Here is a 52,991-nt window from a genome sequence, read left to right on the forward strand (position 1 = left end):
TATCTCCAGAGCCCACTCAGGATAATCTGACAGTGGTGTGCTGTAATCCCAACCCTGGGGAGCCTTGGGGCTTGCCGACCAATCAGCCTTACCTTTTTGGCAACCTGGAGACCTTGTTTCAAAATCACAAGGTGGATGAATCCTCAGTAACAACACTCAAGAGCATCCTCTGGCTTTCAGTTACATGCACGCACACGTAAACACATGCACACGAGGTGATTTTCCCTAGGGATAACTAGCATGTGGCTGTGGTTTAGTGACTTGGCCTCCCTCTGCCTCATTTAGTCCTCAGGACAATGAGACGTTTTCAGCATCCACTGACCAGGAAGACATGGCTCAGGAGAAGACAGTGGAAACTTTGTCTAGCTTGCAATAAGGTTGGAGGAAGGTCTGGGCATAACAGGAGCAGGGCTCTTGCTCACAGGGCCTCCGGTGGGGGCTGTGGAGGCACACAGACATCCTATGCAGAACTTTGATTCAGAGCAAGGACAGGGCTGGCTTCGGTTGCCTTTGAAGCAGCCGGAAGATCAATCCTCCTTCTTATCTCAGCCTCTACACAGTGTGGTGTGTCATGCACTGCTGCAGGCCAAGAAGCCCGGAGCAGAGCGTGAAGTACCTGACCAGCCCTGCCCTGCCTCCCTGACACCCCTGGGGCCAGGGGCATGTGTGGTATCTGCCATTTTCTGACCTCCGCTTGGATCAGCGCCAAATACGAGGAGGAGAAGGTAATGAATGCTAAGTGCCAAGAAACTAGGTCCTCTGAGACTCCCGTCAGCCCCCTCCCGCCTCCGCCTCGCCCAGGCACTCCCTCTCTTCTCTTCAAAGTCGGCTTTCAAATATCACCTTTTGCTGAGATCTAACGAGACTAGGCCAGGAGGCAGGAGACTGGATTCTAGTTACAGGTTTGCCTTTGATAGCTGTGCGACCTTGAGCAAGTTACTGCCCTTCTCTGGGGCTTCTTTTCTCCATTAAGTACAGTTGCTGTGACCGCTTTCAGGGCTCAGTTTAAAACTCTGAGGCGAGACCAGCCTGCCGACAGGGCCGGGGCTCGGGGTAGCTGTGGGCTGTAGAACTGTCTTTCTCGATGCTGCTGCAGAGTAGTTGGTCCTGTAATCCTGACCTCGGTGGCTCCTTTTTGTCTCCACCAAATGCTTTCCTGCATAGTCTCACTAGCGCAGAGGGCTGTTCCTCAGGCCAGGCTGCACCCCAAGTCTGTCCTCTGTCACAAAATGATAGAACACCCGAGGCCAGTGTGTTTGGATTCCTGAGCCCCTGGACAAATCAGCTAGCCTTTGCTTGCACGTTTCCTGCAGGCTCCAGCCTTTGGCCTCATGTGTACTGGCATGAGAGCTGAGCCCTTGATCTCATAGTCTATTGAAGCACGACTAAATGAAAACTCAGGGTCAGAAACTGGGGTTCAACCTGAAGATCTGAAAAGCAAAACAGACAGCCACTGGCTCTTAAAACGACCTCAGTCTGAAATGGCGATCCTACCTCCCAGAATCTCTGAATGAGACTGTCTGACAGTTGACACACCCCATCTTATATTCCTCTCTAGGGCTGGGATTAAATGCGTGCACCACTGGGATTAAAGGCATGCACCACTCGATTTCTATGGCAATGGGATTAAAGGTGTGTGTCATTGTGTCTACTGAGATTAAAGATGTGTGTTACTGCTACCTGATCTAAGACTCTGAGCGCAGGGCTTGTGTCTCCATGTTCTCCTGATCTACAGATTGTTTTAGAGCAGGGAACGGAGCCCATTTTCTCCCAGCCCCACTTACTAAAAAAAAACAAAATTTCTTGGGTAATAGTTTCTATCTTGACAAAGGGTTCACCTTTGTACTCCAGATTTAAGATCCAGCACTCCCTGGCAGAGAAGAAAACGGACTGGTGCTTTCCTGGAGGTTGCCTCTGCAGCAGATGAGCAGACACACGCTGAACTTGCGTGGCACGAGGGAGTCATGCCTGGCTTGCATGTGAGTCTCCCTTGGCCCATTCCTCTGGCTTCCAAGGACCCCCTGGCTTGCTTGCCTGCTAGGGATGAGGACACTCGGGCAATGAGGAGATCACTGTTGCTCCCAGATACACTTCGCTGTTCTTGCCTGCGCTGACGTCACTGCTCTTGCCTGCTCTAAGAGAGTCAGCTCATTCCTTTCTCTACCAGATTTAAGTTGCAAGGAAAATGCATTATTTTTTCATTAAAAATTTATTTTGGAATGGATAGCCTTCAGAGATGTAATTAGCCACGTTATTTCCCTCCATTAGCTGTCCCTAGTGTTCTCAGGAATGCCTTGTCCTTTTTCCTCTCCATTTCACTCTTTCCATTCTCCATACAGTGTGGGTTGCAGCATTCACCACCTCACCCCCACCCCATCATTACCACGTGCAGCTTCCAGAGGAATGTGCCAACTTCCCTCCCATGGGACTGGGGGAGCAAAGGCCTCTAGGACAGTGGGGGATTCAAAGAATCATCGCCCAGCTTGCTTTTATCTGGAATGGTTCCTGCGGACCATGTTTACTATTGTAGGCAATAGGCTGACTGCTGGACTCCCCAAAAACTCCCCAAAATACAACACGTAACTCCTAAGCACCCCAAGTAGTACAGTAGATACACAGTGCGGATGGGTTGTTCTGGTTCTGGGGTGACTCCAATCCTCTCAATGCTCAGAAGAGCGCTGCTGCTACCCGCTCCACCCTCGCCCCTGTTCCAATCACGCAGGTGACACATGACACGCAGGCATCTCCAGCACTGTCAGAAATACCCTGCTCTGTGGGGGTGAGGGCAGAAAGCCTGACACCCTAAGTCTAAACTTATCCTGGCTCCCCACAAAGAGGGGCAAAGAGAAAAGTACAGCATAGCATCTTCAGTGTGCTTGGTTTGTAAGAACGCGATTGTCCCAGATGCTCAGGGTCCTAGGGACGTATACGTTGAAGGGTTGGTACTATTAACAGAGAATCAGCTGGATGGCATTTCAGAGTTGCGTCATGAGGCGTTGACATGAAGGGACTCAGTTCCTTACATTGGCCTTATTGCTTTTTCAGTAATTCCAGACTCTCTGGTTCCTGGGTCCATGTAGAGGATTTGTGGGATCTCTGAACGTGAGCAGAGACGTTACTACAAGCCTCATGGAATCAGGTGGGATCTTAACCGAGTCTTGACCACGGTCATTTTTATGAACAAGGCCTGGGCATAGGGAATAGCAATGATAAAACTGGGGTGCAGTGAGAACTCGTGGCTGGTGCCGCAGTGCTTGCTAGCCACATTGGGCTCTTTACAGATCCTGCTCCATCTATCCTTCAGACCCAACAGGCATTACCATCCCCCCTTCCTCCCAGCAGCGCCTGGGAAGATACCGAGACTCACACAGGGTAAGAGGAGATGGTGTCAAAGGAATGACTTCTGTCCCGCCTCCCGGGAGGAGTCCCATTGTGTGGAAGATGGCAAATGGCACAACAATGCCTGCTGCTAGGAGCAGCAGGCTCAGGGTGTCAACCCACTCCACGGCTGGCAGGTGTCGCCAAGAAACACACAAGTCACCCAGCACCAGATGTAATCACACTTTAGTCACAGGGAGAAGAGACAGAGCAAGAGTGACTTTAATAGTGTCTGTCCCCCTGTGACCAGGGGTTTCAGTCTGCCACCAACACAGGTGATGAGCTTCACATAGCCTTCTGTGCTACAGGTAAAAACCTCATTCCCCCTCCACCTGGAAGAGAGCTGGTGCGGGGTGGGGGTGGAGGGCTGGCTAGGAGCCGCATGACGCACAAGCTTAAGCAGAACAAAGGAGCACACTTTGAGGCGGGAACAAGGAAAAGATCGTTGCAGGAAAGTGATGCCCTCCGCACAACCTTAATCCACCTTACCTCTAGGGAAGAGAGGGTTTTAGGCCCAGGCCACTTTCCAGAAGCTGAGCAGAGTCAAAGACAACTTGCAGCTGGTCACTATTCCCCATTGCTGGGACCAAGGTCAAGTTATTGGCGACACTGCCTCTGGATTTGGATACAAGTCTCCCTGGCACCACAACCCAAGAGCTTTCTTCCTGAGCTCAGTCACTCCTCCCCAAACCCAGGGAGCAAGATCTGTGTGTGGAGACACATACTTATACTCCCTGTGCTGGGGAGGCAGAGACAGGCAGACCTCTGGGCTTACTGGCCAGTCAGCCAAACCTGCTTGGAGAATTCCAGGTCAATGACACACTATTTCAAAACAAAAAACAAAACAAACAAACAAAAAGCAAAAAGCAAGAAGGCAAATACTGAAATGTCTGAAGGTGACAGCCCCCTAATCCCTGGAAGGCCCCCTTTCTCCTCCCCAACGTAGTTCATCAGCTAACAGCCAGATTCCTGGGGAAAGGATGGCTTAGGTGAACTTCTGTAATGCTGACCCCAAGAATGGCTTTTCAGAACCTGTGACTCTTGTACACTGAAGCATTACCATGCAGAGATTTAAAAGAGAAAGCTGGATTCCAGAGAGAGAGAGAGAGAGAGAGAAATGCAGAAAAACAAAAATAATAACCTGGCACCCAGAATCTTTGGCAATCATTTGCAAAACTGGATGCAAGGACTGTTTAGCCCCTGGCCATGGGAAGGGCTGGCTGGGAAGACTGCAAGCGAGGCCGGGGAGATGGCTCACAGTTGTATGTTTGCTGCACAATCGTGAGGGCAGGAATTTGGATCCCAGCACCCACGTAACAAGCTGGACTTCCGGCACACACCTGTAACCCCAGCTCTGAAGTGGTGGGGAGGACAGGAGAAGAGCTGGGGCTTGCTGGCTTTTAGGCTAAGGGAGAAAGTGGGAGCCCCAGGTTTAAGGAGCGTGCCTTCTTTAAAGAATAGATGGGTAGTGATAGAGGACTTCCCAAGTCTTATTCTGTCTCTGTGCATACATACACAATTGTGCACACACGCGCATGAACATACACTCACATCTACAAATAAATGCATTGTTTGGAAAGAATCTGCAAAGAAGGTATGGGTCAGAGTCGGGGCCTTTGTGCCCTGTGCAGGTTCATGGATTCTGTTTGAATACTAAGCCCCTGCACTGTTTCTCCGAGGTTTCAATAATACGAGTCGACTGGGCTGGCTAATTTGAAGAGTTATGACCCAGCATCTGTACCCAGGAAACCGAAGGTTAAAGGAAGTTCAGCAGATGATCTATGTCCACCACATTCGTTTTAGAAACCAAGTTGCATTTAGCATTCAGATCGTTCCAACTCTTCTCTGCCCAGTCCTCTTCTCAAGGAAGCTTGCAGTTAATTCTACGCAGTGTGCATTGCTAATGTGGAGGAACAGAGGCATCCGTCATCCTCGCGCTCAGACGCCCACGCTGTGTCTCCTGCTCCCCGCATTTGACTTGGAAACCTCGCAGACCTTCAAATGAAGCTGTTCTGAGGTGCAAGGAGTTGATTCCTGCTCCACTCAGTTCCTGCCGGTGCTACCCACCTCTCCAGCTCTGTGAAGACTTGGGACAGCAGGCTAAGGCAAAGATGCCCTCCGTATCTTCTTATTATGGTTGGGGAGCAGAGGGATGAGAGGGTAGGTGCTGGGCTTTCAGAGACATCCTGTGGTGCTGCCAGTCAGAACAGTAGCAGGCAAGGAGACAACGAATTGGGCCCACCCAAGACCTCCATGTGGACAATTCAGTTAATAAGGATATGAAAGGCAGAGGTTGATTGTGTTTTGTTCTCATGGCTGGGAATCTAGGGTATCGGGAGCATCCAAATTTAAGGTCAGACTCCAAGTTCCACCTTGGCTCTCCTGACTGCAATTTGGTTTGTGTAATGACTGAGAATGCTTTCCAGTCAGAATGGATGGAAATAGTAAGGCAAGCGATGCTGGAGGCAGAGAACATGGCTCTGGAGCCAGAGGCCCCGCCTTCTCAGATCCTTTTAACAGCAGCGTTTATCAGGCACCAGGAAGTTTGCAAAGCGGGGTGGGGGTGGGCATTGGAGGATGAGCACAAACTAGTTCCACATTGACCATGGTCTAAAGGAAATCAGGGTAAGAGGGGGAGGGACACGTCCAAGTCACGAAAGGGGTGTGAAATCCTGGAGGGTGTCAGTTACTCTGTTTGTTTTCTTTGAGACAGAGTCTCACTACATAGCTCTGACTGTCCTAGAACTCATTATATAGACCAGGTTGACCTGGAACTCGCAGAGATCCACCTGCCTCTGCTTCCCGGGTGCTGGGATCAAAGGTGTGGTGCTATTCCACCTGGCAGTGTCAGCTATTCTTAGCCCATTATTAAATCATTCATTCAGTAGGTGTTCAAACCAACGGTCTTAGCACAGTCAAGACCATGCTCGGGGTACACAGGCAAATGAAACAGAGGGCTGGAGAGGTGACCGGATGCACAAAGAGCTGTGGTACAAGCATGATGCCCTGAGTCTGGATCTCCACCCAAGTCAAAAGCCAGGCACAGCTGTGTGCATCTGTAACCTCAGTGCTGGGGACAGAAACAGGTGGATCCCTTGGAGCTCACTGGCCAGCCAGTCTAGCCAGGTTGAGTGAGAAACCTATTTCAAAAAATATGGTACATACAGAGACTGAAGAAAATACCCCATGCCTGGGCTGGAGAGATGGCTCAGAGGTTAAGAGCACTGGCTGCTCTTCCAGAGGTCCTGAGTTCAATTCCCAGTAACAACATGGTGGCTCACAACCATCTGTACTGAGATCTGGCGCCCTCCTCTGGCGTGTGGGCATACATCGAGGCAGAATGTTGTATACATAATAAATAAATAAATCTTTAAAAAAAAAAAACAAAAATACCCCATGCCAACCTCTGGTGTCCAGAAGTGTACACACACCACACACGCGTGTGCTTGCACACACACCACCACCACCAAACACTACAAACACATGTCATATATACACACCACATACACACATAACACACACCACACATGCCAGGAACCACTACTTAAATACTAAACCTTAGTCCCCTAAATAGACTTTTAAAAAAAATCCACTCCTGGTCTCCAGAATAGCCATACTGATTTATCATTTTGGAGAGTCCTCCCTAAACCTGAGGCTCTGGCTCTAGTTGTCACTTAGTTCTGCTGCTGGTCTGGTAAAATAACAGGTGAAGAGCCAGTGATATGAAGAAGGAATTTGTGGCCCACCTCTTCCAGGAGGGCTGTCCTGGCTAACTCAACCCACCAGATCCTGGTATTCTCTTAACCCAACCTCCGGAGTGGAGCCTGTGTACACTGTAATTTTGGGGGGTGACCAGTAGGTTTACTCCTTTGGCTTCTGTGTGTATTCCAAAGTCATTGTGATGAAGGTTCCAGGGCCTTGTGACACACCTAGCTGGATCTGTTCAAGCATGGGATGTCAAGAGAGGCCCTGTTCCTTTAGGGAATGCAATTCATCTCCTAAAAGGAAGGTCCCCTTACCTGGCTCCCTAAGCATCACGAGGGTTCCCCAGGAGATCTGGACACAGGCAACTCCAAAGACAGCTAGAGGCGAACATGACCACCCTTTCTCCAGAAAACAGCCTCTCTGCAAAGCAGTCGGCCACCTTCATCCTGGTATGTTCTTGGATTTGCTTTGAGATAGGGGTTCACTGTGCCCCCCAAGCCTGGCCTTGGCTTGTGATCCTCAGCCTTCTGAGTGCTGGGCTTACAAGTTTTTACCACCATACCTGACTGACACATGTTCGTCAGTCCCAAGTGCCTCCCTCCCCAACCTCTGGTTTGCACTGGGACTCTTTGTGTCTGCTGAGTGGGAAGGCTGGACGTGAAAGGTGGAGCTGGACCAGCTGGACTCTGGTCCCATCATCAACACCAAGTACAGAACAGGCACCTACATTCCTTTTTACCTTATTGGGAGGACTCAGAACCCAGCCTGCCTTCCTCCCCAGAGGTGTCTTTCTAAAACCAGTGAGTTTCTCAGCGTAGTGCAGATGCTGGTGAGTTTGCTTTGGTGCACTTGCCAACAATTTTGGTATATTGCCACTAGGTGGCAGTAGTGCTTCCGTTACTAGGTCCCAAGCACAGTTAATAAACAATTCCTTAGTCCCCTTGAGTCATGGAAATTTTCCATGCACTATTTTTCAAAATCATAACTAATTATAATGACCTTAACCAATCTCAAGATCCATTTATCATGTGATTAATAGAATGATACATAAAAATGCAAAATGAGCACCTGAAGTTTAAATGTTACGATGTTATTGCCTGTGACCACCAAGTCTTGAAAATTCTATATTTCTTCAGTTCTTCAAACTTAGAGAAGGATAATAATAATGATAGTAATAATACTAATGATAATAATAATGAATAAGCTACGATACAGCAGTTGGTGTGTACAAGTGATGCTGTAAATGCTTTGTTTATAGTTGTTCCTTCTCCTCCCAGCCCTCTGAGATGGGATGTGATGGGGCTATTATCATTTGATGAGTGAGACTTAGCATCCTGGCAATCAGGTATCCAGTTAGTGGCAGAGCGCCTCTCCAACCCAGGCTGTGAGCTGACAAGTTCTTCCTATCAACTCGTGGACTCCCGAGTGTGGAGCTGATGGCCAGCATCAGGCAGAACCAGTGCCAAAGTTCCCTGCACCACCTGGTGCCTTAGGTCTCGGTGTTGCCCCGGTAGATGAAGCATGTGTGAGCTATTCAGGAAAGGTTTCCTCTTAATACCTGACTATGTAAACACAGGACTGTAAATTAAATTTGTATACAAACCCCTTGAGGGTCTTCTGGTCCAGAAGGTTTGAGGAACAGCCTGAAAGATGCATTCCTAACAGTTTCCTGGGACTGTTGGGACACCCCTGGCCAGTGTTGGGTTCTGTCCATCAACACATCTCTCCTTCTCTTCAGCAGGAGAGGATGTTCATCCCACAGCCTCACTCTTAGCTGCCTTCTTATTAATGTTTTGCAGGCCTTGCACTTACTCCTCATACACAGGCATATGGCCCACAAGTGTGCATGCCACACACGGACACACAACATCTCCTTATTTTACTATTCCTGGGATAGGCTGCTTTACATTTTCAGGGAAGATAAAACAGAGCACACGAGTGGTTTCATCTGTGCTTATCTTATAGCTCCCCATTACCAAGCAGCACAATCATAGAAAAGCATAAAACACATGAAAAAGGAAATAATATTTATACTCCCCAACTTACTCAAAGAGAATCACCGTAGCTTTCTGTTTTACTTTGGTACAGGGCCCTGGGCATCCCAGCTCAGCCTCAAATTCACTGTATAGCTGAGAATAATCTTGAGCTTCTGGCCTCCTGCCTCCACAGGTGTGTCATTGTGCCCAGGATGTGGTGCTGGGGATCAAACCCAGAATTCCTGTGTGCTAGGCAAGCGTTCTATTAGATGAGCTACATCCCCATTTCCAATCACTATTGGTTTTGGGTTTTGTTTTTCTTTAAATTTCATGTGTATGAGTGTTTTGCCCACGTGTATGTCTGTGCCTCACACATATGCCTCGTGTCCAAAGAGGCCAGAAAAGGGCTCAGGAGCAGGAGTTACAGCCAGTTGTGAACTGCCACCTGGGTGCCAGAAGTTGAACCTGGGTCCTCTGGGGCGACAGCCAGTGTTTTCAACTGCTGAGCCATCTCCTCATTCCCACTGTTTGTTTTGCTGTTGTTGTTGTTTTCTGTGTAGCCCTGGCTATCCTGGAACTCACTCTGTAGTCCAGGCTTGACTCGGACTCATAGAGATCTGCCTGCCTCTGCCTCCTGAGTACTGGGATTGAATTAAAGGCATGTGCTACCAACACCTGGTTCCCACTACTGTTTTTTAATGGAGGATGTTTTCTTTGTATTGTCTTCAGTATCTTTCCTATTATTTATTTGTTTTTGTTGTTGTTGTTGCTGAGACAGGGTTTCACAGTGTAGCTTCGTATACCTTGGAACTCACTTGTAGCTCAGGCTGCCCTCAAACTTGGAGATTCACCTGCCTCTACCTCCCAAGTGCTGGATGGAATTACAGGCAAGCGCCACTATGCCCAGCCTTCCGTCTTTCTTCTAAGAATCTACTGTACGTTCGAGCCTATGTGGTACAGTTTTTGTAAAACGTAGCAGAAACAGAATATGAGCAGCAGCCTTGAGAACACTGAGGGCCCAGCGTGGGGATGGGTAGTGCTCCTGGAAGACCGCAGACCACATGGAGAGGCAGTACTGGTGCACACGCAGAATGTCAAGTATCAAATTGTGCCTTTTCCTGTAACATTTGTATCTTTCCAGATCATTATTCATGCCTTGCAAACATCTATTTATATGCCTCCCAGTATTCCACGGGGTATATAAAGCATAGTTGACTTAACTATTCCCGCATTGCAGCGCCTTCAAAGTGCTTACGGTTTTCACTTGGGTAAATTGTGTGCCGGGGACATTATTGTCCATCCTGTTTTCTACATATTTTCAGCAGTTAGGATAGAGTATTCTAGGTGTGAGCCAGAGGCTGTGAGTTTTGATCCTGCACAGAGTCCAGAGCCTAGCATTTGAAAATCACCTCAGGTTAGAAGGAAGGCCCAAAGCCTCTAGTGGAGGGCTAATCTGGTTGTCCTTGCCAGGAGAAAAGAAACCCCCCTATTGACAAGACGGAATGGGACAGCTTCTTCGATGAGAACGGTCACTTGGCCAAGTCTCGGGACTTCATTTGTGTTAACATCCTGGAAAGGGTATGACTCCCAAGCTACCCTCTGCCTTGCCCTGGCATTAGGGGGTGGCGCAGATGGCAGGGGTTGGCATTGCATTGGGCATCTTGAGAGCTCGTGCCTTCCCGTGCCCAGGGTCTACACCCCTCCGTGAGGACAGAAGCCTGGAAGTTCCTCACAGGTTACTACTCATGGCAGAGTTCCTGGGATGAGCGGCTCATGGTGGACAGCAAGAGGAGGTAGAACTTTCCAGAGGCTCTTTCAGTGGAGAGTTGTTGGGGCTTCGGGGGGGGGGCACTCTCTCAGCCTAGAGATTCAGGTTTCTTCTTCACATGGACTCCTTATTCTGAGAAGACGCCCGATGCTTCCCACACAGGACCCACGTACATACCCACATAAGTGTAACCAGATTTAAGCTGGCACCTCCTCTCTGGTTTCATTGACCAAATAAGCAGTTACAGGCAGGGTCTTGGCCTGAAACTCCCCTCATCGCCTTGCTCCTGCACAGCCTACCTGTGAAGGACCCTAGGAGTTTTCCTACCTGGGTCCAGTCCCTTTCCTGTCAACGGCTACACCAAAACCCATTGGCCGAACTGTCTCCCGAGTCTAGGTTCCACCTCTCTGTCTTGCCCACATCTCCTCCTGGTGCCTGGTATGGCTGCTCATGTCCTCAGGTTAGACAGTTCCAGAGGTGTGTCTGCTGACATTTCAGATAGCCTAATTTCTCTTACTCCCAGCTCTCCCATCCCAGCGCCCTCCATCTGACCATTCCTGAGGGACTATCTTAGAGTTAGGTTTCTATTGCTGTGACGAAACACCATGCCCAAAAGCAGCTTGGGGAGGAGAGGGTTTGTTTTGTAGCTGACAGTTCCACATTGCAGTCCATCACGGAGGGAAGTCAGGGAAGGAACCCGGAGGCAGGAGCTGATACAAAGGCCATGGAGGAGTGCTGTTTACTGATTTGGACCTCATGTCTTGCTCAATCTGATTTCTTTGTAGTATCCAGGACCAGCCCAGAGGTGGCACCTCCCACAATGAGCTGGGCCCTCCCACATCAATCATTAATCAAGAAAACGCACAACAGGCCTACCCACAGGCTAATCTGGTGGGAACCTTTTCCCTCCCTTCCTTCCTTCCTTCCTTCCTTCCTTCCTTCCTTCCTTCCTTGTTTTTCTAGACAGAGTTTGTCTTTATAACAGCTCTGACTTTCCTGGAACTAGCTTTGTAGACCAGGCTGACCTTGAACTCACAGAGATCTGCCTGCCTCTGCCTCCCCAGTACTAGGATTAAAGGTGTGCATCACCAATGCCAGCTAAGGGAGCATTTTTTTTTTAACAGAGGCTCCTTCTGAAATGATTCTAACTTGTGTCAAATTGATGTAAAACTGACCAGCACAGGGCTTCTCCATTGGCTCAGCTGCCCCACTCTAGCCAAGCTGGGAACCAAGAGCTCCCTCTGCTCTTAGTTCACTTTCTTCCTCCACCCACATTGGTCTCCCTATTAGCTGTCTCCAAAACCCCACCTTCGGGCCAGTGGGACTGCTCAGGGGATAAAGGCACTTGCCACCAAGCCTGATAATCTAAGTTCACCCCTATGGTGGATGGAGAGAAGGGATTCACTCTCACAAATTGTCCTCTGACCTCCACAAGTGTGTGGTATGTGCAGACGTGCGCGCGCGCACACACACACACACACACACACACACATTGAAGAAATAAATAAATGCAGAAACGCCTTCAAGGTCAGAACCAAACAGGGCACTCCTCCCGATTGGCAGATCTTTGTAGGTAAGTATACATGGATTTTGAACTTGGAAAGGTCTTGGGTTTGGCAGTGAATTCAATTCTAGCATTAACATCACACTCTGAGTAAACTTGCTCAGGAACTTCCCTGCTGGAGGTGCAGTCTCCTCCTTTGTCAAATGCGGGTCACATTACAGTTCACAGAGCGGTTACAAAGATCTCACTATGAAAACAGGAATGTCACCATGCACATGGAAAGAACAGCTACAGTTCATGTTGGTAGGGATGCTCCCCAAACCAGAGGCTGCTAACTTTCGCGTCTGTGACCCCGGGATGTGGGTTTGCTGAGCCTGGTGCTGGCCTCTTCTCTCTCCGGTGTAGCACACTGGGGCAGAGTCTGATTCCTCCCCAAGTCCCCTTTCTTTGGCTCTTGCAGGCCTCTCCAATCCACGTGTGTGCTCGAGGTATACCGGGTCCGAATGACCTATGGTGAACTGCTTACTTCTTAGAGGTGTTTATGTTGGACTGCCAGGGACCAGGCCTTGTGTGTGTCACACCATGATTGCCGAGGCAAAAAGTCACAAATGAGTGAAGTGCCATGAACAGGGTGGCTGACAACATCAGACATTTTTCCCTCTGGCATTCTGGAGGCGGAAGACAAGGTTGTGTGCTGGCCTCCTGGAAAGGCTCTAAGAGACAGAAAGTCCTTCTCCACACCTCCCACAGAAGCTTCCTTGGCTTGAGGCTACATCCATTCACGTTCTGTCTCAGTGGACATGGGCCCTCCCACCTCTGTGTGTGTCTCTGATATAGACAGTGGTCACTTGATTTAGGGTCCCCCTGGAAAACCCAGAATGACCGCATCTTGAGATCCTTCATCACACTGGAAAAGACCCCTTCTATAAATAAGCCCGCATTACAGGTTCTAGGTGTTACATCCAGGACACCATGACTTTTAGAGGCCACCAGTCAGTTACTGCATCAGTTAATCAAATTGCAGGGGTCAGCATAAGATTGTCCCCACTCTGCAGATGAAGAAACTGAGGCTTAGAGAGAGAGGATGACATCCCTCTGCAGACACTCAGTTGTTAAGTGGTGGCCCCAGGGTTTGGGTACTATAGTTGGACCACAGAGATCACCCCACATTAAGCTGTCTCCACACTGTGCCAGCTGCATGCTGGAGAACACAGGGCTGGCTGCTCAGGCTGAGGGGGGAGAAAGCACCGCAGGTGGGGACCAGGTGGGCAAGGTTACCCTACTCCTCTTAAGCTCAGCATCTGCTGCTGCTCTGAATCGTCCCTTCTTGGGAGGGCAAGGCCACCTTTCTCAGCCCTGCTGTGTTCTCTCAGGAGGAACTACAAAGCCCTGTGCCAGATGTATGAGAAAATCCAGCCCCTGCTGGAAAACTTGCATGGGAACTTCACAGAGACTAAGAACAACATCGGTGAGCAGAGGGAGTGGGGAGGGCAGGGCAGAGAAGGGGGTGGACACCATTCTGGTCTTTTCCTAGTCATTTTCAGGCATAGATGACTCCTAGGACTTGGCTGCTGTCTTTGACCTGGGAATTTCCTAGCCAATACGGGGTCAATCCACCCACCCATGCGCACCGGTATTCCTGGATGAGTTTCCCTACCACATGCTGTCCCTGTTGCCTTTTCTTCCTCCCTGCACCCTATGACTTTGAACTAGGTTAGACCTGAATTGGGTAGTGAGGGGCATTCTTGACAAAGGGTATGGTCTGGTCAAAGATGTGGAGGCAAGGAGGAGCCCATACCAGCAGGGTACAGTGATGAGTTGAGCTTGGTGGGGTTGATACGCCTTTTGTAGCCCGCTCACACTAGGATTTTTTTTGGGGGGGGAACCTGTCCTCTAAGGATAGGAGATGAATTCATCCACGCTTTCTGTGCCGGAGATGATCCAGGGTCACCTCCTGTTCCATGCTCTAATCTAGCATATGACATCCAGAAACTCTATACCAAAGACCCCTTGGGCAATGTGCTTGTGGACAAGAAGAAACTAGAGAAGACCCTGCTGCTGAGTTATGTCTGCAACACAAAGGCTGGTGAGCTGAGGGTGGAGCCCCAGCCCATACTTGCCAGCTCCTTCCTGGACCCTGGGCCAGCGCCTGTTGGCTTTTCCTCACTGGTGCCCTCCCCCACAGAGTACCAGCGAGGCTTCCATGAGATGGTGATGCTTTTCCAGCTAATGGTGGAGCATGACCACGAGACCTTCTGGCTCTTCCAGTTCTTCCTGCAGAAAACAGTGAGGACTAAGCCACGCTCAAATCTTCTACTCCCCACGGCCCATCAGGCCAAGGCACCAACAGCCGCAGCCACTGCTTCCAGCCCCCAAACGGGTGGAGGTCAGAGGGGCTGGGTGGTAGAGTCCTTTAAGTTCAGAAGGGCTCTTCAGAGTGCCGCTCTCACCAGGTGCAGTGGTGGCACACTCTGCTGGCCTTTCACTTGTCAGGCCCCCAAGGCTGTCTTCCCCTCCCCCATTTCCTTCACATGACCTATAGTCCAGACACCCTGGAGGACCCAGCAGTACCCAGGGTGTACCCTACTCTGCACCAGGAGGAGGGGTTTACCATCTGGGAAGATTTTCTTTGTCACCTTCTAGAAGCTTCCCACACCCCTTACCTCTCTTTGCACCTCTGCAAAAATATGCTTGCTAAGCTTTCTTTCTTGGCTCCAACCTAGTAACTGGGGTGATGGTCACATGTGGGACATCTTTGCTGCTCCACCCCACCCCCATATGTTAAGATGCACATGAATACATGGCTGCCCAAAGATATGCAAACAGGCACAGCTGCATGTATGAACCAGAGACAATAACACCACAAACACACACACACACGCACGCACACTCGTGGATGTTGAACCAGACACATCACCTCTCAGAACTGGCACTGAGAGGTGGACTCAGTTCCGTGATGTCCTCGAGTTGAACTGAGGAGGACTGTTCTCTGCTCCCATCTTGTCCAGGAGCACAGCTGTGTCATTAACATCGGGGTAGGCAAGAATCTGGACATGCTCAACAGCCTGATCACTTTACTGGACCCTGAATTTGCCGAACACCTCAGTGAGTGGTCTACAGTTACTACTACTTCCTACACCAGCAGGTAGGCTATGGGAGGACCAAGGCCCAAAGCAGACACGCTCAGACCCAGGGATGGGAGGACCTATGTGGAGGAGCCTAGGTCCATGACGCCGAACATCTGCTCCAAGCAGACTCCATGGCTTGTTGGGAAAGCAGCATGTTTCCTGTGTTCTGCGTGCTCTGTTGTCTAACCTTGCCTGTGTGGCAGCTTATGTGCCTGTGTGGCAGCTTACATGCTGTTTCTCTCCTCACAGAAGGGAAGGGCTCTGGAGCCGTGCAGTCCCTTTTCCCCTGGTTCTGCCTCTGCTTCCAGCGTGCCTTCAAATCTTTCGATGATGTCTGGAGGCTTTGGGAGGTGAGGTGCATGCAGCTGGGGACACTGAATGTGGACTGTACCCCTCCTTTATCGGGAGAAGCTACACGTTTTCCTGCCTCCTTTTCTTTCTGGCTTTGAATGGCACTCAGTGGTTTGGGGTTAATTAGGTCAGCAGCCATCCTCGCTCCTTGCCGGAGAACGCATCAATCCTGACGCCAGACTCCACGGACTGTCTACAGGGCAGTTTAGTGCAGGGGCACCTGCTGACGCTCCTGGGCCAGCCTGCAGCTCAGCCACCCTGCCCCCGCTCTCTGCTCTCTCTCACTGTGCCTCCTTAGTCTTCCTTTCCTCCAGAATGCTGCCTTCTTTTAGCATCTGATTTCCTCCAAGGCCCCCAAGGACACCTGTCACCTTCCAACCACAGTCCCTAGGGCCAGCAGCCGATGATCCTATCCTCCTTAGGAAGGAACCCACCACCTGGTGCTGTCCTGTTCCTAAACAGAGGACCCAGCTTGACTGCCAGCCTGGCATGGACTCTCCCACAATCCAGCCTCCACCTGCCTTACCCTTTCATCTTGGCCAGCCATTCTCCATGCCCAAATCTAACACAGCACCTCTCCCCCTGGCTTTTGAGGAAACTATGGATTACTGACCGAGCTCTCACTCAAATTCTAGTGTATATATATCTTGTTCTGAGCGTGTGGTTTGTGGTAGCTTGCTGTCCTCGGGGCGTCCTGGTCTCAGGCCACAGGGCTGAGGCCTGCTGGCTGCCCACAGGTTCTGCTGACGGGGAAGCCCTGCAGGAATTTCCAGGTGCTGGTGGCCTACAGCATGCTACAGATGGTGCGTGAGCAGGCACTGCTGGAGAGCATGAGCGGCGACGCCATCCTCCTGGTGAGCACCCTCGGCCAGATTCCTCTCCAGCCTCTAGAGCTGGACCCCTGTACCCATTCTGTAGCAGGATTCAAGTCCACGGTGTACTAGTTTATGACCGCTTTGGCCTCCAGAGGGGAGCAAGGGATGGGAGCTGGAGTATGGAGCTCCGTGCTGATCGTTCTTAGTAGACTCCTCCAAAGGCCCTGGGACAGTGATAGAGGCCATGTTAGCTTATCATCCAAGTAAGCATGTGAAGAAGCTGAAGCCTTGAGTGGTCATTGGAATCATTAGACTCTGTTGCTTTGAAGTTAACCCTCGCTGCGTAGCATAAGGGCCTAAGGTTCTGAGATGTGCTCAAAAGCCAGTTGAAATACCAGAAAAAAAAAATCTTGATTGGTACCCCAGTTATAAACCAGGTCTTCCTTGGGAGCTTGAGACATGTAGTAGAATGCCAGGGCTTCCTAGACCCTCATGTGAAGGCTATGCTTATCACACCCCCAAAGCACACAATTTCCAGGCCCTGCGGCAGGCTGTGGCGACATCAGGTGCTCCTCAGTGACAGCTATAAGTAGTAACTTTCTTAACTTTGTGCTGCCTGTACCCAAAGGCACAGGAGAGGAGAGGTGTCTGCTTACACACATGCACACACACACACGCGCGCGCGCACACACACACACACACACACACACACACACACACACACACACACCACGCACATGTGTCTCCCTCCCAGGCCTGCAACAACCTCATTGACCTTGATGCTGATGAGCTGATCTCTGCTGCCTGCATGGTTTATGCTGAGCTCATGCAAAAGGAGGTAAGCTGCCCGGATTTGCCCTCCTCCTCTTTGCCATCTTCTTCCTCTTCCTTCTCCTCCTCTGCACCTTTTCCTTTATTCTTCCTGCAAATCTGGTTTCCCATGCCCGCCTGTAGCAGTCACACTTGGCTTCCTCCCACCAGCCCACAGTAGCTGCTCTGTATGGCCTTCTCGTTGTTGACATCCTCACGGGCAGTCTGTTCCTGGGCTCACAGTCTCCTCTCACATTCCCGGTGTCCTTCCCAAGGGGTTCAAGTACAAATCTGGACCCCGCCAGGGACTCAGGAAAATGTCATCGACTGGATAGACTGAAGAGTGAGAACCAGATCAGATAGTGTCTGTCAACATCACACTTTCATGAATCCTCTCATCCCCAGATTCCCCAGCCATTAAAGGATTTCTTACTCTGAGAACGCTGACACTCACAATGGACACACGCCCTCAGTGCAGCGGATGAAGGCAATTCTTCAGCCTTGGGGTCAGGATCAAGTTCAATGGGTACTCGGGTGAGGGCGTAGACAATACAGAATCATGGAAACAGCTTTTAGAGTATTGGTTTGTATTGTCATATCTTTGACTTTGGAATACATGATGGTTGAGACCATATAGTAAGTGAGCAAACCCCTGCAAGCCTGCGGAGAAAGCACTCTGGGACAGGACAGTATGGGACAATCCATCTTCCCGACTGGTGGATCTTTAGAGGTCCACACCTGAAGGCAAACAAGTAGGGTAGAAGCAGCTTCAAAGGCCCCAGACACCTGCCACACGAGTGAGCATACAGAGATGACTACATCTGGACTTAGATTCTAAGGGGAGATGAACTCTGAACTTTGCATCTGTCTCTGTTATCCCCTTACTCTCAACACAGTCCTCACATTCTCTCCCACACCCCAGGCTTCCCACCGACTCTAGAAGGACCAACCCAAATCTCTGGCCATCAGGTTGTTCCCCTCCTGGTCTCAAAGTCCTCCTCATAACTAGACCTTATTTCCTCCACCTCCAAGCATCTCCTTGATCAAAGCTGGGCTTCCCGTCTTCCTCATGCCTCCTGAGACTTCATTCTGCCTTTGCCCAGGAAACTACTCTCCTAGGCTAAGAGGCGAAAGTCTCCTAGGTCATATCCTAGCCCTCAAGCTCCATGTCCAGCCTACCAAGGCTCTGGAGAAGGGAATGGACCTACAAAGGGGTTGGGGTTGGGTTGGTCCCAGAGTTGCACATCAGCGCATGCATGCACACAACTACATGCACTCACACAATTCCAGGTGCTACATTTTCCAGGAAGTCTGCTGGGTCCATTGGTTTTGCTGCAGACCCTGGCCCCTGTGGGTAGGCACAACCATCATTCCCACTCTCCAGCCAACAACCGCTCTTTCCTGCTTTCAAAAATGTCAGTCCCCTTGACCAGCTCTCTGAAGGTATTCTGCCTCTCTGCATTTTCTGGTCTTCTCTCAAGTGACAATCTCCAATCCGTGCCTGACTCGTCTCTTAGCCGTTGTTCTTGGTGGAAGTGGAGGTGCTGAATAACAGAGTCCTGTCCCCCCAACAGGGTTTTCTCTGCATACTTAAGGAGAGAGCATTTTCTAAGCAGCAAAGCACGTGGGTAAAATCCTGTGCAGGGCTCCTCCGCTCTGTGTTCTGAAGACAAGACAGATGCGGAATCCCCTCTGTGTGCTGTGATTACCATTGATTAATAAAAAAACTGCTTTGGGCCTATAGCAGGGCAGAACAGAAGTAGGCAGTGAAAACTAAACTGAATGCTGGAGGAAGAAGGCAGAGTCAGGTAGCTGCCAGAGGGGAAAGATACGAACTGCCAGCAGGAACCTTGCTGGCAGGCCACAAGCTTCGTGGTAAAATATAAAATAATAGAAATGGGTTAATTTAAGAAATAAGAGTGAGCTAGAAATAGCTAATGGGCCAAGCAATGTTATAATTAATACAGTTTCTGCGTGGTTATTTCGGGAGTCTGTATGACCTGGAAATGAACAAGTAGCCTGCTACAAAACAAGACCATGCAGATTAGCATTCTTGCCTGGAAAACAGTTCTCCAAGAAGGAAACTATGGTTTTTATTTTCCCAAATAACCATACAGAGTAAAACATTTTCCTGACTTAACCTTGGCATTGGAACAGCAGACGTGTACTCTTTCATGGTCCTTTGGCTATACACACAATATTACCCAGTTCAAGAATTAAAAAAAAAAATCAGCATTTCTAAAATGTGATTCCCAACCATGTATATTTCCTTTTATTTTCAATTATATGCATATATATATGAGTGTCTGTGTGTGGGTATATGTATGTGAGTAGTAAGTACAAGTGCCCAAGGAGGCCAAAAGAGGACATCAGATCCACCCAAGTTGGAACTACAGGCAGTGTGAGCTATCCAACTCCCAGTTTGTGTTGGGAACCAGATATAGATTCTCTGGAAGAGCGTAAAGTGCTCTTAACCACTGAGCTGCCTCTTCAGTCAAGTCACTAGAGGTTGGCAAGATGGCTCAGAGAGTAAAGCACTTGCCTTCAAGCCTGACAGCTTGAGCTTGAACCCAGGGACTCACATGGTGGAAGAGCATAGCTGAATCTCAGGAGTTGTTCTTGCCACATTGATGCTGTGATTTGGATACATTCACCACATATATGCGCACGAGCACACACAGACACACACACTTACACATGCACACACACACGTTTTTTTATAAATTTATTTATTTATTAAAGATTTCTGTCTCTTCCCCGCCACCGCCTCCCATTTCCCTCCCCCTCCCCCAATCAAGTCTCCCTCCCTCGTCAGCCCAAAGAGCAATCAGGGTTCCCTGCCCTGTGGGAAGTCCAAGGAACCCCCATCTCTATCCAGGTCTAGTAAGGTGAGCATCCAAACTCAGGCTTTGTGGGGAGCCAAGGCAGTTTGGATGCACACACACATTTTTAAATATATAAATAAGATATTTTTAAAAATCACTGAAGCCCCATGGTTACAGTCTTCCCCCTTTGGCTGAAGTAGGAGTGGTGATTTCAGAGCACGCTTTGCTATGATCCCCCTTGAATTTCACATCCTTCCTGACAGTACTTCAAGGATCCTCTGGCCTCCTGGAGAACACGTTTGAAATCTCTGTGAGATCTTAAAGATGAGGGTGTTTGAACCTAGACACTGAACAATCCAGATGCAGATCAAGCCTAAGACTTGGGGGTGGGACATAGAGATCTTTGGAGGCCCCACTCATCTGCCATACCTCCAGCAGGTCATGGCTAAGACCTTCCTCTTTTGCTTGTTCTATATATTTCTGCTCACTGGATTGATTATATCACCCAGTGATAGAATCACTGATAATTTTCCTGGCAAAGTCTAGTCTAGGCACGGTGTATGCAGAGGCTGCTTGTTCATTTCCTGAACACCAAGACCTGAAATAATCACACATAAAGTATTAACTATAATACTGTTTGGCCAATAGCTTAAGCATATTTCTAGCTAGCTCTTACGTCTAAATTAACCCATTTCTATTATTTTACATTTTATCATGAAGCTCGTGGCTTACTGGTAAGGTTTTGAGGTTTCTTTGGCTGCTGCATGGCTTCTTCTTGACTCTGCCTACTCTCTCTCCACATCTCTGTTCGTATTTTCCACCTGGCTTTACTCTAAGTCATTGGCAGAAAGCAGCTTCTTTATTAACCAATGGCAATAAAACATATTCACAGCATACAGAGGGGAATCCCACATCAGCACAGAACTACAGAAAATCCCTAGAGTCAGCATCATTAAAGGGCCTGTATTTAGTATAAATTTTTTTTCAATGCGTATTGAGTACTATCTTGGTGTGTTTGTACATCAGTAACAAAATACCTCAGCCTTAGCTGGATTGTTCCTAATAAACCAGGCTGCCTCCATCTTAGGCTTGAAAGCTGTCTTATCGTAAAGACAAACTGGGCTCATTCCTGCTCATGATTAAATCTGTTTCTCAAGGATTGGGCTATGCCCCACCTGTGACCTTAACTACACATGGTTCTCTACTGCCTGTTCTGGGAAATGGCAACCATGTCCTTGTTTCAAAATGTTCTTATGACTATCATGTAACTCTGCTTTTGTTTCAAAAGGTTTTTATTACCACCTGTTGTTATGACTACCTTGTTGTATTCTGTTTCTATAACCCAGCCTATTTGCCTGACAACCCCCCATTTGGAAACACTTTACCCTGAGCTATAAAAGTCCTTATCTTCCCAATGTCCAAGGCTGATCTTTTGAACCTTCTTGGACAGAGGGAGGCAGCCTGTGTACATGAATAAAAAAGCTTTCTTTAATTAATTGCTTGCTTTAATTTATTTGGCCATGATGATGTAGGTTAGTGGTCTTTCTCCTCACATCTGTGGGATTAACAGTTCCAACACAGGGTGCTGGCTGAATCGGTGTGAGGTGTGTTCTCTCCCCCTGAGGAAGCTTTAGCATTCACACAGTGATGGCAAAGGGGATAAAGGCAGCTCCCTTCAAACTCGGTTTAGCTGTTTATTTTTCCTGTTTAAGATAGTGACTCTTCTAGCCCAGGTTACCCTGAAACTCCTTATGTAGCTTAGGATGACCTCGACCTGTTATTCCTCCAGTTCCTATCTCCTCAGTGCTAGGTAGGATGACAGGTGTGTGCCACCAAGCCTGGTGTGTGCATTGCTGAGAATCAAACCCAGGGCCTCATGCATGCTATGCAAGCACTCTACCAATGAGCTACATTCCCAGCCCCTGTTTTCATTAGGGTACTAATCCCACTCATAAGGGTGGAGTCCTCATGACAATAATTCCCCTGGAGACCTACCTCCTCATGCTTCATAAGTTCCATTATATGAACCTGAGGGGATGTCAACAGCGATGACAGTATTAATTAGAAACTGCCTGCTGTCCAAGTTTCAACTGTTTGGATGAAAGAGACACAAGTATTGTTCCCATGGCACTTAGAGTTGAGTGGGGACCAGGTATCTCTACAATGACAGTCTTGGGGCTCCTTCTGGTTTACCTCAGGGTCTGCTACCCTCCTTTAACAGGTCTGGTCCTTTTCAGGGCTGTCCCTCATCTCAAAGGCTGCCCTACATTCAGTAATTAAGGACCCACAAGGGGACTTAGATGCTTAAAACCTAGTCTATTAGGTAAGGGGTGTGCAGGAGGCTTCATTTTCCTTTTGCTTTCTCTAAGCCAGTTATTTCCTCAGTAAATTTGGGGGAAGGCCCCTAGTAGTCACTCCCATTATATCAAGCTCAGACTCTCTGGACATTCATTATTCAGGATGGGAGAGGAGGAGGTGGGTGGATGTTGCAAGCATGTATGGAGCTCTGGGGTTCCTAAGAAGTCAGTCTGGAGGAGTGACCAGAAGTCATGTGGAGGCTGGGAGTGAACACATAGAATCTGAAGCAGCAAAGCCTGGGGCCCAGGAAGAGGTGGGTATGCATGGCTAGGTGGAGAGGTGGGGGAAGTAGGGTTCAGAGCTTGTTAGGAGAGGATAGCAGGAACTTCAGTGTGACACACTGGCAGGCCCCTGGTACTTCCCTACACTCACTCCCCAGGATCATTCTAGAAATAAACATTTCAAGTTTTTTTCTGAACTACCACATAAAAGAATCTCTTGGAGGCGGAGAATAAATAAGTACCCAAGTCTTAAAGACCTGACCCTCACCTGCAGTGATATGCAAATGGTACCCGAACACCCACAGTGCAGTATTCAAAGGCTGGAAGCAAATAGATGCAAATGTATGCAACAATTATGCAAACAAGGGCAGCCCCAGATTAACAGCCCCATCCTTCAACCAAGCCGCAGCTGTCTCTTTAGGGATAAGCCTGGCTGATAGGGCAACATGAACTCCTGTTAGAAGCATCCTGAAGAAGGGTCAGCTCTCAGATCAAGAGGGGAGATTGTTTAGACACCTGGCTTGCCGATCCTCTGCTTAGAAAAATCTTGGTGTGTTTATCATCCTGGCAGAATGTTTTCTGTTGGTTTCTGGTCTGAGTCTCAGTTTAAATGCTAAACATTGCTGTGGGACACTATTCCTAGAGAGACATGAACAAACCCACTCTCCCAAGAATAAGGAACTGATGACCACGAAAGTCCAATTGGGGTTTCTAGGAAGGCATGAACAAATGTCTACTCATCCCAGATAAGGAACTGATGACAGACCAAAGTAAGGATACCACCAAAATTCATTTGGTGGACCAATACGTTTATTGAAGGTTACTTACAAAAGTGTGGATGGGGGTTACTCACAGGAGCAGAAATGACTCAAAGACAACTGCATTACCAAAGTCTACCCCAGCCTGGGTGAAGAGCTCATGAAAACTAGAAGCCTATAGCATACTGCACAATTGACAGGCAGCTCAGCAGATTGGAGAGTGTTTTCTCCAGAGAGATTAGTTGGTCTGAGCCTCTTCTAGGTAGCCTAGTGGTCTCTGCCTCTTCTAGGTAGCCCAGATTGTTGGAGAGTGTCTTTCAGCAGTCTTTACTGTTTATATAAGCTGGGGAAGTGAAGAGGGAGTCTAGTACTTTCAGTCAGTTTCAGGGACTTCCTGAAGCTTCTGAGTTGTTTGCGTCAAGCTTCCCTACTGAATAGAATATTTCATGGGTATTAGTACAATGAGCTTCCCTCCAAGAAGGAAGGTTTTGTCTGGGAGGGAAATACTACTCAATGGACACTGAACTTTGGAGAAATGGTGGTGATGAAAAGGATGGTGAAGGTAATGGAGGTGATGGAGAGACAATGGAGGAAATAACAGTTGGAAATGAAGATGGTTGCTGACCATAGTCATGCCATTTTGTAAAACTCTTCCATTTTGGTTAAACAATGACAGTTCTTGAAACAAAGTAATTTGTTTTCTAGAACTAAAGAAACTTGCTAATATAAATTCTTTCTGTCTCCATCCTTCTGACTGCCACCACTACCACACACCCTAACAGCCAGCCACAAGAGATGTTTATTGATTACCTCCTGACCATCTCTTCCATCTCTTCTTCTTCTTCTTCTTCTTCTTCTTCTTCTTCTTCTTCTTCTTCTTCTTCTTCTTCTTCTTCCTCCTCCTCCTCCTCCTCCTCCTCCTCCTCCTCCTCCTTTCCCACATTCTTTAATCCACCTTATTTGCCTAGGTAGTTCTAGCATCAGCCAATGTGGGCCCCAAGTGAAGATTTTTAGTTCCCTTCTCCTCCCTCCTTCTGCTCTCCAACTAGCCCAATCTAAGCAGACAACAGTTCTTGTTTTCTTACAGTAGAGACCCCCTCTGCAGGCCTTTTCTCTGATAAAGCCTGTGCTGTTTTTGAGTTGCTCACTCCCTTGTCTGTCTTTCCTTCTCCCCAATCTTACAAGGTCCTTGACTTAAGATGGGTCAATATAGAGCTCTCAGGTTACAGTGCTCAAGTGTGATACACATGCTGTTGGAACCATAGTTCTGAATTTTGCTTTTTTACTTGTCTTCTGTTTTCAAAGCACTAAAGACTGACCTAGGGTTTCATTCATGCTAGGCAAGTGCTTTATCACTAGTTATATGTTCAGCTTCTCTCTCTCTCTCTTGCTCTGAGTCAGGGTCTAGCTAAGTCACACAGGCTATCTTTAAACTTAAAATCTTCTTGCCTCAGTTGCCCAAGGAGGAGAGATTACAGGTCTTCACCAATAAACTGGCTGAATTTTACATTTTTGTTTCTTCTCATGCTAACTGTAGGCAGCACCACATTATCTTCCACTGTGCCCCTAAACTATGATGGTCCATATGTTAAATATAGATTCATTTTCATCTTAGGTTATTTTTGATTTGTAATGGTTTCTTCAGGGATAGTTCCATCAGGAGCTCAAGTATGTGTAGCTGAGAAGATGGTAAGGGTAGAGGTGGAGGTGAAGTTTCTGGGGATGTAGTAGTGTGAGCAATAGCGATGATGGTGACAACAGAGATGAGAGTGGGTTGGGGAATGGTAGTAACTGGTAAGTACTGATGCTTAGTAATGGTAACAGTCTGGGAGACAGAGTCGCAAGATGCTGTGGATAAATGTGGCAGGGCAAGACAATGGAGAGGTTCCTTCATCTTGTATTCTTGCTGAGGCCCATTTTTGATTTAACTTGAATTTGCTCTCCTTGATGGAGAAGTCTATGGAATACTGCCCAACTCTGTTCTAGGAACCTAAGGTCAAGATGACCCAGCTAACTTAGCTTCTTTTAAACTGCTTGCTTGCATAAAAACTTATGTAGCTGCCAAGCATGATATCAGGATGTGGTTTTCTTCCTTTAAAACCCCTTACCCTAAAAACATGGTACTAGACTTGGGTCCCAAATACCTGAATGTAGTCCCAGCCGACTGGAATAAAGACTTTTAATTGAATGTAAACTATGTCCGAGTGGTCATCTCTGGTGGGCTCCCTGAAACATAAGGAGAGATGACAGAGGTCATGTTAGTTGCTGTCATCACAGAAAGGATGCCAATGAAGATGTAAGTGTGGAGAAAGCCATAGCGAAGAATAGTGCCAGGGGTCTCAAGAGAAGTAGAACTAATAGGGAGACTTGTACAATTACAGCAGCTGAGAAGTTTCATGATGGGGCCATCTGCAGGCTAAAGACCCTTGGATGCTGATGTGTGACTTAGTCCAAGCTCAAAGACCTGAACCATGGAAACCAATGGTGCAGTTTATTCTGAGACTCTAAGCCTGACAACCAGAGCTAATGGTGTGAGACCTAGGGTCTAAAGGCCAGTAAGCCTACAGTTCTGATGTCCGAGCCAGTAGGAAGAGTCTAGTTCCAGCGGTCTAGTTGCTACCTAAAGTGAATCATCACAGCCAGATGACACTACAGGGGTCAGATGCATCTCAACCGCCATAGCAGAGGACCCTTCCTGGACTGATAGCTTCCCATGGTAAGGAGTTACTTACTGCCTCTCAATGATCCAACACCTTTCTGAGGAACCTGCATTTCCACGTGACCTCCTCCTCCATAAGTGCTAGACTCCACTAGAAAAGAGGACCCGTCTCCCTTCACCTCCTGCCAGGAGTTTCTGAGAGTCACTGGCTCATCCTTGCCCTCTACCCAGTGTAGAAGAGAAGAGGAGGAGAAACCAATTGGCTGGGTGAGAGCTGCACTGGGGCGGGGAACATGAAGGAATCTATGGGTCTCTGGCTCTCCGGAGTACTAAACCTACTTTGACTACGGAGTTGCTGGGTAGGACGCTTAGGGCAGGTGTGGCATCAAGGATCCCATGGAATCGTTCGCAGCCCCAGCACCCATGAGCTGGTGAGGTAAGGATCCTGTCTGCTCCCATACCTTCTTTATTGACACGTATCCCTCCCCTAACACTCTCCCTCCCCCACCATCCGCTCACTTCTTTCTCTACTGTGATTCACTGTGACAGGAATCTTAAAGGCCCAGATGGTGGCCCATTTTACTGGGGGTGGAGATCCCAGAGAAGGGCTGTTCTCCCAGGAAAGGGAGCCACTGCCAACAGACTGGCACCTGACCACTGCGGCAGCTACAGGGAGACGCTAGCCACTAACCATAGTCAGAGATCAGGGTGGGTCTGAAGATACCCAACACACAACCTGTTTCCCACGATGAGAAAGAAGGCCTCTCTAATGTCTTTCAAACCTAAGACCAGCAATGTTCCTCAGAAACAAATATGGATACATGTGTTTCTAAATATTTTAGTTGCCATATTTGAAAAGCAAAAAGAGCCAGGCATTGTGGAGCAGGCCTATAATCTAAGCTCTTGGAGGACTGAGGTAGACAGACTAGGCCAGCCTGGATCACATTGAAAGACCCTGTCAAAACAAGAAGTAGAAAAAAGCAAGTGGACAATTTTATCTAATCTAGCACATGCAAAATATTATTTCAGATCAATATAAAGTCACCATGAAACTGTGATAGATGTTCAGGTGTTGTGTCTTCATACCCCACACCGGTTATCTTCTGTTTTCTGGTGCTCACCCTGACCATACTGCCTGCTCTATAGGCTGGTGGCTCTCCCCAGGCGTCCCAGAGCAGTTGTGGCCAAAGGATCTGAGGAGCTTGGGGTTTGTGACCTGAGAGCTGAGCCCTTAGTTCATCCAGTAAGGTTGTTCCAGGACCTCCTTGATGGAGGAAGGTCATTGGCTAATAAAGAAACTGCCTTGGCCCATTTGATAGGCCAGCCTTTAGGTGGGTGGAGTAAACAGAAGAGAATGCTGGAAGGAAAAGGAAGTGAGCTCAGACGCCATGCAGCTCCTCTCGGGGCAGACGCAATGAAGCTCCGACCCAGGATGGATGTAGGCTAGAATCTTCCTGGTAAGCGCACCTCGTTATTTAATAAAAATGGGCCAAGCAGTGTTTAAAAGAATACAGTTTGTGTGTTGTTATTTTGGGGCATAAGCTAGCCAGGCAGTCGGGAGCTGGGTGGCAGGAACGCAGCCCACAGCTCCTTACTTCACCTCCTGAGGAACCCCATGCTCTCACAGTGGGGTGCAGTCCTACAGAGGCTTGGTCTTACATTCTGTTTCAGCACAGTCCCAAGTGTCATCTACAATGCTAATCTACACCTTCAGAGCTCCTTGTCCTGGACCCTACCCCTCCTGATTGGCAGGGACGGCCCCAAGTTCTATAACAGGCTACCAAGGGAAGCTGGGTGGTGGCCAGAAGAGGATAAGAAAGAGAATTGAGAGTGGCACCATACAGCAAAGGTGTAGATGTGGGATTTAGGGGACAGGAAATGACAGGGCCAGAGGGGAGTCTGGGGAGGGAAAAAAGGACACACACACACACACACACACACACACACACACACACGGGGGAGGGGGGATGAGAGGACAGAGAAGGGACAGCTGGGAAGAACATGAGCTGGGAAGTGCCTGCTCTGGGGTGGTTAGAGATATGGGCAACAGCCTTCTGACGTTGGCCTGAGGGAGCTCAGCCTAAGGTGAGGCCTTTGTGCCAGAGGTCTATAAAAGAGAGAACTGAAGATGGGTTAGGAGCCATAGAGCTACCTCTATGTGCCTCAGAGAGGGCCCAGGCAGCTTCCCTGGGAGGGTTTGCTCAATCAGTGGCTTCTGGATGGAAGCAAGTCAGATGTGGACCTGCTTGGTGTGTCCACATGCTCTTTCCTGTTCTGTGCTTGGCATGCCAGGATCTGATGGCTGAGCTGTAAGCTCTGAACTCCTGCAAAAACCAACTTAAAATCCATAGACCCTGAGAACCAAAACAAGGCTCATGTGAGAACAAGGTTGCCCTGCTCTGGGCACAAGCAGCCCTTGGCAGATAGTGCCCGTGTGCCAAGCAAAAAGGAGCCCGTGTGGCCTAGATGTCGGTCCTCACCTGTTCTCAGTGGCAGCCACACACACAGGCATCATCCTTCATTCAGTTTTACAGGGTTGAGGGAGCCTGCACACTAAGTCCAAGTCAAACTCCAAAGCCACAAGCCGTCAGCATTGCTCCCTCTTTCTCCCTCTTCTCCTGGACCAGAGCTATGGACCTCAGTGAGATGAGGTACAGGTGGGACAGCTCATATGCCGGGCAAAGGGGTCCAGAGCATTAGGGGTCCAGACCCAGTTACAAATCTGCCCCACTATTAGCTTTCTCCGTGGATGTTGGGGGGGTCTTAACACAGGTCCTCATGCTGGCACAGCCACGCCTCCGCAGTGCCTGTCCTTGCCTTTTCCAGCTTCTAGATGCAACCAGCTGTCCGTGGTCCTTCTATCGTCCCAATCTTCTACTGCCATCCTCATTACCCTCTTCTTTCTCCCTCCACCTTCTGCTGAGAATTCTTCTGACTACATTCAGGGCTCACTTAGTTGACCCAAGACAACCCGCCACCCTGTTCTAAAATCCTTAACCAATCGCACCTGAGAAGTCTTTTTTGCCATACGAGAGAACAAGTTCCAGGGATAAGGAAAAATAAAGCCTTTCTCATCTCCTGCCCACCTTCCTGCTAATACTGCCCCATCCTGGCAATCTCATCCTATGCAAAGACAGATGGAGAGGTTTAGTCATGAAGGCCTGCCTCTGTACCTGATAAACTCACTACCAGGAAGGCTTAAGCATCCTGTCTCCTCTCCCCCATCCCCGCTCCAAATATACTGGCCTTTCAAGACCTTGCTGCTCCATGAAGTCTTTACCAGCACAGACAGAACAGCTGCCTCCCCTCAGGGATTGCTCACTGGTACCTCTGTTGCGCACACCCCTCAGCCTGCTGAATTCAGGAATCTCTCAACCCTTGCATGCCACCATTTCTTCTCTTCTTGATTAGGTCTTTATCATCTCCCCCACCTCCTCCCCACCTCTGCAGCTGTGATTCTGAGCACAGGGTCTGCTCCCCTGGAGAGCAGGGGCCTTGCCTGTGTCCAATCAATCAAATAAATGTTTACAGAACTGGGTCATGCTGAGCCATTCCAGGATTCCCAAGGAAAAGGACAAAAGTGTAAGGTGGCAGCTGAGTACTCCGGCTGCTTGGTCTGAATCAGCGTAGCTGGGGTGCTCTGAGGGCCACCAAGCCAGGCTGGCAGTGGGCGGAGTGGGGCGAGGCTACTCCTGCAGGGCCACCAAGTGACTTGATCCCCCTGATCAAGAGCAGCATCATGCCTAGCTCCCCTCTCCCAACTCTTCTTTTCCAATACTGGGCCGAGAAGTTTTCCCGTTCTCTGTTCTCTACGGAATGGCACAGTCTGTATGGCCTCCCTCTTATTCTCTTAGGATCACAGCGTTTTCTGCTTTTGTCCCTTTCCTCCTTCCCAGAGCCACCCACAACAACCCCATGCTGCTCAGTTCACTGGGCCCTAACAGGAACAGGCTCTCTGCCAGTCCCGCTTGGCACCCTTACCCTCCAGCCTCTCAGGTCTCTCTTCCTGAGGGCATTCTCTGGTGTTGCCCTGAACCTGGCCCACATGTAAGTCTGACTGGAAAGTCAGGGGGAGATCAACACCTAGGAGCAGCCGTGGATGGGAGAGAGAGGAGCTGGTGGATAAATACCCCCCACTACTCGTCCCTGTATGAGACAGTTCTGGGGCCTGTTCTACAGCAGAAACCCATTGGGGCTGAGTCCCAGCTGCCCTCAGTGGTGGCCTGTGTCTTAACACACTCCCATCCACCACCTTTTCCGTCCCACTTCCATGCTCCCTCATGATTCCTGGGACCATCTCCCAAGCCTATATGGCCACCCAAATCCTCATAGTTCTGGGATTACAGGCATGAGCTATGACACCTATCTCCTTTTATAAGCCAAGCCTAGAAGAGAACACAGGAATTCATGGGTCCTGTTTGGTAGTTCTGCCTCCTAACTTCAGCAAATACTTGAGGCTGGGGTTCTGCAGTTCAGGCCCTTCTCCATTGTGTAGGGTGTGTGGACATCATTTTATCTTGGCTTAAGAAAAACCAAACGTGCACATCTTTCCCCAAGTACACACTCAATTGTGTCATGGTGAAAGCCCGAAGTTCACTGTGACGGGACTGTCCCGCTGTAGGAATTGGCAGTGGCTTCAGCTCCTCTTCCACTGAGACCCCTACTTACCTCCTACATGCCTCCGATTTGTGATCTCTGAGCCTCCTTGTGGCTTTCTAACATCTGTTCCAGTTCCCATCTGTGAGGATACTTCAAGGGCAAAGAAGAATCACTTGCCTGGGAGAGATGGATGTTCTAGTGGATTTCCAAGGAATCCTGCCACCCGGGTAGTATGACTGGAAAGCAGTGCACCTGATCAAATGCCAGGAAGAAGCCAGACATCCTAGACTCAAGGAGGGGAGTGACTTCATCCTGGGCTCTAGCACCATGGATTGGTGACGTAGGCAACCTCCTGGCCTCCTGCACAGTGGATTGATGGCCTAGGCAGCCCCCTGGCCTCTGGCACTGTAAATCAGTGGTCTGCACAGCCTCCTAGGCTCTGGCCCTATGGATGAGTGGTCTGTGCAGCCTCCTAGGCTCTGGCCCTGTGGATTAGTAGTCTGTGCAGCCTCCTAGGCTCTGGCCCTGTGGATGAGTAGCCATGCTTTGCTCCCAGGTTCCAGCTGAGCTCTCCGAGCTTCTAAGTCACTCAGATGTGTGCAGAGAGCCAGGGAGCTTGTGAGACAGCTTCTACAGATAAGAATATTTTATTGTAAATTTGTAATTCTTCACCACTTTCTCCGGGAAGCTGAGTCCCAGCGGCCCTCGGCTCTGTCATTTTGAAGGATGACAAAGCAATGAGAGGGTGCAGCTGGAGAATAGGGAATTAGGTGGAGGAGATTTCATACACTAACATTTAACAGGTGGCACCATCAACATCAAAAGACTGGAGACTCCTAGGCCACCTGGGCTTCATCCGACCAAGGGAGCATGCTCAAAAACACCCAGGTACTTTATATAAACTTGGAAGAAGCAGGTCCCATGTCAATGACCCATAAAGGGTTATGCCGCACCACCCCTACCTCTTCTCTCTCCCTCTCTTGGAGCAGGGCCACAGGCTGGGTCTGGCGCACACCCAGCTTTATCGCTATTTCTCCTTTAATAAGCCATCTCCTTTCCTGTAAGTATCCATGTGGCTCTGGGCAGTTTGTTGTTATGGGGCGGCGTGAGAACCTGACGTCTGGGAGGGTGAAGGAGAAAGAAAGGAACGCACAAGTGAGTGCTAGCAGCCCAGGAAATCCTAGGGCATGGTGATCCCATGGGACTCAGAGACATTGGGGAAGTGAAGCTGTGTGAGAATGGACTCAAATCCACACCTGGGATATCTTAGAAACCCGCTCATGACAGAATGGCAAGACCTGCCTGGACTTTCCATCAACAAGGTCAATGGCCCATTTCCCCTTTCACTGAGCACTTGAAAATGAGAGAGCATTCTGTGGGCGAATTAATCACGGCCTGTGGAAATAGGATTCAGTTTCTCTCTGTCTCTTTTCCTCTCCCCAGCTGATGATGCTCCATGGACCGGGCCCAAGAGCATCCCTAGGCCCTCTGAGAAATGTATGACAGCAACTGCTGGGCCCAGACTTAGAAGGTGGCAGCTGCCAGGCGACTGCCCATGTTTAATCTGTGAGATGCTTGGCTTCGACAGGCACTCCTGCCTTGATGGTTCACAGCTCATGTTATCACAGGGCTGACCTCACCACAGGCTTCAGGAAGGAGCCATGGGCATTTGTCTTGATCTTGGCTAGAGACAAGTGAGAGCCAACGTTACGTTTTAAGTTTTAATTACTGTGCCTAAAAAAAACCAAAAAACAAAAAACCCATAAAGCAAAAATGCCTCTAACCTGTAAGCCCCTTATCCAAGGATTGATACGTCCTGAAATGCTGGAGGCTCTTGTTTATGGGAGATAACAAGCCGCTTGCTTTGCTCCTGCAAACAAGTTTGTTTGACTCGGCTGCTCTACACAGAATGTGTTTGATTACATGCGGGCAGAATGTACATGGGCAGGAAGTATGTCAGGATATATACTTGCCCCTGGTTGGATGTAGGTGGGAGGTATACGAGCCGGAAGTATGTCAGGATAGATGTTTGATCCTGATTGGACCTGATAGAAATACAGTGACCTTATTTGTGAGTGTGCCTTTTTAGGCCTCTGCAAAAATCTAACTCATTGCCATTTTCTAGGAACCTAGGAATGGACCTGGCCAGTGTCTATCATCCCGGCCAGTATTTATTTTTTTTTTTATTTTTTTTTTGTTTTGTTTTTGTTTTTGTTTTTTTTCGAGACAAGGTTTCTCTGTGGTTTTGGAGCCTGTCCTGGAACTCCCTCTGTAGACCAGGCTGGTCTCGAACTCACAGAGATCCGCCTGCCTCTGCCTCCCGAGTGCTGGGATTACAGGCGTCCACCACCACCGCCCGGCCCCTTTATTTTATTTTTTTTACTGAAAAAAAAAAAAGAAATTCCCACCTCTTCCCAGCCTCCCATTTCCCTCCCCCTCCTCCCACTCTTCTCCTCCTCCCCCCACTCCTCTCCCCCTGCCAGTATTTATTTAATTAAAACTCACTTCAAATTTGGCTCCAAATGGTGGTCTTGTTCTCTCCTGGTGGGATTAACAATGTCACCAGGATGGCAATGATCAGGTAAGCGGAGATTGAAAGCATCACATGACTAGACAAAATGGCAGTGCTCACACAACTGCTTACATTCCCCAATGGCACTGAGTCCCGTGGGATCACCACTCCCTAGAATTTCCTGTGCTGCTAGCATTCCTCTCTTTCTCTCTCTCTCTCTCTCTCTCTCTCTCTCTCTCTCTCTCCCCCTTAAGGATCAGAGAAGCGGTGACCTAGAGAGGACTCCAGCACAGGCACAACAGCTCTTCCCTGCTTCCTCCCCACACTGAACAACCTCCCCAGAGACCTGCCCCTACTGAAGGTTCCAGGGATGGAGGAGAAAGGATGTTTGTAAAGGCAATATTGACCCCATTTTGTGCAAGATCTTACTGCCCACAGCTTTGAATGCTAACACCCCCTGATGCCCCAGGCTTCCATTTCTTTCTTCATAGGCATAATTCCTACTGGGACAAGGATTTGACATCTAAAGCCCATCCCAATGGGCATAAATGTTAAAGGGTGAAGTGTTATAGCAGGACAGCCAACAATCCAGACTGAGTACTGTCCTGTGGTGTGGGAGGTCCTTCTGTCTATGTGCTGCTTTTATTGGTTAATGAATAAAGACACTGTCTTGGCCTGTAATAGGGCAAAAGAACAGAACAAGGTGGGGAAAACTAAAGTGAATGCTGGGAGAAAGGAGGCAGAATCAGAGAGAAGCCATGGAGCCCCACTGGAGCTGGATGGAACTTTACCAGGTACGTCACAGTCACGTGACGATGTGCAGATTACTAGACATGGGTTAAATTCAGACATAAGAGTTAGCCAATAAGAAGCTAGAGCTAATGGGCCAAACAATGATTTAATTAATACAGTTTCTGTGTGGTTATTTCGGGGCTAAGCAGCCAGGAACCAACAAGCGGCCTGCTGCTACAGTCCTCTGCCTGAAGTCTTAAGTCCCCTCCCTTAGGAAAAGGACCTAAGTCCAGCTAAAACAATAGGTCCTGTGCGTTCTCAAAACCCCGATTACAGTCCTTGCTTATTACGTATGCTCTGTTACATCCTAACAGCTCTCAATCCCTGGCTGCTCATTGACTGTACACAATCCTGTCCCGACAACTGGGACAGGCATAATTCTCCAGGGAATAAACATTAGAGTCAAAGGAGGAAAGCCCCGCCCATTTGCATGTTTTTTAAATTTTAAATTTAATTTAATTTTATGTGTATGAGGAGTTTGCCTGCATGTATGTATGTGTACAGTGTGTGTGTGTGTGTGTGTGTGTGTGTGTGTGTGTGTGTGGTGTCCTTGGTGGTCAGAAGAGGGCACCTGGAAGTCAGGTGACAGATGGTCGTGAACGGTCATGTGGGTGCTGGGAATCAAACTTGAATGCCCTGGAAGAGCAGCCAGTGGTCTTCTGAATAAGATCCGAACTTACACTATTAATTTGAGTGCTAGTTTTAATCAAAAGGGCCAAAGCTATTCATACAAGTAAGTTGTCTCCTGTTCAAAACTAATAGCCTCATAACTCAGGCATACTTGTTTATTCTATTACTCTTTTGAGGCAGAGTTGTTTATTTGTGGGATTTTTTTGTTGTTGTTTTTTGCAAGAACTTCTTATATAGAGATGGTATTCTACTAAGATGAAGGAAATACCTTAGAGATGCTGACAGAAGGAACTTTGACCCAGTGTTTCAGGACCCAGATTGGGGGGGACTGAATCTTGGGTTGGGGGAGAATAAACCCAAGACTATATGGAACACAAACTAGTAAGGAGAATCCACTTGCTCAGGGGGCACCCCAAGGATGTTTATCAGTGGAATCTGAAGACAGAAAGAGTTCTCTAGCTGTGTGGTCTTGGGGTATCTGTTTCCACTCTAGAAGCTCTAGACCTTGTCTCTTTCTCCTTGGGAAAATAATGGGGAATCCCCCACCAGTTTTCATGAATTCCCTACCATGTTGTGTCCTTGACAGTTGGAGCCGGGAGGTGGTGGCACAAGCCTTTAACCTCAGCACTTGGGAGGCAGAGGCAAGCAGATCTCTGTGAGTTCAAGGCCAGCTGGTCTTCAAGGGCTAGTTCCAGGACAGGCTCCAAAACTACAGAGAAAACCTGTCTCAAATAAACAAACAAAAGAGTTGGGACAAGTTTAAACCTGAGAACCCAAAGAAAAAGTCAATATTTTACAGTAATACTGCCTGGCCTCAATTCAACTGGGATAACAGGGGAAGTGTGGCCAAACGATGGGAGCCTTTTAAATTATAAAAGCATCACCCCACAACTGAATCTTATTTTTTAAGATCAAGGGAAATAGCCCAAAGTGTCTTGTGTTCAGACTTTTGTGGCTCTCTACCAGAAAAGGTAGCTATGCAAAGAAAACCAAAGGGAAAACCAAACTTGTGTTATTGTAGACGATCCCTGCCCATGTACAAACTCTACTTACCAAAAAAGAAACAACCAGCAACAGGGCCAGGCTGTTGCATCTCCTCCCAGATGCTCCATTCTGCATCCGAATTCCCCTGAATTCCCCATTCCCAAGTCACCAGACATAAGGGAATCTAGCCCTTTAAGCCTTCCTGGGAGTGTAGCCTTCTATCCACCATCCTTTCCTGAGCCTATGGCACTCCTTTGAGGGAAGTGCCTGTTCCCATTGAGCCAATCAAAGCCCGGATCCCCTATTTACAGACCTCCAGAATGTAACAAGGACTGAAGCGCCTTTGAAGACTCATCCAGACTTACCAGTAACTTACAGACCTTAGCTTTAGCTGCTGGAGATAAACAGAAAGACCTGTATTCAATCCTGACTCCTTGCTGTACTCCTGAAGGGAGACAGAAGATCTGAAGGAAGCTAAAAGCATACAGATGAGTTAGTTCCTCAAGGTCCCAATGTCCATCAGCCCTGTGCACAGATCATTCTAGATCAAGAACCCACTGATCAGAATTATAGCATCCCAGAAGGAACTCACAAGTATAAAAAGCCTTACTGCAAGAATGTAATATTGCATTAAGTCTGTTAATTATGACAAGATCAGAGAAGTCACTCAAGGAAGTGAACAAAATCCTGCTTTATTTCTCAACAGGCTATCTGAGGCTCTTAGGAAATTTACCGACCAAGATTCCTCATCCCCCAAAGGACAAACCCTTTTAGGTAGGTGTTTTATTAGCCAGGCAACCTCTGACATCCATGGATCGTTTCAGAGCTTAGCTGTTGGGCATTGCCTTCTCAATTTCAACAACCAAGGTCTTCAGGGAGACTACTGGGAAATGAGGAGAGAAGAGAAGAGGACCTAAATGACTGTACTTGCCCTTGGAGGAGCTCTTGGCCAGATCCATCTCCCAAGGGATCCCCATATTGACTCTCAGAGACCAGAAGGTCACACTCAGTCTTGCTTCAAGTACAAAAACCCAGCATGTGACTTCCTGTTCTCTCTACAGCATGTCCAGTGAGTAAAAAGTAAGGGCCTGGTACTGGAAGGCTAATCATCCCCATTCTAAAAGTAAATACGGGCCAGTCACAAATACCACAGACACCTCACAGGACTGAGGGTCCAGAGAGCAAGCTGGTTTCAGTTCCAAAATTGTTGACCTTTGTTGAAGAACTTCAAGTTACCCCAGACATGGCAGATAAGAAAATTAATCTGCTTATAGACACTGGGAACTCTTACTGAGTGAGTCTTTGTCTTTTCTTTTTTCTTTTTTAATATTTATTTATTATTTATACAGTATTCTGTCTGCTTATATGCCTGCAGGCCAGAAGAGGGCACCAGACCTCATTACAGATGGTTGTGAGCCACCATGTGGTTGCTGGGAATTGAACTCAGGATCTTTGGAAGAGCAGGCAGTGCTCTTAACCGCTGAGCCATCTCTCCAGCCCCAAGTCTTTGCCTTTTCACCTGGAACTCTTTCCTTCTGATTTATAGGTACGGTAAGGGTAGTGGGAGTCCTCCAAAGGCATGCCTTAGGACCTAGTTTTGCCAGAAGGAACCATTCTGAATATGTGGATGACATTTTGATATATATTGATAAGTAGCCCTACCAAAGGCAGATTCAGACCGAAGTACCATCAGAACCCTAGACTTCCTATCCAATCTAGACTACAAAGTCTCCCAGAAAAGGGTTAAGATAATTCACCTGCAAGTGCAATATTTGAGATATGTTTGACTCTGGGGGCTTGACACTTATTCCCACCTTGAGTCATAATTGAACTAGATCCATAAAAGAGAAACTGAGTAGCTCAGACTTTTCATCCTTTAACTGAAAAAGTGCTCTAGCAGATAAAGCGGGCTCTCACGGAAGCCCAATCACTGGGCAAGCCCCATCTCCTAAGGCCTTTTTTGTAATTTGTAGCAGAAAATTAGGCCTTGCCTTGGTGTGTTGACTCAAGAACTAGGAAAAGAACCGAGGTCGGTAGAACATTTTTCGAAGAAATAGGATGTTGTTGCGTCAGAGCGAGCCCCCTCTCTAAGAGCCGTGGCAGCCACAGCTCTAGTAGTTAAAACACTGCTGAGCTATCTTTGGAGGCAGCCATTAGAAGCCTTCATACTCCATTAAGTAAAGGCCTTACGAAAATTACAGGGACAAGTACGGTTAATGGAGATAGACTAGCAAATTGCCAGGCCATTCTTCTCGACAGCACAAAGGTAACTAACAAAATCTGTGCTAATCTAAAGCCTGCCTCACCTTGGCCCATGGAAACTTCAGATCTGGCGTACTTTTGTACTGAGACCATCTTCACCCACGCCAGGCCCTGACTAAAGTGACTAGCCCCTGACTTACTGGTGGAAGCAGCTACGTTCGTTCTAAAGAGACAACACATGTCAGAATAGTCAGTGGTCAGGAAGAGAACAATAGTTGAGGCTTCCCCAGCCCCTTTCTACCCTAGCACAAAAGGCCAAACTAATGTCTCTAATGAGGAGGCTCATTCTGGGGGAAAGGAAAAGATTCACGTGGATTTGAAGTGTGCCTTCATGGTCTTGTATTCTGCATATCATCCACAAAGAATGACGAGTAATTTTTAAATCTATCTGTTTTGTGTATGTGCACACACCATGGCCTATGTCCCGAGCCCTCAGGACAACTGACGGAAGCCAGTTCTCACCATCTTCCACGCTGGCCCCTAAAGTGGAGCTCAGGTTATAAGGCTTGGCAGCAAATGCCTTTACCTGCTGCGTCTTCTTTCCAGCTCTAGGAGTGAGAGAACTGTTAACAGCCAACAGCTCACCCATAAAACCTGAAGTAGAGATTCTAGATCTATTAGAAGCTATTCAGCTCACCAAACAAGGGGCAGTATTCATTGCAAGGGCTACCAGAGGAACACGGTCCAAGAAAATAGGCTGGCAGACAAAGAGACAAAAAGACAGGCTGACAGATCCTCCCAGAGTTATCACTGTCCCTCTCAAGAAGGATTATATAAGTCCAAAGAGACATTGGGCTCTAAAACAAGGGTGGGGGCAACCAAAGGGGATCATGGGTCTGTGTAGAGAATGAAACATGGTAGTACCCTGTCCTGACTCTCCAGTGGGAAACAATGAAAGGAATACATGAGTTAGTGCACTTGGGGAGAAATGACATCCTAGAAATGGAAACTCAGCTGTTGCTAGGGCAGGGACTAACCTCGCTAGTAAGGAGTGTGTCAGGCCGGCACTCTGCCTATGCTACAACTCTGGCTCCTCCTCCTCTACAAAGAAACCCAGAGAAGCACTTAACCAGGTGAGGGGGCACACAGGCTTTACTTATCTGCCTCCTCCTGCCAGCTTCGAGTGTCTGTTGTGTTTATAGACACTGTCACTTCAAAGGCTTTCTCTGCTAGGACTGAAAAGTCCACTCAAGTGCCAAAGCCCCTCCCCCGATCCCAGAGGAAATAATGCCAAGTTTTCGTCTCTTCTCATTACAGAGCAATAATGGACCATCCTTTAAATTACAGGTGACCTCGCTATACCTAGGACTTCGGGGGTAAAAAATTCATTGACATTTTGCTTAGAGGGAATAGCTATTAGGCAAAGTTGAAAGTACTAACTGAACTATAAAACAAATTCTAGCAAAACTGCCAGGAAACCTCTGGGGGAAAAAAATGCCTAAAACTATTAGCTATCACCCTCATGAGCTTTAGAACATCTCCTAAATCAGACACCAAGCTCAGTTCCTGTCAGTTATTACATGGAAGACCTTCCCTCACACTAGATTTGGTCCTAAACTCCGAGGTCAGCCAGATGAATCAATACATAATGAACCTAGGGCAAGTCTAACAAGCTTTTCAGGAACAGAGGAACAAGGTTATGCCCAGTCCAATGAATGGAACCACAAAGATTGTAGATCTGGAGACTTGTCCTCGTTAAAGCTGGGAAAGAAAGACCCACAGAACAGCAGGGTCCTCAGTGGGAGGGACCTTACCAGGTAGTCTGAGCACATGATGGCTGTAGGGCTGTGGGGAGTCAACAGCTAGGTTCGTATCTCTAAGTCAAAACCAGTGACCTCAAAATAGATGATCCCACTGAAACACATCTGCTCCTGTGAGCTGGGGGAGAGCTCAAAGCTAAGTAACACCTTGACCTGGATGTTTTAAAACCCTCATTCTCAGGCTCCTCCTGCTTCTCCCTAGACCACTGCATAAGGGTTTGCTGGCCCTGAACAAAGTAAACTGATTGATCCTGATTTTAACTTTTCTTCCTCATTCTACAAGAACAAGACATCCACTGGTTCCTGTTTTAAACAAGATGGTTGACTTCATTGATTCCTCTGATTGCTGGCTTTGCCCTAAGATGAAACTGTTCTAAGAATAACGTTGTCTCAGAGACCTCCCACTCAGTATGGAGGAAATAGCCCACGTCAGGCCTTATACTCAGGTTTTAAATACACCCTATAGAATGAAACCATATACCATGGAGTAGGAGACAGCCCAAGTCCCAAGCATCACATGGGAAGGCTGCCTCCTTGAGATATATCTTTGAGCCAGAGGGCTACATAAATAATCTCAAAAGGGGGCCAAATTCTATTTTTCTCATTCTGATGGAGCAATCCTGTTCCTAGGGATGCTAAATGTCTCCCTGTTGAATTTCAGTGTGTGAAAAAGCAAAGGAGGACTACGCAGGAAACTAGAGAGCGATGAGTACCTGAGCTGTGAGCTCATCTGCTCTGTGCCCTGGGGCAACAGGATGTTTAACTAGTCTCTTAGTAACCATGCTGAATCTGCCATAGTCATGGTGGTACTGGGAACATTGTGCACGCCTCTGTCAGAACAATGGCTTTTTTGTTACAATACAGTCATAGCAAGGGCTTCCCAAGCTATTCTTTGCAATTCCATCTTCTGACCTTTGTCACCTGGCTGTGGCTGAAATCCCCCATGGTAGCACCTCTTCTCCTCCAGTGTGCACAGGTGGTAATTTCTTTGGAAACGATCCCTTTCTATTGGTCTTGAGAAGCTTGAGACTTCTCTAATCTCTTACCTCATCTAAAACCCTTTCTATATCCAACCACATAAATTATTTGGATCCAGGGTCCAACTACTACGGTAAGTTTACAGGACACTGAATACGTATTATGTGTGTTGGGAACTGTGGACCCCCAGACTCTGAATTCCCTGTGCCAGAGTAAACAGCTTGTTTTTCCTATGCTTGCAGCTGCTCTGAGCATGAACCTGCTGGCAGGGGAGTGATTTCTGGTGGGCCTGCAGCTGAAAGATCCTGAGAGCTGGGTTGTGGCCAGAGCACTATATAAGCTGCCCCTGAACACACTTTAGTGGGGAATTCTTGTTTCAATGATGACCCATGTCTTTGTGTGTTTAAATCTCCAGGCCTCTTTCCCGGCTCATGTACCATCCTGCCCCGTAGTACAGGGGCTACAGCACCATAGTACGTGTAGTAGTACAGACCATACAATGTGGAACAAGAATATTTTCTGTCCTGCCTCAGAGATGGCAAAGTTGATGTGATTATATTCACCTTACCAGAACTAATAAAGTACACTAGAGAGAATTTCCCAACTTCCATACTACTAACTTGGGCTATAGCTCTACGGGCATGGAACATTTCTGAGCTTAGTCTCTAATTCCAGTGTTGGGAAGGTCAGGACTGGTTGGAGCATACTGAGGAGATTATTCTCACCTAGGGGAGCTTTACATTTCAAGAGGTCAGTCCAAAACCTGCCCTTTGCACTATTAAAGACATAGGAGGCCAATGTAGTTGCTACTGAGGTACAGAAAGCCTTGGCTCTCTCACAAAAGGTCTTGGGCAGATGTTTTGGCAGAAGGAGTTTGTGAAACACTTAACGAAGCATGTGGTTCTGGGTTCATAAACAGTTGGAAGAAAAGCCTTATGAAGTTAAAGGAGGTGATTCAGGTATACTCAAACCTAAACTCTAATATCTATCAAGAGTCAAGTCTAGGCTCTCGTTAGACCCATGAGGACCCCAGCAGCTTTGTACTTGTTTTTCTTTGTCTTTAGAGACAGGATTTCTCTGCATAGCCCTGGCTGTCCTAGAACTCACAGAGATTCTACTGCTTCTGCCTCCCGAGTGCTGGGGTCAAAGGTGTGCACCACCACCATCTGGCTTGTACTTTTCATTTTTAGCTTGTGTTTTTAGGCTTTAGTTGTATCCTAAACCCAATAAAATAACCTGACTTGTGTTTTCTGGAATCCCACAATGATTACAAGCAAAACTGCTGACATTTTGAAGATACAACCAGTCACTAACTTAAAAAGACTAGAACTTGAAATGGAGCCTCCCTTCCAAGCTGTGGACAGAAAGGAGAGAGAATTCTGTGATCCCTTTTAGGCAGGGTCTATACCCATGAAATCATGTGAGGGTCATCGCTCTTCTACACCTAACAAGTTTCTGGAGTAAATATAGCGAGGGAATAGAATGGAGGAGTATGTCAATGCAATACTATGAAACTATCTCTTACGTTCTAACAGACTGAGACAGCCATCCTACTGTGCGCTCGGCCTGTTTGCTTAACCTGCCTTTAAGAAAAGAGTGTAACAACCATCCTTACTTGCCTTGAATTTCCCATGTAATCAGTTGTTACAACCTGAGTCAGTGTATAGCCTTAATCTTAAGTTACATATTCTTCCATGCCCTGACCCGAGAGTTAAGCGTGTGTGTTTGCATGTGTGTTATGATAATCATTTGATGGAAACAACAGGTAGGCTGAAAAATGGAAATCATTTTCATTTCATTGTGATGGTTTCGAAAGAAAACGGCCCCCAAGGGGAGTGGCACTATGAGGAGGTGTGGCCTTGTTGGAGGAAGTGTGTCACTGTGGGGCGGGCTTTGAGGTCTCTTTTGCTCCAGCTTCACTCAGTGTGACAATCCGTCCACTTCCTGTTGCCTTCTAATCAAGATGTAGCCAGTACCATGCCTGTCTTCATGCTGCCCTACTCCCCACCATGATGATAATGGACAGAACTTCTGAAACTGTAGGTGAGCCACCCCTATTAAATGTTCTCCTTACAAGAGTTGCTGTGATCATGGTGTCTCTTCACAGCAATAGAAACCTAACTAAGACAACCATACATGTTAGAAGAAGCATTTTGATATTGCTTTACAGTGCTTGTTTGTTTGTTATCTAGATCATTTGGGGTCAGCTGGAATCAGAGTCAGTGACTTAATCCCTTGTAAAACCTGTTGGAGATTTCTGTAAATCGTCCTTCATTCCTAACCCCTGTGATGCTTTCTCTGCTGTTCCATAAAAGAATGAGCCGGTTCAATAAAGGAATGCCTTCCCTTTGGGAAGGACAGACACACAGGGACAGAGACAGTGACAGATTCACAAAAGGGCCTTCAGGCAGGCACAGATTCAGACTCAGAAACAAACAGAGGAGGAGAGAAGACACGGAGTGTGAAGCAGTGGATTCAAATATGGGCTTACCAAGGGGAAATGTTTTGATTTCTTTCCTTGATTCAACACCATCTTAGTCATTGTTCTGCTGCTGTGAAGAGACACCATGACCAAGGTGACTCTTTTAAAAGAAAGCATTGAATTGGAGGCTTGCTTACAGTTATAGAGGGTTAGTCCATGATCACCGTGATGGGGAGGTGGCAGCTGACAGGCGTGGTGCTGGAGGAATAGCTGATAGTTTTACATCCTGACCTACAGGCAGGAAAGGGAGAGGGAGAAAAAGAGAAGACCTGCCAAGCCCACGTCCTGTGACACACTTCCAACAAGGTCGCATCTATTTCAACAAGGCCAAACCTCTAATCCTTCCCAAACAGTTCCGCTAACTGGGAACCAAACATTCAAATTTATGAGCCTATCAGGACCATTCTCATTAAAGCCACCACACTGATGCACTGTTGGTGATTCTGGGTTTACTATTAATGCTTTCAAACCGACCCAGAGCAGGAAAATCTAGAGATAACATGAGAGAAGAAACAACAAACAACTGGAATCCCATGTGTCTCTGTACATGCCAGCAGCTGCTCTGGACTGAACTCCCCTGTAACACGGAGAGGAGCCAAGGAGATCTGGGCAAGAGACAGAGAGAAATGCTTGAGAAAACAGTCTGAAAAGGATGTCAGGTCCCCCAGAACCACTGCCCAGGTTGTTGGTCTTCTCTTTCAAATCTTCAAGTGGGCAGAATATGGAAAGAAGAGATGTGACATCCTGAGAAGGAGAGGGGGCCAGCTCCACAGGTGACAGAGAGGAGACAAAGTTCAGTGAGGGGAAAAGCAAGTGACAGCGGGAGGAGGGGACACAAAGCTCAGTGGGGGAGAAGGCTGCCCTTGAGTCTGCTCCCCAGGTGAGCACCTGATTGGGCCAACATGCCCCAGTTCATACAGAGGAGGTGTCTTTATCTCCACTTGTGAGGTAGTAGAAGGCTATCCTGGCCCACAAGGAAGGGAAACTGAGGAGAGGGAATCAGAGGGACAAACCCATCCCTGGACCCCCTCGAGGATATACTTGTAGTGCTGAGAAATTGTTCCTTGTGTCCCAGCTGTGCTAAGTGTTGGCCTACAAGGCCATGCCCCTCCCACTCAGAATGAATCATAGGTCAATGTCAGACTCAGAAGAGGCTCACCGGTCTCACTAGACTGGCGACATGGTCAGGTTTGTCCCTCATCAAACAGTCCCTGTCCCATCATTGTTCCATGCAGCAGAGACAGATCTCTGAGAGCTAGGGCCTTAGCCACTCAGCCAGGGAGAAGACAACTGGGTCTCATTTTCTCTCCCCCCTCCCATCTATATCTCTGTCTGTCTGTCTGTCTGTCTGTCTCTGTCTATCTACCTACAGCTCCTCTCCCTTCCCCTCCCCCTTCCTCTTTTCCCCTCCTTTCTTCCCCCTCCCCCCACCAGCTAACTAGCCCACAGCAAACAGCTAAATATAGTCCCTTATTCTTTCACTCCGAGGAACTGTCCATCAACATTAATTTCTCAGCTCAGTCATTCTCACCATGAGCAGCTGCTGCTCCTGGAATACTCTGAGCTGAACTCGGGCCCATCTTTGCTGGGGTGGAGAAAGCACAGCTTGAAGGGGCAGCTTTTGGGAGTGTGAAGTCAGCATAACCTTTGCAACCAGAGATTAGAGTTTAAGTTTGGGCTTTGCCATTTCCTAGCTGTTCATCCTTAGGCAAGCTGCCAAACCTCTCTGAGCCCTGTTGTTCTCATCTCTATGGCGGGGCTAACATCCCCTCGTTCGCAAGACTGTTAGGAAGGTCAAATCACGGTGATAGACATAGAGCTTCTAGCCGAGGCCTGGCAGGGGCAGGGACAGACAGCTGCTTGTTCCCTTGCCTCTATGGAAAGCCATTCCTGCCTGCCTCACAATAGAACAGAATCTAGAACTAGGCTTTCTAATAGTGGCTTCACTGAGATCTCAGAACAGTTAAACATGTAGTTTCCGTCCCTGACTTTCCTCTTTGACACTATGTAACTGTCATATATGCTTCCTGGGGAACCGAATACCCCAGTCCCATCCCCACGATCCACACACATGTGAAGCCAAACAAGCTCAGAGATAGTTGATACATACAGCATACAAACTCCAATTCACATACAAGTGTTCCTAGATATTCGCTAACACATAGGTCAGCTACATCAAGTTAGTTCAAAACCGCACACACAGACTCACACCGAAAGCCACAAGAATAGATGCAAATGAGGCCACTGATACACAAGCTGTGTGGACACACAAACAAATTCACAAACACACAGGCAGCCATGGACGTGCAAGAGCACATGCATATTGGCTGTCTCTGTGCAGGTACACTGTCCCATTAGACGGTAGAATCCTGAGGCATGGGGGCACAGGTCCATGCAACACAGAGTCCTAGCATGAATTGCTGAAGCTTTAGCTTGGTCCTGCTCTCACATCCTGGGCCAGGCTTGGGCTCTGGTGTGTGAAGAGGCTTTGGCGCCCTCTGCTGACTACAGTGTTCCCTGCAGCCTACATCAGCCTTAGGGAGAAAGAAACCCAAGACCGCAAGCCCAAGACGCCTAGGAAGGATAGGAGGAGAGAACACAGAAAGGCAGTGAGGAATGAAGAGACACCAGCAGAGAATCTGGGAACGCTTTGCTCCCAGAGTCACCGGGGTTGAGATCCACTTGCACCTAGCAACTCGTCGGGAGCTCAAAATGACCTTCTGAAGACTTCCGGGTGCTCAGTAGGCAGTGTGACAGACACAGGCCTCAGGCTGCAAACCCAAACAACAGAACTGTGCCCTGGGCCAGGCACCTTTCCCTTCTTCTAGAAAGGCCAAACCTGTCAGTCCTGATGAAACACATGGACAAGGAGCCAGACAGACCCAGGGACGGCGCCCTCAGTGCCCACCACGAGCTGTGGGAGTGGTTTCCTAACCTGTGTCCTCATCAGTAAACACCAGGAAGCACGTAGTTGCCATGAGAACAGAGTTCGACCATAAGTGGGACTATTATTATGGTCTGGTGCATTGGTGGTGGGCTTCACACAAGGTCCCAAGCCCTGCAGGTGGCGTGACACCCTGGGAGGTAGGTGATGGGTGGCAGACAGTGTCACATGTCTTCAGAAGGCCTCAGCGTCATACTGCCAGAATTCTGCTGGGAATACCAGTCATGGCTGGCTGCCTTGGCTCTTCTGCAGGGCTCACCCCTCACCCTCAGTTGGGGTTGGTGCCTGGGCCACTCTGCTTACCCACAGCTGTGCCAGACCCCACCAGGAGATGGTCACAAAGAGGCACTTCTCCTTGACAGGACCTACAAGTTACCTGGAAACAACCAGAGGTAGGTCCCATGGACTAACCCGGTCTGTGAAGAAAAGCAGCAAGAAGAAAAACCAAGAAGCCAACAGGGTGTGCTCCGTTCCCTTAGTCTTCCTTGCTGGGTGATGGGGACCCAGGTAACATCTGACATTGAGGCTGGATCTCACATCTCTATTGTCACCTTCAGCTATTGCTACAGTCCCTTCTCAATCTCCAACTCTCCTGCTCATCTTCTCCCACCATTGCCACCTGTCCTCTCTTAGTCACTGTTCTCTTGCTGGGAAGAAACACAATGGCCAAGGCAATTTCTATAAAAGAAAGCATGGAACTGAGGTCTTACAGTTTCACTGAAACTTGCTTACAGTTTCAGTGGTTTAGTCCACGATCATAGTGGGGAGCAAGGCCACGAGCTGGGTGCTGGAGCAATAGCTGGGAGTTACATCCTAATCCTAATGCAGAGAGAGAGAGAGACCCTCTGAGACCTGGGAGGAAACAGGAGCCACGAGACTGTCTTGTTTTGGGTAGAGGGTTCCTCCTTCTCTGTTTCCCTTCATGCGCTCTGCTCTGTGACTTGGGGCTTTCATGTGGGGCCCATGAGAGGGGATCCACGATGAGGACATCAGCTGTCGGCTCCAGCAACCACTTCACAAGACACACTCTTCCTTCCCACTGGTCATCTGTCCCCTGCCCACAGCAAGGGGAGCAAGTGGCCCCTGCACGAGCCCTTTTCTGCACTCTCTATGTGTAAACACTAAATACTGCTAACTAAATGCTAAATACTACTAAGTACTGTAAATACTATTAAGCTGCTTCCCAAGCCTGCTCCCTTCCTTGTCCTTTCAGGAGTGATACTAGGGACCCTCCAGGAGCCTACAGACAACTCTGAATGCCCAGGGCATGGCACCTTGGTGGTTTGCAGCTTTGGCACTCAGTTTTGGGTTCCAGCTGCAGTTCTAGAACAGGAGGAAAAGTCCAACACAACACAGTTCAATCCTAGAAAGCCCTCTTTCTCCTGATCTGCAGAGACCCCTTCTTCAGATCCCAGTGGTGCTGGTGAGGAGCCTGAACCAGCAGGGGGAGCCAGTGAGCTTAGAAGCCACGGGTGAGCATTCCTATACCAGGACTGCAAAGATTCTGCAAGATGTGCAAGGTCTGGACTGGAGTATGTTTTCCTTTGTCTTCTGACGGAGTCATGGTGCCTGTTTCTGAGACAAAAGAACTGCATCCTGAGTCATAGGTGAGATCATAGCGGCATTTACTGTCCCTGAGGTAGAAGACCAGGTGGTAGAACACTGGGCTTGCTGGGAATGCATCATCTGGTAATATCTCTTGGGACTGGACTCAGAGTTTTGAAGGCGCTGACTGGGAAGTGGGAGGATGGGGACCCACAATGCTGACATGACTGTCACCATGGCTAAAGGCATGCCCCAATCACGACCACTCCAGAAGTGGGTTCCTTCCAGATGTCGTGTTTCTCCTTCTCTTAAAGGGAAGACACAGTTCTAGAGGGACAGTACCTGGAGGAACACCCTGGCCACCTAGGACACTGGGCATGAGGAACTGTTCCTTCTAACAGATAAAGTGCCTTGCTGAGCCGACCCCTGCCACTTTCTACCCTTAATTCTAACCTTAAGCCCTTAGCTGGAGATGGCACTTGGAAGTCCTTATATGACATGAAGAAAAACAGGGACATGTTCACACACACACACGCACACACACACGCACGCACGCACGCCCAAACAGACACATGGGTCAGTGCTGGTGAGGCGTTGAGGACATACATCTTGTATGTCACAGACATCTGGTGCTGTGTAGTTCTGTTAGCAGTCCTTTAGTTTAAAATACAACAGGACAACTGTAAAAATCACTCAGATGAATGGGAGTGTAGAGACCTCTCCTCCTGACCCTAAGCTTCCCCCTCTTCCTGGTTTTGCACAGCCCTTGGGTTTGGGGGTGGGAATGAATCATAAGATTTTTTTTGAAGATTTATTTATTTTCATTTTATATGTATGTGTGTGTTGCCTGCACGTAAATGCATTGTATTCATGCCTGTCACATTGAAAGTCAGAAGAGGGCACTGGATCCTCTGGAACTGAAGTTGTAGATAGTTATACCCATGCCATGTGAGTGCTGGGAACTGATCCTGAGTCTTCTGTAAAAGCAGCCAGTGCTCCTAACTGCTGATCCTTTTCTCCATCCCTGAAAAAAATCATAACATGTTGTAAGTATTTATCTTTAAATAAGGACTGTATAGAAGAGCAAACATACACTTGCACACACACACACACACACACACACACACACACACACACACACACCTATTAGTGCTGGGAGCCTTTGAAAAGATTCTGCATTGTGAAAGGAGATAGGTGTTTCTTTCAAAGTGAGACAGACTAAAAGTACCTACCGCTCCTCCCTGACTGGGGAGTTAGTTGAATACTGTTAACAACTGTGAAGTATTATTAGAATTGTTAGTTCTGTTTTGGATTTCCACTGAGCCTTTATTGTAACACTTTTAATGCTTTCTATGAATGGCTAAAACTGTCAAGAGCAGGCATTTGACAGGGCCTTCCATTATGCCTGGTAGCCTCGAGTGGGGAGCTGTCAGTCAGCAGCTTTGCTGGCAACCCGCCAGACTACCATAAAGGCAGCCTAGCAGTCTGGGGCCTTACAATCACTTTGAGGTTGCTCTCACAGCTGCCTGGACCACGGAAGACAAGCTCCAGTTGTGACCACTCCAGACAGACTCTACAGGCTTTAAACACTTTAAGATGGTGTCTGTGAACTCTAAATGACCCTGCAGCCATCTTCACCTAAGCTAGGTACACCTTCCCTGGTGGCCCAGCAAGAAGGCTTACGTTTGGCGCACATTACAATCCTGTATTTCCATGAAGAGCTGCGCCATGATCGGTACAAAAATCATTGCCACACTCTCCTTCCTGCTACATTGTTGAGGTCACTTTAAATTGTTTTTAATCTATAAATAAAAATGTATTTGTGTGTGTGTGTGTGTGTAAATGTGTGCATATGCACATGTGTGCAGGTGCTAGCTGAGGCCAGTAGAGGGCGCAAGGTCCCTTGCAGCTAGAATTCAGGCAGTTGTGGGTCTCCTGGTTTGAGTCCTGGGAACCAAACTCAGATCTACTCTAAGAGTAGCAAGTCTTACAGATCAAGAACCATTTCTTCAGCCCGTCAGTTTAGTTTTCAAGTCAGCTGGAGACATCTTCCCATGCTGCCCCAAAGTTGCAATATTATACCCATTAAAAGCCTTCCTTGCTTATTTTTATCTTTACCATGAGTAGAGTAGGCTGACCCCGAACACAAAGAAGAGAGGTGGCAGTGGGCTGTAGGGCAGGGGAGGGACAGCAGCCATGGAGGTGGTGGTGGCTGCCCTGGCATCAGCAGTACTAAAAAGGTAGTTCCAGAGAGTGATTGTAGAAATGATGGGGCCAGGAAGGCAGAAGAGATAAGGGGTCACAGAAGTAAAGAGATGGGATGAGAGGGCTGGCAACAGGGCTCAGTGGGTAAAGGTGCTTGCTGCCAAGTCTGCCAACCTGAGTTCAATCCTTGGGTCCACATGGCAGGAGAGCACCAACAATTTGCCCTCTGACCTCCACACCCTGTGTGTGCCACTGTTCATGCCCATATACAATAAATATTTTTTTAATTATGAGAGATAGCATGAGAGGCAAAGAATCAAGGTTTGAGAGAGAGAGAGAGAGAGAGAGAGAGAGAGAGAGAGAGAGATATGTGAAGGGCCAAGATAATGTATACTCCAGTCACTGGAAAAGTTCCCAGGAGCTTCTCAAGTCTTAGGGGCCAAAGATCTCAATGCTGTAGGCTGGAAAACTCTTTTGGAGGCTGTGTGGGCCAAGGGAACCAATACCCAATTCCCACTAGGAGCTGTAACACTAGCAGGGTCGACCTAGATACTGCATTCAACATTATAACTGCCAGTAGTTGAAGCCTGGAGCAATTAACCTCCAACCTGAGTACCCAGAGAGGGCTCTGACGTCCAAAGCCTGAAGCTGCAGGCCTGAAGTTCTCAGGGCTTAGGGGCGTAAACTGCCCAGCTTATAGACACCACACTTGTGGGCCAGAGATGGACAGAGGGGAGGAGATTCTCCTTATTTATCCACAAACTCTATCTGGGTAGAGCAGAAGGCCCCTGCCAACTAATTGGGGACCAACAAGCAGAGGAAAAAAACTTCAAACAGTTTATCACGAAAATATAAAACCTTTCAGGTGTCATCGGCTTTGTACTCAATTCGTTCGGTGAAATCATGAGCCCTAAGGATTGAGCATTGAATTTGAGATGAGAAGGCTTCAGGCTGAGAGGCAGCAGGTAAAACCTAAGACATGCCGCGGGGAGGAACATACAGGATGCCTGCAATGAAGCTGAAAAGGCAGTGGTGGCATTTAAAATTCTGTCATGATGGCAAAGAGTAGAATAGAAAGGACAGAAAATTGAATCTGAGAATGTGGAACACCGATATGAGAACTTCGCTGAGAAAACAAAAGAGAAGCCCAAAGGGATAAAAAGCAAAGAGAAAAATCTGATAAACAAAGCGAGAACCAGGAAGAACAGAGAAAAAAATAACATTCCTGAGCTGATGGAAAAAGCTTGAGCCTGTGCACCGAAAGTTCCTGGACGTTCAAACCAAGCTGTTCGAAGAACGTGAGCAAGAGCTAGTCACAGTGGCCTGTACTTACAATCCCAGCACTCGGGAAGTAGAGGCAGGAAGATTGCTGCAAGTTGGAGGCCAACCTAGTTTATACAGGGAGTTTGGGGCCAGTCAGGACTTTATAGTGGGATCCTACAAAAAAAGGAGGAGAAAGAAGAAGGGTAAGAACTTACCAGAAGAATCTCTTTTAATTTTAATGGCAAAGAAATAACTCTGTCAGCACCCATGAGGAAGACAATTACAACATTTCTTCTTTTTTCTGGGGTGTGTATGGAGCAGGCTCTCTTACCCCGTAACCTGGTGGGCCTGATATTCAATAAGTAAACCATGTTGGCCTCAAATTCACAGAAATGCATGGACCTCTCTGCCTCCCAAGTGTTGGGATTAAAGGCAAGCGCCACCGTGCCTGGTTCTACATTTCTTTAGGTGTAGAGTTAGGAGAGAGATTCCACAGAATGAATTTGGGAAATGCTAAATTAATCACAACAGGAGCAAATCCTGCATTGAGGCTTTCCCAGGGTCTTTAAACCCCAGGTCACATGTTACTAAATTGCCAGTGTAAAGAACAGTCCTCCAGACTACTCTGACTATGAAATCTGGTTTGACACTTCAGGCAAGCCGACCACTGCTCAGGGCAAGGCACTCTGATGACCAGACTGTTACAGAATTTGTAAGGTTTGCTGTTGGGATGTAAAATGTAAACAATTTGCCAGGTGAATTGATGAATGAAAACGACAAAACAGGACCTTCCTACATGCCAGAATGTAAGGTATATGTCATGGACAGTTCTGTCTTTAATGCCTCGCTCTTGGTAAACAAGCAAGAATCCAAAGAACTAAAACCATAGTCACAAAAATGGTTGGATGGGAAGTTACTATATAAAAGATCTGGAAATAAATGTTACAAACCTGCTAACCACATGAGTTTGTCAAGGGACCAGAATCACACCTGAGCTTCATCCTTTGCTGTCAGCCTGTGCCACAGGAGGCTGACACATATGAATTGCACCTGTCCCCGGGGCCCTGGTTCCTTAGCTTCAGGTGAGCTTGACATAGGAGGAGAGAAGGTTTGGTGTGTTCTGCCTGCCTCCTTGGACGTCAGTAGCTCTGACCCTTCACAGCATCAGAGATCCAAGGCTTGCTGGCTGCTGACCTAGCCAAATTTATGAACTCCAAATTCAGTGAGAAATCTTGTCTTTAAAAAAAATTAGGTGGAAATCTGGGAGTAGTGGCGCATGCCTTTAATTCAGTGGACCTCTGTGAGTTCAAGGCCAGCCTGGACTAGTGAGAGCTATATAGTGAGACCCTGTCTCCAATAAAAAACAAAAACAAAAAGTGGAGATGGCAGTCAAGAGCACTGATTGCTCTTGAAGAGGACCAGGATTCAATTCCCGGCACCCATCTGGTGGCTTACAACTGTCTGTAACTCCAGCTCCAGGGGATCTGACGCCCCCTTCTGGCCCCCATAGGCACTGCATGCACATGCTGCACAGACATAAACACAAGCAAAACGCTCATACATATAAAATAAATATACATAAATCTTAACAAAAAATGAGGTGGAGAGTGACCAAGGAAGATACTAGACATAGACCTCTGTCTCCACATACACGTACACACATGTGCATGCACACCCATTGTCCACACATATATGTCAGGAATTTTCCTAAGGTGAGCTCTCTCCCCACGCAAAAATCCCAATCAAGCCAAATGACAATGAGCTGAATTAAAGAACGTC

At 48.0% G+C, this 52,991-nt stretch overlaps 1 protein-coding gene across 3 annotated transcripts; it reads left to right on the forward strand.

Moving 5' to 3' along the window:
- Positions 1–7,472: 7,472 nt before the first annotated feature.
- Positions 7,473–17,873, forward strand: Tbc1d21 (TBC1 domain family member 21). Of its 3 annotated transcripts, none has more exons than XM_041679874.1 (11): positions 7,473–7,532; positions 10,530–10,637; positions 10,749–10,852; positions 13,705–13,799; positions 14,307–14,417; positions 14,517–14,617; positions 15,340–15,436; positions 15,709–15,809; positions 16,548–16,664; positions 17,380–17,463; positions 17,841–17,873. In XM_041679874.1, exons 1-11 carry the CDS (start codon positions 7,473–7,475, stop codon positions 17,871–17,873), a joined length of 1,011 nt encoding a protein of 336 aa, XP_041535808.1. The 3 variants fall into 3 exon arrangements, with proteins under 3 accessions (XP_041535808.1, XP_041535809.1, XP_041535810.1); XM_041679875.1 differs by having other exon boundaries at positions 15,712–15,809; XM_041679876.1 differs by lacking the exon at positions 10,530–10,637.
- The last annotated feature ends 35,118 nt before the right edge of the window (positions 17,874–52,991 follow it).

Source organism: Microtus oregoni, unplaced genomic scaffold (assembly GCF_018167655.1).
Source record: "Microtus oregoni isolate MIOR12 unplaced genomic scaffold, Mior012 000032F_ref0000030, whole genome shotgun sequence".
Classification (NCBI taxonomy): Eukaryota; Metazoa; Chordata; class Mammalia; order Rodentia; family Cricetidae; genus Microtus; species Microtus oregoni.

Excerpts from the sequence above, each read along its gene's own strand:
- Tbc1d21 (XM_041679874.1), top strand. The coding sequence starts at position 7,473 with ATGACCACCCTTTCTCCAGAAAACAGCCTCTCTGCAAAGCAGTCGGCC. Across the intron at positions 10,853-13,704 it reads ATGGTGGACAGCAAGAGGAG|GAGGAACTACAAAGCCCTGT; the intron begins GTAGAACTTTCC and ends GTGTTCTCTCAG. Across the intron at positions 15,437-15,708 it reads TGAATTTGCCGAACACCTCA|AAGGGAAGGGCTCTGGAGCC; the intron begins GTGAGTGGTCTA and ends CTCTCCTCACAG.